Here is a 70621-nt window from a genome sequence, read left to right as displayed (position 1 = left end):
TGAAAGCCAACTGGAGGGTCTGCTATGAGTTGGTTCTTACTAAATGTCAATGAGTTTTAAACGGAATCCTTGAATGAGTGAACCTCCGTCTTTTACTGTGCTATATTAAAAGATGACTTATTCTGGGTGTCTATGATAGATCCTAGTTACTTGATGTTTTCTCAAATGGCGTCTAGAACACAAAGCTTGTCTTCATTACTGTGCATCTTTAGCCTTTTACTAAGTGATAAATATTGTGGAGAAATAAGGAGGAAAAAGAATTCTCACCCAGGGAGACATATAATCCAGGAGGTAAGATGAATGCCAAAACAACTAATTGCAAGGCAATGTAGAAATATATAAATGCTGGGTCAACCCAACAGCTGGGAAGAGCTGCAACTTTAAAAGTTCATTCCAGGGGAGCTCTGGTGGCCTAGTGGCAAGAAACTGTACTGCAATCCCAGAGGAACACGGTTCGAATCCACCAGATGCTCTGCCGGAGAAGGAGGCGCAATATCCTCCTGTACCAGTCAGATCTGATTTGACGGTACACGCACACAAAATAATAATAAAAAAAAAATAAAAAAGTTCATTCCTTAGATGGTAAAAGTTGAAAATAACCTCATTAAAATAGTTTCTCTTATGCATTCAAATTAGTAAATACTGAGTATCCATTGCATATTTGGCTCTTCAGAGACAAACTTCGTAACTACTCTCTTGGAGTTTCTTGTGTTTAAACTCAAAGGAATCTCTCCTCAAGGCATGTGTTGGTAGCATTATTTTTTTTTCTGGTCAGAATTCCTGCTTAATAACAAAGAAGCCATCACATTTAGAACTCATGGAGATCACAGAATGTTTTAATTCAATTAATAATGCTACAACTGGGGGAAACCAAGACTTAGGGAAAGAGAAGAATTTCCCTAAGGACACACAACTAATTAGCTATTTTTATATAATGTAGCTTGCAAGGGTATTAAGTCTGTTTTGAAGGCCAGTCATGACAGTATCACTTGAAGGACACAAAAGAATAGCATTTTCTCAGCTCAAACTATAGAATCAAGACAGAGGGCAGTTGATCTGCAGCTGGTTCTGCAGTCAATCCCCCCAATTCAAATAGAAAAAACTTTCTGTACTAGGTTATTACTGATGACTGTGATTTCCTGGTGGTGCAATGCCTTACTTGTTGAACTGCTAATCAAAAGGTCAGCAGTTGAATCCAGTCTATGGGAAAAGAGGGCGGGGAGCTGATACCTTCCATGAGGATTTACAGCTGTAGAAAACAGATGGTGATTAGCTATGGGTCAGAAGCAACTGCAAGGCAGTAGTTTTAAAATTTTTATGGTGTGTCATCACCTTGAGAATGCACTATTATTTCCAAAACACATTTAGAGTTATTCACATTGTGAACTTTGTGCAGGCAAGGATACTGTCTGTATTCCATCATCTTGTAATAACCACAATCTACAAAGTACCTAAAATTGGTTAAATGCTTGTCAACTGAAGCAGTACATTCAATCTTCTCATCCTTGCTACATTCATTTTCAAACCATTATATTGTCTGCCTTTAACATCCTTTTTCTCGACCATAATTTATACTAAAGGGCACAGGGGGAAAAATAGAAATCAAACCCCTTGATGATGATATAACCGTATTAATATGTGAAATAGGAAAACAAGCAGAAAACCCAGTACGTAATTCTGATGACTGTAAACACAACTGAAAAAAAAAGTTGGGGAAAAGAAGTGAACTATTAACCTGATGGAAGTTCTGGGTCTTAAAAAGGATTCCTAGTTGACACTAGGCTTGAGGCAAACCCTCTGCACTGGGTCCGTGGTGGCTAAAGCCTGGCACCAGAGGATTCTGGATAGGGTCACTAGTTCCTGATGGGGAAACTGCCCCAGAACGGCACCTAGGCCCTACCCTAAGCTCTTAACACCCCCACCCCCAATCCACAAGTCCCCCAGGGGCTCCCTCAGTTGTTTGCCTCTCCTCAACCCTGCGTTTCGACCTCCATGTTGCCAGTTCCCAGCGAGTCTCATTCCCCAAACCTCTGCTTTCAGCCTCCGTTTTTGCCGGTTCTCCACAGTCAGCCGTTGCCCGCTCCGCCTCGCACCTCGCCAGCTGCCGTCGCCTACTGCCACCAGTGCAGCAACTCCCGGCCGCGCCGGCCTCGCTCCAGCACCAATTCCCCGCCCCCGCACCCCGCCTGCACCAATCAACGCCCAACTCACAGTCCAACCAATCGCCTTCCCCACCACAACCAGTCTTTTCGCCAGCTGCCCTAAGCGACGTAGTTGCTGCATACTGATACCCAATTAGAGGAACGGAGTTCCTGGAGGCTCACCATCTCAGCCAATAGGATTCAAGAAAGTGGGCGTGGTTAATTTGGGTGGCACCTGCTGAGAATAAAACAGCCAATTCTAGCCTGCACGAAGTAATCGCAGTCCAGCTCTACGCCAATGACCGAAAAGATCTCCACCTCCTAAACCCTGGGCGCTTGGGAGGAATCTGCTTTCCTGAGTTTGGGAAGAAGGTGTGAGGGGACTCAATCTCTCACGTGTGTCATTGTTCACAGAAAATCATTGCCTTTCTCCAACGCTAGTGCCACGCTACAACCAGTGGGCACTGTCACAGCAGTCTCCTGTGAAATGATGCTCCACCACTTGTTTCCTCTAAGAATCTTTAGCCTCGATTGGTTTCTACGTGTTATGACGGACTCCGGAGACGTAGGAGACTTGCTTTTCAGAAAACATTCCCTGGGTTTTGTAGACGGAGAGAAGGCCAAGAGAAAGTGACTGCAAAGAAAGAAGTTTCACTCTTCCATTACTCTGACAAGGAATAAATAGCAGGAGAGATGAAGATAAGACGCTGGAGGGAATTGGGTCTGACAGCAGGCGCTAAGGTACGATCCAGGGGATTGTTTCTGTGGGGGCGAATAAAGGGGTAGGCTTTTGCAGGTGGCGGTTTGCTCTTCAAAGGTTGAATTCCAGATGTTTCTGTGGCGCGTTCTTGAAGCTGAGCGGTCGCCATGGAGCTGGTGGGAGAGTACGTGGGGCAGGATCGGCGGCGTTAGCAGCTTGCGGGACCTGACATAGCCGACTCTTTCCAAGGGCTGTTTGCCGGGAGTGGTTCATATGAGTGAGAGGGTGGCCGAGCTTCTGGGCCCTCTAGTTCAGCAGGGCGTTCGGGACGCTCAGGACCCAGTGGCTGCCGCTGCGAGTGGGGACTTGGACGGTGATCAAAATGTGCCAGAATTAGATAGTAGTGAAGATCATGGTACAACCTTGTGAGTCTACTAAAACCATTTTCAAAGGGTGATGATGAAGATGATGCAGAAAATGAAATAACATTGGCAGCAGAATTAACTCAGATGGACCATCTGCCAAACGACCAAAACCACTCTTTTAGCAATAACTTTTATGAAATTTTAACTCAAAGATTGCTACTGCCAGATACAGACACTTGAGGAATACCTGTGCTTTAATTCAGAAAAGCATTTGATTTTGTTTCCCATGGGACAGTTCTTTAAAACAAAAAAACCTTTTCTTTACAGCAAAAAAGAAATACAATGTTTTAAAAAGGAATCTGTATCTTGAGTAAGAAAGAAAAAATTCAAATCACGGAAATAAAATAGAGCCACTGATTTTATTTTATTTTTTTTCAAGATTGCATTCCAGCCCGCTCTGGTCCCTGGACGGTTAAGAACGGTTGAGCCTGGTTACTTTGCACCACCGGAGCCTCACGCGCCCATCCTGCGCTCGCCCCACCTGCACTCACACCCATTTGAAAGACTTTTGCACTAGTTTCTGCCACAGTGTCCATCACATAGTAGACATTCAATAAACATTTATTGAATAAAAGTCAGTTATATACTATCGAGTCAGAACCAACTCATAAAATGATCCATAACATGATCAGGGGGGTTTTCAGAGACCCTACATTTTATAGGAGATTACCCATCTTTCTTCCCACAGAGTAGCTGATGGATTCGAACCACTTACTTTTGGATTGGCAACGCAATTCTTTGCTTCTAAGCCACCAGAGCCCTAGTGTTTCCTTTCTAGTCATTAAAAAAAACTATGGATGCATTGTATAAGCTTCAAAAGAAAAGAAAAAAAAGTGTCAGTCTCTTTTTATTCCTTCAGCCACTGGTTCACTTTTACAGAGGCAATTTATTGCAATTTTTTTACAAGATATCTATAGTTAACAAATATATTTATGTATTTGTGTGTATATGTATTTACATACACATATTTAATTGATGTGGTACATTATATACTCTAGAAATCTTTTCATAGCAGTTCATATGTATTTGCTTCATAGTAATCATTACATAACATGCCTAAGGGTTACTTTAAGTTCATCAATTCTCTAATATTGTATTGATATTTGAGCATACTTCATTTTGCTTCTGTGTACCTGTGTTATAAATACTTAGGACTATAAATACAAAGTTAAAGAAGTTGTATGCATTTAAAAACAATGTGGACAGATACCCTTTTGCAAATTGCATTCCTCTCACAGAGAGGTTTCCAGTTGTCTTTTCTAACAGGATTGTTTGGAAATAACTGTAGTCAATTCTAACTCACAGTGACACTGTGGGACAGTAGAATGATCTGTTGTTTTTGTTATTGTTGCTATGTGCCATTGAGTTGAATATCACTCACAGTGACACTGTGATCAACAGACCTGAACCCTATCCTATCCTCATCATCTCTGGCATGCTTGAGCCCATTGCATCAACTCATCTGGTTGAAGATCTTCCTCTCTTTCAGACTCTCCGCCTTTCCAAGCATTATGTCCCTTTTCAAGGAATAACCTTTTCTAGCAATGTGGCCAAAGGGAGGCCATCTTTGCCTCTAAGGAGCACTGTCTGCATTTCTCTAAGACATATTTGTTTGTGCTTTTGGCAGTCCATGGGCTCTTCAGAACTGTGAATCTAACACCTCAAAGGCATCAGTTCTTCTGTCACTGTTATTCATTGTCCAAATCTCAGGTACTCACCAAGTGATTGAAAATACAGACCACAGCCTGAATCAGGCACCTGGGTCTGCAAACTGTCATCAGTATTCCTCAGTAATTTAGCGAGGTCCCTGACTGTAGATTTATTGCACAATGCACTTGGTGTGAGCAGTATGAGTGTGGATTGTGATCCAAATAAGATGAAACAGTTGACAATTTCAATCTTTTCTCTACCTATCATTATGTTCATAGGGTTTTCAAAGGCCTTTTTTTTTAGGAAGTATATGGTCCATACTGCTTTCTAGTCTGTCTTAATCAGAGAGCTCTACCAAAACCTATCCAGTGTAGGTAACACTTAATGGCATTTGACACACCAGTGGCACATCAGTATCACAGCAATCCCAGGTTATCTCAGTACAACAAACTGACAGACAAGTATTGTACCACTTAGAACAATGTTCTTCCCAAACACAATAGTAGGCCTGAGGGTCACAGGCCCAAGGTCACTGACTTTTAAATACAAAGGCCTGCCTACCAATTGCTGATTGCTTAAACAAGAGGCTTACAGCCCACAGCCCACAAAATCAGAAATACTCAATCAGTTTACACTTTATTATTAACAAAATTTTTTTACATGCCAAAACAGTTTACACTCAGCTTTCAAGTAGATCAAAACCACTTACTTTCCAGAATCCAACTGGGCAAAGTTGGAGATACACCCTCAGGGAGGACCTAACCAGGTTTTAAAATTTTTTCCTTTTCCAACTGACTTTTAAATACAAAGGCCCATCTGAGAAGCTGAATTCTATGAAGAGGAGTGTGGCATCAGGACTGGAGGGAGACTCCTCAGTAATCTGTGTTATGCAGATGACACAACCTTGCTTGCTGAAATTGAGAAGGACTTGAAGCACTTGTTGCAGAAGATCAAGAAGCCTTTGGTATGGCTTGATCTCAATGTCAAGAAAACAAAGATTCTTATCCCTGGACCAATAGGCAACATCATGACGGATAGAGAGGAGAATGAAACTGTCAACAGCTTCATCTTGTTTGAATCCACAGTTAACACCCTTGGTACCAGTAGTTAGGAAATAAGGAGCTACCTTCCACTGGGAAATTTGGCAGTTAGGGACCTCTAATGAGGGATAATGATGTTAGTTTGAGGACTAAAGTGCATCCAATTCAGGCCGTAGACTTTCTGATGACTTGCTATGCATCTGAGAGCTGGACAATTAATAAAGATGACAGAAAAAGAATTGATGTCTTTGAGCTATGGTGTTGGAGAAGAGCATTGAACATCCATGAATGGCCGGGAGAACAAATGGATAGATCTTGGAAAGGGTATAGCCTGAATACTCTTCGGAGGCAAGAATGATGAGGCTTCATCTCACATACTTTGAGCATGTCGTTAGAAGGGGCTATTCCTTGGAGAAGGACATGATGCTGGGAAGGGTGGAGGGTCAGCGAAGGAGAGGAAGCCACTCAACCAGGGGGATTGACATGGTGACTGCTGCAGTGGGTTCTTGTGCATCAGGATGTGTGAAAATGATGCAGAATAAAAACAGGGTTCAGTCTTTTGTTCGTAGGGTTGCTATGAGTCATACTCGGCTTGATGGCATCTAACAACAACAATCATTATGTTGCCTATTGGTTCAGTGGTGAGAATTTTGGATTTTTTTGATGTTAAGATGTATGTAATCCATATTAAAGTCTTTGATCTTCTACAAGTGTTTCCAGTGCTCCTCACCTTTCAGCAAGCAAGGTTGTATCTGCATAAAATAGGTTGTTGATGAGTCTTCCTCTGATCCAGACAGCACATTCTTTTTTATAGAGTCCAGCTACTCAAATGATTTGGTTAGTATACTGTATGGAGAAAGGATGCAACACTGACCCGCATCTTTCATAATTTTAAACGATGCAGGGTTCCCTTGCTCTGTTTGAACAACATCTTCTTGATCTATATATAGGTTTTGTATGAGTGAGCGTAATGAAGTGTTCTAGGTTCCCATTCTTCCCAATGTTAGCAGTAATTTTTGTTATTGTCCACACAGAACTATCCTATAGTATTTCCAAATGCAGAAAATACTGAAGTTGTTAAGGATTTTTGTTTTACATTCGACACCCACGGACACAGCAGTCAAGACATCAAACCTGTATTGCAACAGCAAATATCTATTGTGAAAGTGTTAAAGAGAAAGGTAGTCACTTTGAGGACAAGATACACCTGGCCCAAGCCATGTATCTTCAGTCTTCTCATATGTATGTAAAAGTTGGACAATAGATAAAGAAGACCAAAGAACATGCCTTTGAATTTTAGTGTTGGTAAAAAATATTGGATATATGATGGACTGCTAAAAGAACAACCTCTGTCTTGGATGAAGTACTACTGTCAGAATACTCCTTAGAAGTGAGAATATATGTCAGAGGCAATTCACAACACCCAACCATCTTCTAGAGAAGCAGACTGCCACATTTTTCTCTCTTGGAGTGGGTTGTGGGTTCAAACCCTCGATTATTGAGTGTTTAACCCGATAAACCACCAAGGTTCCTATATGGTAGTCAAAATATTTCCAAATTACCTTTTACAGAAGTTTTGATCAATTTTTTTCTTCTGTCAGCAATATATGAAAGAACAGTATATTATTGTACTTTAAATTTTTTTACAGTTTGATGGTAAATCAGATCTCTTTGTAATTTAGCTTTCTTTTATTTTAAATAAGGTTGAACATTTTAATTTTTAGTGTTTATGTGGCAATTCTATTTTCTTTTCCTGTAAGTTGGTCCTATTTTATTGGCAAAGTCTTATATTTGCTTCTTATTCATGTATATGATAAATGTTGTATACACAACAACAACATATAAAATATTTTCCCAATTTATCATATCTTTAAAATAATTCTTTAGTTTTTATGTAGCTGAATTTATCAACATTTTCTTTGACAACTTCTGTATCATATCATGTTTATCAATGTATACTATCAAGTTGGAACAGACCCATAGCTGACCCGCCAGTAAGTTTTCACAGGCAGTTAATCACATAGGAGGGAATTGCTCATCCTTCGACCACAGAGCAGCTGTGGATTGGAATCGTGTCTCTTTGGGATTGCAGCCCAGCTTCTTACCTCTAGGCCACCAGAGCTCCCCGAGAACATGTTTAGAAAGATTGTTTCTAAGATTATGAAAAAGTTCTGTTTTTTTGAAATACTTTTATATATCTTTTTTTATATATAAATAAGTAAGTCCTTGGACATTAATATGTAAACTGGAGATCCACCTTTGTTTTGTTTTGCTCAACCCTACATATTGAAAAGGGAGCTCTAGTGGCCTGTTGATAAGGAGTTGTGCTGCCAACTCAAAGACATATATTTCAAAATCCAGAGGCTGCTCCTCGAGAGAATGATAGGCAGTCTCCTCCCATGCGATTTTAAACCTCTGAAAACCCACTGGAAGCTTATTATGAATCACTTCTGAGTTGACAACACATAACATCAGCAACAATATATTAATATCATAATAACCCCCATTGTCACATGTTATTTTATCTGTTTTTAGCTTTTTAAATTTTGTCCCAGTGAATTAATCTATTCCTGGTTTATTACCATGCTGTTTTTATTTATTTTTGTGATTACATTTATTGGAGGGATTAGATAAAAATGAGAATGCTACTTAGCTTAAGAATTTGTGAGTTCTCAAACCGTGAAAAAAAAAAAAAAAAAAAAAAAAGAATTTGTGAGTTATCTGCAAATGAACTCATTTCAGGAGTGGAAGAATCTTTGCTCATTTCACAGGGGTCAGATTTTCCACAGTTAACCAAAGAATACCAGAATTTGCACAGTTTTCTCTTTTGAATAATTTCTATATTAAAGAGACAATTGTACAAAGTCTCTTTCTACACAGGGATACAATCCTTGGTTCAACCAGTTCTCAATGGAAGGGGCAACACAACACCATCTTCCTGAACAAAGAGAATAAAATATGTTTCTTCATTAATTTCCATATAGTTACGGTTCCTTCAACATCCCCCAATATCATATTTAAGTGATGGTTGTGTAAGCATGTAATCTTCCTCAAAGATCTTGATGGTTCCGCTTTTTCCCCTAACGGCGCTCCTCCAGGCGAAGCCTGCTGTGCTCCAGCCTCACCTCCGCTGTATTGGTTGTCTGTTGCTAGTCCATTTTGTCCACCACGTTTCAAGTCCTACTCGTACTTTTTAAGAAAATGGATGTATGTATTATACATACCGGAAACTATACATTTTCATAATTTTATCAATATGCAGCAAAGTTATTAATCTCTCTGATCCATTTTCTCTACTGTAAAATGGGAATAAAAATACTTGCTTTACTGAGTGTTTGTGAGGATGAATTGAGATAGTTGATAAAGGATAGGACCTCGTACAAAGTGGTGGTGTTCTGTGCTCTTGACTATGACTCATAGCGACCCTGTGAACAACGGAGTTGAATCTTGCTTTAGCCTCTGCCATCTTCACTATCTCTGATACACTTGAGCTCATTCATTATTACAGCCACTATGACAATCCATTTATGCAGATGATGCAACCTTGCTCGCGAAACTGAAGATGACCGTAAGTGCTTGCTGTTGAAGGTCAAGGACTGTAGTCTTCAATATGGATCGAAGCTCCACAACAAGAAAACAAAGATTCTCACCACTGGGCCAATTAGCAGCACCGTGATAGATGGAGAAGAGATTGAAGTTTTTAACAATTACAGCTTGCTTGGCTTCACAATCAATACTTTTGGCATTGGCAGTCAGGAAATCAAAAGATGAATTGCATTGGGAAAATCTACTGTCAGAGACCTCTCCAGAGTACTGAGAAGAAATGATGTCAGACTAGAGACTAAGGTGTGCCTGATCCAGGCCATGGTCTTTGCAGTTACTTGCTATGCATCAGAGAGCTGGACAATGACTAAAGATAACAGAAGAAGAATTGATGCGTTTGATTTGTGGTTCTGGAGAATAGTCTTGAACATACAATGGACTACCAAGAAAACAAATAAGTCTGTGTTGGAGAGGGTGAAACCAAATTTCTCCTTGGAGGGTAGGATTTTGAAACTCCATTTTATAAATTTTGGGCACATGACCAAGAGGGAGGGGCCAGTCCCTGGAGAAAGGACATCATGCTTGGAAGGGTGGAGGGATAGCACAGAAGAGGAACACCACAGATGAAATGGATTGATACAGTAAGTGGGGCAATGTGGGTAGGTGTGTTGAAGTCAGGAGACTGGCTCAGGACAGGGCAGGTTTCAGAGCTGCTATACATAGGGTCACTATGGGTCACAGGTGACTTGACAGCACATAACAACAACAAAAACATAGCTAACAACCAGATTAAGAAAAGAGAAATTACTAGCACCCCAGAAGCCACCTTGATGTCCCCCTGCCAGTCATTGCTCTCCTCCAGGATGACTCCTAATGGTATAGATTAGTTTGTCCAGCTTTGATTTTATTTTTAGCATAAAGAGAATCCTCACAGTATGTACTCTATTATATACATACTTTTTTGTGTGCCCAACATTATTTTTGCAAGTTTCAGTCATATAATTGTCTGTACTTGTAGTTAATTCATTGCATCACTATGTAGTATTCTATTGTGGAGACTGTGAGTGCTGAATATCCTATGGACTGCCAAAACATTAACAGAGAAGTCTTAGAGAAGGTGCAGCCTTGAAGCCAAGGATGGGCCTCATTTCACATACTTTGGACATGTTGCTGTTGTTGTTATAATGTGCCATCAAGTCACCTGTGACTCATAGCAACCCTATGTACAATAGCTCTGAACCCTGCTCTATCCAGAACCAACATTATTGTCTCTGACACCCCTACCCCATTACTCCAGTCACTGAGTCAATCCATCTCATTGAGGGTCTTCCTCTCCTGTGCTATCCCTCTAACCTCCCAAGCATGACGTCCCTCTCTAAGGACTGGTCCCTCCTTGCCACATGCCCAAACTGTGTCAGATAGAGCTTCAGAATCTCTGCCTCCAAGGAGCAGCCTGGTTTCACCCTCTCAAGGACAAACGTGTTTGTTATCTTAGCAGTCCATGGTATATTCAACACTCTTTTCTCCAGCACCACAGCTCAAAGACACCAATTCTCCTTCTATCATCCCTAGTCATTGTCCAGCTTTCTGATGCAGAACACGTAATTGTGAAGACCATGGCCTGGATCAGGTGCGCCTTACTCTTCAGACTAACATTATTGCTCTTCAGAACTCTGAAGAGGTCCCTGACAGCAGACAGTCCCAATGCAATTTGTCTTTTGATTTCCTGGCTACTGATACCAAGAGTGTTGATTGTGGAACCAAGCAAACTAAAGCTGTTAACAATCTCAATCTCTTTACCATCTATTATGGGCATATTGCTAGGAGAGGTTATTCTTTGGAGAGGAACATCATGCTTGGAAAGGCAGAGGAATAGCAAAAGAGAGGAAGACCCTCACCCAAGTAAAGTTATACAGGAACTGCAGTAATGGGCTTGAGTGTGTCAGAGTTTGTGAGGATGGCACAGGACAGGACAGGGTTTAGATCGGTTGTTCATAGCATTGCTATGAGTCGTACTTGACTCGATGGCACCTAACAACAACAGCATGCCACAATTTACTTTTTTTTTGTGGGTTGACATAGGGGCTTTAATAATGAGCAAGATGAAGATTATGAGGATGGTATAGGATAGAGCAAGGTTTGGATCTGTTGTTCAGAGTCGTTAGAAGTTCAAGACACTTAAGAACAGAGCAATAAGGCCCCATCTCTGGATCCCATGACATGTCTGTCAACATATTCTTTCTAACACCAAGAGCCTTCCTGACAGAGCAAGTTTTATAGAAATACAGTTCCTAACAATGGATTTTGCTCTTTAATTATTTTCCAATTATTGACCTAACCCATTTAGTTCTGTGATTTTTAGAAATCCTGAGGCAGGAAAGTTTCTCACTCATCCATAGCTTAAACGACCTATCAGTTTTTGTGCACTGATGAGTCAGAACCAACTCATAGCTTACCCTTCAGCAGCTTTCTGAAGCAGTTGATCACATGGGAGAAAAGGCCCATCCTTTTACCACGGGGTATTTACTGGGTGGATTAAAATCATGTGCCTTTGGCTTCTGAGACTATTCTTCTTCATTACAATCTCTGACTCTATTGTCATCAAGATCCCACCTGGCTTTTCTAGAATTTGGGTCCCATCAGTTAATGGAGTCATCAATGCCAACTTTGTTCTTCATTACAGAACAGTTCATAGCCCAAACTGTCTTCATCATGCTCCAAGGTGTCCTGCTTCATCATCTCTTGTTTTACTGGGCATCTCTAAACCCAAGCGGTGTAAGGACTGCACAAAGAAGTGAGGAAGCTTGCAGACCAAGTTGAGGTCCTCCTTTCTGGACCCCAAGGCAGGCAGGATGAATTGCCGGGCATGCAGGTGAAGAGGGATATGTCGGGCTTTCGACTGTTTTAGCCCCAGCTTATTTAGGATGCTGAGACAATTTCTGGGGGGGCTAATCTATTCCAGTCTGAGTACTTGTGGTCACCAAGGACTGGACAATCTAAATCAAAAGACAGGTGAACTCGAAGCTGATGTTTTACTCCAGTAACAGGAAGGAGTTCCAATAGTGCAGAGGAGAAATTACTGCTTAGCACCTGGTACTGAGTCAGAGCAACAAGTGCATTCCGAGTGACATGCATTTTCACGATTTTCCCATTGTCCATGAGGTAGCGTGGGGACAGCGTCATCTACCTTGTAGTGGTGCTGCTGCCCTTGCACCTCCTTCTCCAGGATGGGAATGTCAACAACTCCTGCTGAATGCACAGGGACACGCACAGTGATAGCCCAATACTTCTTGACCACCTGCTGGATTTGGAACAGCTCGTGGACTTGATGTGCTACTTCTTTCTCCCAAGCCAACACCATTACACCCATAGTCTTCTTGTCCAGCTGGTGACAGATATAGGGGCTCTGCCTTCTGGCCATGCAGCATCTTTGCCAAGATGGGCAGTACATCACTTATACAGAGCTGAACACCAGGGCCACCATGCACAGGTACACAGTAGGGCTTGTTGACAATCACCAGGTCCTCGTCCTGGTGAAGAATCCCTCGGCGCAGGGCCTTAGCAAGCACGTTGGGATGGACTTGCAGCTGTCGTGTGAACCACACCAGCTCGCTCACCCTCCGCTGAACAGGGTTTGTAGACACCTGAGATTTTCTTTTCAACTTATCACAGAGGACTACCTGCAATAAAGTGTGGGTGACAATGTAGGAAGAGAACGACCATATTTCTGCATTAAACTCGGTCCTTTATCGAGTGAATTGAGAAAAGGATGTGTCCACCTTCTTGCCTTCTGCCTTTTTTCCACCACATGTCCACACTCACAAGCTCCTCCATCCCCACCGGAAAAAACATCCACAATTTACTTGTAAGTTCTACTATTAATACTCTATATTTTTCAATTACTGAAAGGAGAATTGTTATATTTATGTTGTTAAATCTCCCCTATAAATTTGTTGAAATCCTTGATATTCCCTTTTTGTTGAACAGAATTTATATGTTTCTTTTTGTTCACACATTATCTATTTTATTGATATTAGTCTCCTCACCCATGTTCCATGAATAGTAAATGAAGTATAATCAGATGCGTTCAAACATCATAGCCAATGATGCCATGCTTGCCTATGATCTCGCTGATATAAAACCACATCCACACCTCAGTGGCCACCAAACTATTCAGCAGAGCGTCCTTAACTGTGAGCTGTTTGAAGTGACCATTTTGAGCACTATTGACTTTCTTCCCCAGGCTTTGAATTGCTGTAGTGATCTCAGCAGGGGCTGGAGGAGCCAGCTCCCCCTTGGTGTAGTGCCAAAATGCAGCCAGTCGAGGCTTTTTGAGTAAGTCAGCAGCAGCATTTACCATTGCTGGCGCCTTCTCCAACAAGTTATGGACAATTTGGTTATGGACAATTTGGGCCATGGTTCTAGGACCCCAAGCCTGACATCCCTGAATATATATATTTCTTGTTAAGATTATTCCTCGTATTTCAGAGCCTTGGTACATATTAGAGCCATTTTTACTTGTGAAAATGTAAAACAGTAGTTCAGATCCAAAGAAGAATGTCCAATGTTGCTATGAAAAGCCCAGACCATTGGTGAGCTCTGGTGGCCTAGTGGCAAGAAGCTGTACTGCAACCCCAGGAGTGCGTAGGTTGAATCCACCAGGTGTTTTACTGGAGAGGGAGGAACAATCTCCTCCTGTACCAGTCAGATCTGATTTGACAGTACACATACACACACACATACACAAATAAAAAGAATAAAAAAAAAAGTCCAGGCCTGTTCTCTGGGCCCTTATTTTCCTGTTCCACTTTTACAGACAAACTGCTTACAGAGACAATTGATTTGGCATTTTAAGTGGGTGCTCCACAGCATTCGAGCCCACCTGGTTAAAATCTGTGTCAGCCCTAATATATAGTGTAAACTCTGTTGTTTAAGGTCAATTGTAAATTATATTCTGATTTTATATTTTTTTTTACTGCAAGGGAAGCCAGCACCCCTAATCTCTGTATTATTGAAGGGCCAGCTGTGGTGTGCTTTCTCACAGGGTCCACCCCACCACCCGCTCTTACTGGTGCTAATGATGACTTCCTGCTGTAGTAGAGCTTTTTCTCCTCTCTGCTAATGGACTCTGAGGAACAAAGGTAGCCTAAACACTCAGCTTTTTCCCCTCCTGCCACTTAACATTTCTCACAGCAGAGATTCTTGACTTGCATTCCATGGAGCCTTTAATGGGTTCCGAATGACTGTGGGCAATGTTAAAAGTTTTTGTTCATATTTTACACAGGATTCTTGCAGGGAGAGCTCAGAGCTTAGCCCAAAGATTCAGGAGGAGCATATGACTCAGAAAAGTTGAGAATCCTTACCTTCCCCAGTTGATCTCAAATCCAGCACCACGCACCCACCCCTTGCAGAGTTGATTCTAATTTGTAGCTACCTCTAGAGGGTTTCTGAGGCTGTAGACCTTTGCAGAAGAAGATTGCCTTTGTTTCTCCTGCAGAGTCGGTGATGGATTAGAACTGCTGACCTTTTCTTTACATAACTATGCCACTAGGCCTCCTTAGGAATTCAGTGCAGCAAAAGAAAAGAAGTCAGAAATAAGAGAAAGAATGTGTCAGGGACCAAAATTGAGAGGAATTTGATGGTACCAGTGGATCTTGGGGTCCAGAATTCTCTCACTTTGGGTGAGACCATTTTAAAGAGGAAGAAAAGCATGAGGGAGGGGTAGGTTGTGTGTCAGACAGGTGGAGCAGAAGGTGGGCAGTCAAACCCCACTCAAATATCTAAAACAGATTGTTGTACTGTATTGGAAATCCCCAGGCAGCCTCTCTAACCTAATGTCATTAAGGCCAGACCCCAAGATACCGGCTGCCATCACCCTCCACTGAGTTTCTGAGTCTGTAAGTCTTTATGGGAGGAGACTGCTTATCTTTTTTCTGAGAAGCAGCTGGTGGATTCAAACTACTGACCTTTTGGTTAGCAGCATAATATGTACAGCACAATGTCAGCAGAGCTCCTTAGAACCCAGAGTAGGGACTAATAGTCTTAGTTTTTAAACATGAAAGTTTTATTTTTTAATTTTTTATTTTATATTGGTTTGCTTATATAAAGTGCATATACATTGCGTTTCACACTATCCTTCATTCACATTGTGTTTCAAACAATCATTCCTATTCATTATATTTTATAGAATTAATGGATTTTCAACTATGCCCACCATTGCCCTGTCTTTCCAGATCCCCACCGGACCTTTCCAATTTCCTTTGCCCCCTCCTTCCATCCATCAAATTGTGTTACCTTACAATGTTCTACCCTCCCCATCCTCATCCCTCTGTTCCTACCACTCCCCTTTTTTATCATCATATATGTTTTACAATTATCTTTCTATTTCTACAGTAATGGTCTTATACAGTATTTGTCCTTATGAGACTGAGTTAGTTCACTCAGCGTAATGTCCTCCAGTCCCTCCCAAGTTGTTGTGTTTGTTGTTGTTGTTATTGTGATGTGCCTTTGAGTCGCCTGCGACCCATAGTGACCCTATGGACAGCAGCTCTGAAGCCTGTTCTGTCCTGAGCCAGTCTCACTAATTCTGACAGACCAACCTCTATCGCTCCAGTGACTGTATCAATCCATCTCATCAGTGATCGTCGTCTATGTTGTCCCTCCACCTTTCTGAGCAAGATGTGAGCATGATGTCCTTCAAGGATTGATCCCTCCTGGCCACATGCCCAATGTATGGGAGAGGAGCTTCAAAATCCTAGCCTCTAAGGAGAAACTTTGTTTCACCCTCTCCAAGATGGACCTATTTGTTTTCCTGTCAGTCCATGGTATGTAGGTTCAATACTCTTCTCCAGCACCATAATTTGAAGGCATCGAATCTTCTGTCATCCTTAGTCGTTGTCCAGCTCTCTGATGTTTAGCAAGAAATTGCTAAGACCATGGTCTGCATTAGGTGCACCTTAGTTTCTAGACTGACATCGTAGCTTCTTAGTACCCTGGAGAGGTCCCTGATAGCAGATTCTTCCAATGCAATTTGTCTTTCGATTTCCTGACTGCCAGCCAAGAGTGTTGATGTGGAGCCGAGCAAGCTGTAATTGTTAGTAACTTCAAGCTCTTCTCCATCTATCATGGTGCTGTCAGTTGGCCCAGTGGTGAGAATATTTGTGTTCTTGATGTTGAGCTTCTATCCATATTATATACTATAGTCCTTGACCTTCTGCAGCAAGCACTTCAGGTCCTCCTCAGTTTCAACAAGCAAGGTTGTGTCATTTGAATAATGTAGGTTGTTGATGAGTCTTCCTCCGATCCTGATGTCACATTTTTCCTCATAAAGCCCTGCTTCCTGAAAATTCTGCTCTGCATATAGATTGAAAAGGTATGGAAATAGGACACATCCCTGATGCATACCATTCCTGATTTTGAACCATACAGTGTTTCCCTGCTCTATTCTGTCTGAGGACTGCTTTCTAGTCCAAGTATAGGTTTTACGTGAGCACAATCAAGTGTATGGGATTCCCATTTTCCTCAAGGTTAGCCACAATTTATTGTTATCCACTAAGTCAAATGCATTTTCATAGTCAATGAAACACAGATAGACATTCCTCTAGTAGCTTTCTGCCAAAATCCATCTGACATTGGCAATAATGTCTCTAGTGCCACAACCTCTTCCAAACCCAGATTGTATTTCTGGTAGTTCTCAGTCAATGTACTTTTTCAGTTATTTCTGGATTCTCTTCAGCAGAATTTTGCTGCTGTGTGATATTAGTGATATTGTTCAATAATTTCCACACTCTATTGGGTTACCTTTTATTAGAATGGGAATAAATTTGGATCTCTTCCAGTCAGTTGGCCAGGTAGCTGTCCTTCAGATTTCTTGGCACAAACTGGTGAGCACATCCAGGTCAGCAACTGTTTATTGAAATATGTCAATTGGTATTCCATCAATTCCTGGGGCTCTTTATTTTTTGCCAAGTCCTTCAGAGCAGCCTGAACTTCCTCCTTCATCACCATTGCCTCTTGATCATATGTTGTTTCTTGAAATTTTTCTGTTGTCAGCCAATTCTTTTTGGTACAATGGCTCTGTACACTTCTTCTATCTTCTTTTAATGCTTCCTGAATCATTCAGTATTCTGCCATAGCATCCTTAAGCATTGCAATTTGAAATTTGAGAAGCTGAATTCTATGAAGAAGAATGTGGCCTCAGGATCAGAGGAAGACTTACCAACAACCTGCATTATGCATATAACATAACTTTCCTTGCTGAAAGTGAGGATGATTTGAAGTGTTTGCTGCAGAAGACCAAATACTGCAGCATTTTATATAGATGGATTACATCTCAATGTCAAGAAAACAAAAATTCTCACTACTAGACCAATGGGCAACATCATGATAAATGAAGAGAAGATTGAAACTGTCAACTTCATTTTGCTCAGATTCATAATCAACACCCTTGGTACCAACAGTCAGGAAATCAGGAGATATCTTACACTGAAAAATCTGCAGTCAAGGACCTCTCCAAACTAAGGAGGAGCAGCAGTTTATTTCAATTGGAGGACTAAGATGCATTTGAACCAAGCCATGGTCTTTTCAGTCACTTGCTATGCATCTGAGCGTGGGACAGTGAATAAGGGTGACAAAAGAAGTATCAATGGCACTGGAGAAAAGTGGACTGCCAAAAGAATAAACAAATACGTCTTGGAAGAGTACAGCCAAAGTGCCCCTTGGAGACAAAGATGATAAAGCTTCATCTCACATACATTGAGCATGTTGTTAGGAGAGGCTCTTCCTTGGAAAGAGACATCCATCGTACTTCAAAAGGTTGTTGAAAGAAGGGAAGACCTCAACCAGATGGGCCAACACAGTGCCTACTGCAATGGGCTCGAGTGTGCCAGAGGTGATGAGGATGGCCCAGGACAGGGCAGGCTTCAGATCTGTTGTTCACAGGGTCACTAAGGGTCATATTCAATGACACCTAACAACAGTAATACACAGGTTTAAATTCTTCCCTTCTCTCTCTGCACTGCCCTTCTCTGGGCAAAGCCGCCTTGAACTGCCCCATCGTGGGGCACCGTGTATCCCTGCGTGTGTGCACAGCCCACAGCGCTGGCACACACATGTCACTTACACTCCTGTCCCTAGTTGCATTCACATGCTCAACAGCCTGCACACTTGCAACTGAGCTAACAGCAGCCTTCCCAGACAGGCAGAAGGGACTAGCTTGCTGATGATTGGATAAGCTATGAGAGTGCTCAGCACAGTAAGCTCATGCCATTAAACATGCTTCTCTCCACTGAAATATTTGGGAAAGGCTGTGAAAAGAGCATATAGGATGGTAGTGCCTACCTTGAAAAGGACATCATGCTGGAAAGGTGGAAGGTAGGAAAAAGAGAGGAAGATCCTCAACAAGATGGATTGGCAGGGTCACTGATTGCCAGAAATGATGAGAATGACACAGGATAGGACTGGGTTCAGAGCTCTTGTTCATAGAGTCAGTATGAGTCATATTTGACTTGATGGCACCTAACAACAACAACCCTGCCCTTATAAAACAAAGAAAAAAATCTTCCCCCAAACTTGTTGCTATTAAATTGGTTGTGACTCAAGGTGATAGTTTACAGCAGAGAACTGTATAGCGTTTTCATGGCTATAAAAATGATTGAAAGTCTAGGGAGCTCTGGTGGCCTAGTGGTAAGAAGCTGCACTGCAATCCCAGAGGTATGCTGTTTGAATCCACCAGATTCTCTGCTGGAGAAAGAGGGACAATCTCCTCCTGTACCAGTCAGATCCCATTTGATGGTACACACACACACACACACAAATGATAATAAATTTTTTTTTAACTTGGTCAAGTCAGATTTTATTTCTTTATGCAGGGCACAAGACAAAATTAAAAGTGGGCAGATAAATTTCTTAGACACCTGAGACGCAAACAGGTAAGCCAAGCCCCCGCATAGATCACTGACCCATAAGTAGTTAGAGTTGACCTACATAAAGAGGACCATTAGTCAGACAGAGGAGGATGTTTCATTCACACACAGGGTTAGACCACCAGAGTCTTCTGTAGTGTAAGTGTGGGAGTCTTGCCTCTCCAGTTATGCGTTCTCTTTTGGTTTTGAGGACAGGTAATAAGAAGCTGTTAGAATCTTTAGCATTTACCTCTCAATTTCTCTAACACCTTCCTGAACGCAGCCATAACATCCTTATTTCTCAAGCTGTAGATCAGGGGGTTCTACTTGGGAGCAACCATGGCATAAAACAGGGCCACCATCTTCTCCTCTTCCTCTGAAGAGGCAGACCGTGGCCCCAGGTAGGTGAAGATCGTAGCCCTGAAGCACATGGAGACCACCGTGAGGTGGAAGGTGCAGGTCCCAAAGGCTTTGCGGCGTCCCTGTGTGGAGCGGATGCGAAGGATGACAGCCACTATCCGAGTGTAGGAAAACAGGACCAGGAAGCAGGGGAGCATGATGACCACAAAGCCGGAGATGGCCACCATGACCTTGTTGAAGGAGATGTCCACGCAGGATAGCCGCACCACGGCCAGAGTCTCACAGGTAAAGTGATTGATAATGTTGTGACACAGTGGAAGCCAGAAGGTGATGATGGCTTCCATCAGGGAGTTGGAGAAGCCAGCTGCCAGGCAGCCTGCGTCCAGCCCTAGGCACAGCCCTCCGTGCATGATGACAGTGTAATGCAGGGGGTGGCGCACGGCCATGTAGCGGTCATAGGCCTGGCGATGGGTGGGTCTGAGTTCTTCCTGCTGGGATCCATGGCCTATGACCGCTACGTGGCCGTGTGTAGCTGGAGCACACAGCGATGGAAAGGAATGGACTTGTGTGCTGAGAGGAAATGGACCAGCATCTGTGGGACAATGCTGTTTGCATAACAAAGGTCCACAAAGGACAGGACGCTCAGGAAGAAGTACATGGGGGTGTGGAGCCTGCTGTCCAGTCTGATGAGGAGGATGATGAGGACATTTCCCACAATCGTCACCAAGTACATGGCCAGAAACAGGACGAAGAGAGCCACCTGCGTGGCCCAGTCACTGGACAGTCCCAGCAAGAAGAACTCACTTATCCATGTCTGGTTTTGATCTTCCGCGGTCATGAGCTTCTGAAGACTTAACTAAAGAGGTGGGAATAACGAGTCATGGGGAGCCAGGATCGAAGGGTGGCTTGTCGGCTGTGTGGCTAGTTCCTGCAGAGTGTTCAAGCTCAATCAGCATCCGCACATGCTGGGCCATGCCCGTGTGTGAGGCCTGCAAATGATAATAAAATTTCTAAAAAAATTAAAAAAAGATTGAAAGTCCTGACAATCTACTTCTGTAAAGATTACAGGCAAGAAAATTCTGTGGAGCAGTTCTCTGTCACACACAGCATCATTATGAGTTGGGATCAACTGCAGGGAGAGATTTTTTTTAACTTTCCTGGAAGTAGATTGAAAGGCCTTTCTCCAATGGTGGTGCTGGGTGGACTTGAACTGTAATCCTTTGTTATAAATCACTCTCGCCTCTGAGGTTATTGGTGGAATGGTAACTCCGCAGGCACTTCCCCAAGGCCAGATGTGCTTCTTAGGAGAAGCTTTGCCCACGTCTGCCAGGGAAGCTCTGCTCTACACTGGGGTTCTCCTGTCTAGAGCTGTGCTCTCCAACACCACAGTGACTGGCTGCATGTAACTGACGAGCACTTGAAAGGTGACTAATGAGACTGAGGAGTGGTCATTTGTTTAACCTAAAATTTAAAACTGATATAAGATTCAGCTATTAGAAAACTAGTTTTTTTTAATAATATTAATGAAAGTTTACAGAGACTTCGGATTTCCAGTCATTCATTGTTGCACTTTTCTCCCTGCCCCCCCATCCCCCAAATCACTCTTCTCCTTGAAAAGTAAAACTCTTTCATTGTTATACAATACTTCCCCTCAAGTCCCCTCCACTGTGCAACCTTCATTCTGGACTCCTGTCATGACAATAATGTTGTTTGTTGATTGATGCGGTGGAGTGTAGATGACTCATAGCGACCCTATGAATGAACAGCCTGAGCACTGTTCGTACAAAGAGTTTCCGGAGGCAAGCCATTTCGGAAGTGGATGCCGCTCCTGCTTCCAGGCTTGATTTAGTCGGGAAGCTCCAGCCAACACCGTCCACCATGGTGGTGTGAGCGCAGGAATCGTGGCAAGCTTTTGGAGTCGACTGCTTTTCCGGGAATGTGTTTGACATACAGGTTTGCTCTGTCCCCGGAGTGAGGCTAGCTAGCCTGGGCCTAGGGCTTGAACCAGGAGGCAGCCTTAAGCCCAAAGGCAGCTGGGAGAGGAGAGAAGCAGCCATGTTGCTCTTGGTTGGCTGGCTCCTCCCAGGGTCTTGGGAAGCTCTCCTTGCCAGAAGGAAGGATGACAATAATACCCATCATATATCCCATCCAAACAGTTATCTACCTCATCAGTTTCAATGCATCATGCTTCCCCTCCTTCTCTGTCTTCCCTCACCCTTGAAGCCAGTCCTGTTTTACAACAGTGGCCCTTTGCAATATTTGCCCTTTTGTGACTGAGAAGATATTTCACTCAGTATAATGTCCTCCAGGGTCACCCATTTTGCATTGTATTTCATGAGTTCCCTGTTTTTCAATGCTGCATAGTATTCCATTGTATGAATATACCACAGATTCTCTATCCATTTGTTTCTTGATGGGCACTTGGGTTGTTTCCAGCTCTTTGCTAATGTGAACAAAGCTGCAATAAACATGGGTGTGCATATATCTGCTTGGTTGGTGGTTATGGTTTCTTTAGGGTAAATGCCCAGCAGTGGAATTGTTGGGTCAAATGTTATTTCTATTTGCAACTTTTTGAGAAAGGGCCATACAGCCTCCCACAGTGGTTGCACCATTTTACGCTCCCACCAACAGTGAATAAGGGTTCCAGTTTTTCTGCAACCTCGCCATCGTTTGATGTTGGCTATTCTATTAAATTTTGCTATTCTGACTGGGGTGAAATGATATAGTTATTTTGGTGGAAAACTTTTAAGTATGTTTGGACCAACTTGAGTGTGTACATCTACTTTTTCAACTATTGTTAGGTGCTGTCGAGTCGAGTACAATTCAAAGTGACAGAGCCGGTATTTCTGGTGGAAATTTAGTGACTGAATTGAGATGTGATAGAAAAGTAAATTATATTGGGTTTCAGAGACTCAGAAACCCTCGTGGTGCCATGGTTAAGCGTTTGTCTGCTAAACAAAAGATCAGCTGTTCAAACCCACCAGCAGCTTTGTGGGAGAAAGATGTGGTGATCTAAGTCCATAAAGAGGTTGTTAGTTGTTGTTGTTGTTAGGTGCTGTCGAGTCAAGCACAACTCATAGCAACCTTATGAACAAAAGATCTGAATCCTGCTTTATCCTGCTCCATCCTCACACTTCCCGACACACAAGCACCCATTGCAGCAGTCTTCATATCAGTCCACCTGATTAAGGGTCTTCCTTTCCTTTGCCGACCCTCCACCCCTCCCAACATCATGTCCCTCTCCAAGGAATAGCGCCTCCTAGCAACATGTCCAAAGTATGTGAGGTGAAGCCTCATCATTCTTGTCTCCAAAGAGCACTTTGGCTGCACCCTCTCCCAGACATATCTATTCATTCTCTTGGCCATCCATGGGATGTTCAGTGCTCTTCTCCAATATCACAGCTCAAAGGTATCAATTATTTTTCTGTCATCCTTATTCATTTTTCTAGGTCTCAGATGCATAGCTAGTAATCAGAAAAACTACAGCCTGAATCAGACACACCTTAGTCCTCAAAATGACATCACTACTCCTCAACAATTTGGACAGGTCACTAACTGTAGATTTCTCCAGTGCATTGTGGCTCCTTATTTCCTGACTGCTGGTACCAAGGGTGTTAATTGTGGATCCAAGCAAGATGAAGCTGTTAACAGTTTCAATCTCCCCTCCATCCATCATGACGCAGTCTATTGGTTCGTTTTCCTGACATTGAGATGCAATCCATACTGAAGGCTGTATTCTTTGATCTTCTGCAACAAGTGCTTCAAGCACTTTCAACAAACAAGGTTGTGTCATCTACATAACACAGATTAATGATGAGTCTCCCTTCAATCTTGATACCACATTCCTCCTCACAGAGTCCAGCTTCTTGGATAATTTGCTCAACATACAGATTGAATAGTTATGGAGAGAGAATGAAACCCTGACACACTCCCTTTTCAATCCCAAACCATGCAATTCTCCCTTGCTCTGTTCTCACAACAACCTCCTGATCCAGGTAAGGTTCTGCATGAGCATAATCAAGTACTCTGGGATTCCCATTCTTCTCAATGTCAGCCACTACTTATCTTGATTCACACAAACCCTATTGGGAAGTTCTACTCTGTCCTGTCCTGTTGGAGTTCTGGTGGCCTGATGGTAAGAAGATGCATTCAGATCGATTAGCTGCTCCGTAGGAGACAGATGGGCAGTATCCTCCCAGGTGATTTACTGCCTCTGAAAACCCATGAAGAGTCAGCCGAGTTGGTTCTGGCCCAATGGCGCACAACAATCCTGTCTTATAGGATCACTGTGAGTCAGCTGACTCAATGGCAGGAGGTGTGTTTGTTTGATTTTCACCTCAAAGATTTCATTTTTAGAAAGATAATGTAAAATGGTTCACTTATAATCTTATCAGGTTGGTAACATGTTGAAGTGATAGTGGTTTGGATATATTAAGCTAAATAAACAATATTATTTAAAGGAATGGTTTCTGGTTCTTTTTCAATGCGGCCATGTCAGAAAATTGGGAAATGCATATATGACGTGTGTTATACTTTCTCTTTTAAATTTTCCTGGGTTCGTTTTCCCCCCTTTTTTGTGACTTGCATGAAAGTTTGCAAATTATATTGGGTTTTCCATCCAATCATGCATGCACATTTTTATAACATTAGTTAGAGTTAATGTACATAATCAGTTCCAATGTCTGATCACCCCTTATTGTGAATGCCTTTCTCTTCATCCTCAAGTTCTCTTTCGGTTGAACAGCGCTGCTCTGGAGTCTTTAGGGCGCACACAGCAGCATCTCCCATAGAGACTCCGTCATCTGTTCCCCACTGTCTCAAGGGGCCCCTTGGAGACTTTTTGCAACTGCAGTGCTGCTCCTTCCTGACCCTCGCTGCATTGCAGACGGGGCAGCTGGAGGAAGCATCCCTGGCAACCTACCTCATTATTGCTGGTGGGAGGCTTGGAAAGAAGTGGGGTGGGGAACTATAGCTTAAAAAAAACTTTCTGGCACTTTCCCAACTATTAGGGGGAAGTGGCTGGAATGTTGTTTGGGGTGTGTGTGTGTGTGTGTTTTGAGAGGACTAGAGGCTCAGGGGCAATCATATCTCAGGGGTGCTATTGTCTCCAGCCTCTTCCTCCAGACTGTCAGGTTCTCGCCTGACCTCCAGCCCCCCCTGTCTTCCACTGCTGTCCTACTGAGAAGATAGCTTGCTGGTGAAGTCCGGCTCCCCCTCCATGTTGCCATTTCCTCTCACCTGTCCAGACAGCCTGAGCTGGCGATCTTCTAATGAGTGGAATCTCCTCAGATCAAGGACAGTCGCAGCAGGAATTGGCCAAGCAGCGCCTGATGCTTGTAGATTGTTTGGAGTAGGATGGGTGGGAGCTCTCAAGGGTGGAGGGGAGCTAAGGACACTGGGCAGATGGTGCTGCAGAGAGAAATGCAATTTCTCCCCAGGGCCGCGTGATTCTCCACTTCTCATCTCCTGCTCCCTGCTTTTTACTTCGTCCTTTCACTCCTCCCCTTCTGATGATACTGAGGCTGTTGCCCTCTCCCTTGAGCTCTTGGCATTGATACTTTTTTCCTGGCTTTGCTTTGCCCTCTATTTGAAGCACATGGCACCTCCACCTCCCGTCTGGGGGCTCCTAAAACAATGACCTCCATCCAGAAACAGCTTCCTCACTGGGCCGCACTGAGCAGGATACAAGGGAAAACCGCAGCAAGCTAGTGGAAATGAACTAGGCAGGCCGTTCCCGCTGCTGTTCGCTCTCAGCTGTGCTTTTCCCTACAGCTGGCTGAGCCCCTCCGGTCTCTCTGCTAAGCCTGTCTTCTGGCTCTCTCACCTTTGACAAGAGCAGGTTTTTGCTGTGGTTAGTAATTTTCTAGGAGTTCCCTTCTCGCACTCCCCCAAGTGCACAAGAGAGAAGTGGCACAGGAACAGTGGGTGAGGTGACCTCATCAAGAAAAGACAATGTACTAGGAGGAGCTGGGGACTTAGGCTGGAATTTCTCCCTGGAGTCCCCTGCAAGGGGAGGATCTGCCCTTCTCCAGCCACAGATGCATCTGAGAGAGGGTTAAGACTGAACTGCTTAGGGATGCTCATCTGTCCAGGCTTGGGGGACCTGCTTTTTCATAAGCCAGTTTTATCAGGCAGGAAGGCCACTGAGTACGTGACCAGATGACAGACAGGAGGGGAAAGGTCTGAAAGAAATCAGAGGTGGAAATAGACTGAAATAAATAAAACTCCAGAGGTCGCACTGAGTTTTGACTGAGACTGCCATGGCGTTTTGGCAGCAGGTTTAATAATTTGAATGACAGAGACAGGTGGCAGAGGCTCATGCAGATAGGGCCAGAGTGCAATCTGTCCTCTCCCTCCCACCTTTGCATCCTCTTTGTTTTAGGGGACCTTGGCTCTCCTTCCTTGTATCTGGGGCAAGGCAGAAAAGGCAGGGAGTCAGTCTGATTGAGGAGAACAGCAGAGACTCAAAGAAGCAGCAAGTAGCACTCTCTGCAATAATCTTGTAACTGTGGTTGGCTATTGTTAGTAGTCAGGAAAGGATGTCTGCGTGTGTGTCTGTGTGTAGAATCCCAGTAAGTTAACAGAGGGGAACCTGGGCAGCTGGGTTCTGTTTCGTGTTTGTGTGTGTGTTTGTGTATGTAAGCATGGTGGGAGATGAATGGGAGGGCTCGGCTGATGGCAGCGTCTTTAATATCTTCAGCAACCCAGGGCCTTCAGGGAAGAGAGGACAGTATGTTCCTCAGGCTCTATCATGAGGCATCAGGCTTGCTGGGACCACACAGGTGGGAGGGGTTAGAGACCTGCGCTGCTCAGACTGGAGTTCTTTGCCTGTCTTCCCCTTTAATACCTGAAGCTGCCTTGGCCAGGCCCCCAGTGTGGAAGGGAAGGTCAGAAAAGCTTAGCCGTGACCCGGTTACCTCCAGAGTTTTTATCCCCAGAGGGCCGGGGTGCCACAAAGTCAAAGGCCATGTGATGTTTGACCCGACCTTTGCCCTTGCTCCAGAGGGCAATGAGGCCAAAGCAGAGGGTCACTGAGGTGAGGAAAGGGAGGAAGCCGACTGCCAGCACCATAGCCACACCTCTGCTATCCAGGAAGAAAGGTCCCGGGATCCCTGGCATGGTGATGTTGGGGTCGGAGAGGGTGCCGTTTGGAGGTTCAACTTGGATTACCTCCAGCCAGGTCCTCAAGGAGTCATTCCCAGCTACATTGCTGACCATGCAGACGTAAGCCCCTCTATCCCGCAGCTGTACTGAGCGGATCTCCAAGGTCCCGTCGTCGAGGACCCTTACCCTCCCAGCCCTTCCCAGCCAGGCCCCCGGAGGCCTCATCCAGGAGACGGTGGGCATAGGGTCTCCATCTCCAGAGCAGGAGAAGACTGCATGGCCCCCCTCCTCTGCAATGACCCAGCGTGGCCCAGACTTTCGGATCAGGGCTGGTTTGCAGGTGAAGTGTCCCGGAGGTAGGATGTCTGAAAACTCCCGCAGGCTCTTCCCCTGGACGTGCTGGGGGCCGGCACAGGCAGGGGGAGACGTGCCAAAGTCTAGACGGCGCCGGAGCCGCAGGAGCCAGAGGAGGCGGCAGTCACAGGTCAGGGGGTTGCCAGACAGCCTCAGGGTGACCAGTTTGTCTGGTGAAGGGAAGGCTGTTTCCTCCAGGGTCTGAAGGGCATTATCTTCCACGTCCAGGAGGTGGAAGGCAGTCAGGCCGTGGAAGGCGTGGGCAGCGATGGAGATGAGGCAAGCCCCCGACAGCCGGAGCTCCTGGAGCCGCACCAAGGGGCTGAGCCTGCGGGCCGGAATGGCCGAGATGGGATTCTGAGAGAGATCCAGCACCCTGAGGAAGCTCAGATGGTACAGGGCCTGGAAGGGCACTGCGCTCAGATTGCAGCGGGTGATGGCCAGACTGCTGAGGTTGAGCCCCACCAGGCTTCCAGGTTCCAGGGCCTCCAGAGGCGGCCAGTGGTGGATCTCCAGCTCCTTCAGCTGCCCCAGGCCCCGCAGCGCCCCGGCCGGCAGCCTCCCAATGTCCAGTTCTCGCAGCCTCAGGGCCACCAGCCCAGGGAGACGGGCGAGGGCGAGGCCAGGCACTGTGCTGAGGTTGCAGCGCTCCAGGGTGAGGGTGCTCAGCTTGGTCAGCCCTGCAAAGGCCCCCGGGGCCACAAACACCAAGTGGTTGTCCCCAACCTCCAACTGCTGGAGGCTCCCCAGCTCCGCAAAAGCTCCATCTAGGAAGAGGACGATTTGGTTGAGGCGGAGGTCCAACAGCGTGAGGGCTGGCAGGCCAGAGAAGACCCCTGGCCCCATAATTCTGAGCCGGTTGCCCTGCAGCCGTAGGGTCAGGAGACTCTGCAGGCCATGGAAGGCCCCGGGCTCCAGAGTGGAGAGCTGGTTGTAGCTGAGGTCCAGTTCGCGGAGCAGGCCCAGGCTGGAGAGCATCCCCCGCTGGAGCCCCCACAGGCGGTTCCCACTCAGGTCCAGTAGCTCCGTGTCCAGCGGGAGTCCTCCAGGCACAGCCTCCAGTCGCCTGTGGGCACAGAGCACAGCGCGGGGCTGCGAGGTACAGTCGCACACGGCCGGGCAGCCGTCACTGCTCCCTGCAGGCAGAAGGAGCAGAAGCAGGAGTGGGCGCCACGGGAGCCTGGGAGGCTTTGGAGCTGTAGCTGCATCCATTCCCTCTTCAGTCCTAGAAGAGATGATGACAGCACCTTGTTTGGAGAGTAAATTCAGTTGATGGGCTTCTCTGACCTTCCTTAGAGGTGCTATTGGCCTGCCTATCTCGGCATCATCAGCAAGTGGGGACAGGACCAGAATTCTAGTGCACCACCTGTCTGGGTGTCCTGGGACTTTGTTTTGGGGAACCTCTACTTTCTTCCCCCTTCCATCCCTTGAGAAGGCACCTCAAGTGTTTACTAGATCACAGGCCCCTAGTCAAGCCAGCTTATTGTGGGGGAAGTTTTAAGGAATGGGGTGAGAAGTGGCAGAAAAAGTGATTTTTGAATCTCGCTGTAATGGGTTTCTTCCCGAGTCGATGGAGTCTGCTGACTTGGAGGAAGGACAGCCAGGTTGCTCCTTAGGGGCAAGGATGGTGAACCTTGATGTCACAGACTTTGGGCATGTTGTCAAGAGGTCCTTGAGGAAAAAGACATCATGCTTTCTGGAGACAAGTTAGAGGGTCAGGGAAAGAAGAAAAGTTCTTTAATGACATGGATTGATAGTGTCATGGCAGAGGTGTTGAGGATGGCAAAGGATATATTGTTCAAGGAATCACTGTGATTTGCAGTCATCTTGACAGAACCTAACAATGTGAGATCTAGAAATATCTTGGGTCCTTTCTCCTCAAACTCTTGTTTTGCAATCTGCCCAATATTGTCGCCCCTATTTCTTAGTGTGAAGTGTGTGTCCCGCCTTGCTATGGCTACCCATAGCTTTCTTTACTTAATGCTTAGGGGATTGGAGGCCTTGGCCCTGAGTTCCTGACTGGGGAGAAGTTCTCACCTTGACTAAGCCATCCAAAGCGCGGGAACAAGATGCACCCTCTCCAGAATGCCTGCTTGGATGGTGGGCAGGCTGCATATTGGCTCCCACAGAGGAGGCTGGGATGCAACACTGGAAAGCTGGGAATCTCTCACCAGCCCTGAAACCACATGCCCAAGGGGAACCCACCCTCCCCTGAGATAAAGGGGGTTGGATGGGATCCAAGGGATGCCTATGTGCTGAATTTGGTTCTGTGGCTCTCAGTCTTGTGGTTCATGAGATCCCTCACCAATGGAGGTTTTAAATATTTCTCTGTCTTCTAAAAAATTATGAGAGCAAATACCTGGAAATTACAGAAAATTATTTATACTTCTTCTTTCCTAACAAAATGTATGGGTTATTTTTCTGTGATTGTCTACAAATATTCATTCTTTACATTAGTTTAAAAAATTTTTAAATTTTATCTTATTATTTTTTTGTGTGTGTACCATCATATGGGATCTGACTGGTACAGGAGGAGATTGCCCCTCCTTCTCCAGCAGAGCATCTGGTGGATTTGAACTGCACATCTCTGGAATTGCAGTGCATAATCTTAAAATTTTTTAAAAATAATATTTTATTAGGGGAGCTCTGGTGGCCTAGTGGCAAGAGGCTGCACTGTAATCTGAGGTGCACGGTTCAAATCCACCAGATGCTCTGCCGGGAAAGGAGGGACAATCTCCTCCTGTACCAGTCAGATCTGATTTGATGGTACACACACACAAATAATAAAATAAAAATAAAAAATATAAAAAAATATTTTATTGCATTTTAGGTATTTATTTATACAGCAAATTAGGTTTCCTCTAAAAAATTTATACTTTTATATTGTAATATAACTGCATGTAGATTATTCTGTGCCATTGGTTTCAGTTTTTTAATAATATATCAGCCCTGTCATTATTTCCAGTCTGTGTTTTCTGTTTCCATTGATCCAGCTCTAGCTTCCCATCCCCTCCTTGCCTTCTCACCTTCTGGGTACCTGTTGACTTGTCTAGTCTCGTACAGTTAGTCACTGATGGGACCACGTTACTTACAGGTGGTACTATTTACTCTGTAAGTCTATTATTTGTAATATTATTTTGTAATCTATTATTTGGCTGAAAGATGACCTGCACAAATAACTTCAATTCTGAGCTTGAAGGGCAACAGCTAGGCGCAAGGGGGATTTCTTCTAGTGTTTGCTGGTCCAGGTTTAGCCTAGCCTTTATTTTTTTTATTGTGATTTTAAGGAAAGTTTCTAGAAAAGTTGGATTTTCATTCATTCACTGCTGCACATTTTCATCCTACCCACCCCAGTTGACTTTTTTTTTAGTTGACTTTTTTTAAAGAAAACATTCATTGTTGCATAATTTCCTCTCCCCCTCCCCACCATCCCTCATCCAGTACACTTTGCTATAAGCCTCTTATTCTGTACTGTTGTCATACAAATAATGAATATATGATCTGGCATTTATTTTCAAAAGAAATTTGAATTCTATATTTCCTCATTCTGTCTGGGACTTTCTACTGTGACCCTGTTCAAAACAGTTGGTAGTGGTAGATAGACATCACGTAGATCCATGATCTCAGGTCAGAAGAGGCCACGGTTCATGTAGGCTATTTGTCCTATGGCCTAGTTTCTTATTCGAGCCTTTCCCCGCCCCACTTCTTTTGCTCCGTATAAGACCAATAGCTGTATCTTAAATGTCTGTGAACTATGTGATGCTAATTGACTAAGTTGTCCCCTGAGATACTAATGGAGTTTTGATTCAAGGCCAGTGTTTGAATGTGAGGAAGATCTCTTATCCTCTTTGATCTTAGCTACTTGAGCAATCCAGAAGAGACAGACTAGGGACCAGGAAGGCACAGCGAAGTAAGAAAGACAGCATCTCACCAGATGCTTTGGGATGGAGAGGACAGAAGCCCTTGCAGGACATAGCAGGTGTCTGGACTGAAGAACCTGTTGACATCCAGTGGGTGTCTGGGACCCAGGAGTCAGGGAATCATCAGGAAGATTGTGACTAAGATGGCCATTGATGGAGGCTGACTGAGGTGATGGAGGAGAAGAAAGAAATCCTATAGATAATGAAAACCCTTATTTTATGCTGTTCACTACTACCGGGACCATGGAGGAAATAATAGCCCAAGAGATAGGTACACGAGCAAAATGATGCTCCCTGAGAGGGCTTCGTGCTAGCTGTAGAGCCTAAGCACCTTTGGGCAGAATCCATCACTGTCAGACTTTCTGGACCCTCCAGCACCAGCCTTTAACAACAGATTATCTGGTACCACACTTTACTTAGGAGAGATATTTTAAAACAAAGTGTGGTTTCTTCCCTTTTTACCCTATACCTTCCTCTAGAAAGATTCTTCTACCTGCTCTCCTAAAACCACTTCAGAGGACTCCTGTTGTTGTTGTGTACCGTTGACTCAGAACTGATTCATACCTGACCCTCCAATGGGGTTTTTAATCCCATAGGAAGAGATTGCCCATTTGTCTCCTTCAAAGTAGCTGGTGGATTTGAACCGTGTGCCTTGGAGTCGGCAGCCCAACTCCTTACTACTAAGCCACGAGAGTTCCCATCAGAGGACTTTAATAGTTGGGAAATTGAAGAAAGAGGCCCAAACGATAGAGAAGAGGATGCAACACTGACTCAATGGAAATAGTTCCCGGATTTGGGAATTAGAAAGGGGCAAGGGGCAAAAGCTTCTGGCTGACCCCCCTCGCCCCCTCCCAACCTAACAGGTCTCCATGGCGGGCTCTGTTCTCTGGGGGAGAGATGCAGGGCTCCCTCACGCTCAGGGTGCTTATTCCAGGAAGCCCAGCTGACGGCCAGCTCTCCATCACGGCTGCAGTTCTCGCTCGTCTTTCTTGCTTTGCATCCAGCAGAAGAGCAGTGAAGCATGTAACCCAGCCTCCCTCCTTCCTCCTCCTGTGAGTTGCCCCTCAATGTGAAAAGCCTCCTGGGCCAGGTGCTGAGGGGTCTGGGGCCAAGCTCTTTTATTTATAAGGTGGCTAATTTAATCACAAACTTTCCCCCCCCCCTCCACGGCTGCAGGACTGCTGTCCTACAGGCTGCTGGCCACTTTGCAAGAAAAGGTCAGGACTCTTCTTTCTCTCTTTAATTGAGGAGGGGTCTAGGGCATCCTTCTCTGGAGAAACGGTGCACTTGCTATTTCTTGACCCGATGCAGCAATCCAGTGACACATCTGAGCCTGGCCACCTTTTTAAAAAGAAGAGCTGGCTGATGCGGGGAGGGGGCCCTTGGGAGGAAGCCTTCTGGAATAGCCCCACTCATGGCCATTAACTCCTCCAGGTAGATGGAGCCCCAGGGAGATGGAGGCAGAAGTCAGGGCAAAATTGGGGGGGGGTGCGGGGGAGATCTCCTTGGAGTCCTCCCGGGACATTTTCATGTCCAGGCAAAGTCCTATGGGGTCAGGTATTAGGGTTGGCTTGTAAGGACAATGGTGGCCAATACCCCCTTTGCCTTAAAAGGCACCCGGATCTGGCCTTGTCTCTGAGAATGTTAGGAAAAGAGCAGCTGCGGCGCTTGGGACAGATAGGGTTTGGGGGCACTTACCAGAAAAGCAGGAGGGCAGCATCAAGTTGGGCACTGCATCTGTGCAGGGCTGGAGGGCTGGAGGTCCCGTCCCATCTGAACTGCACCCCGGGCCCCCCCACCTCCCACCCCTCACTCCCCGCTGCCTGCTGCTGCTGCCGCTGCTGCTGCCACCGCCACCACCACCGCCGCCAGAGCGGCCACTGCTGCCAAGACTGAGGTAGAGAAAAGAGCCAGAAAGCATTTTTCCTTCCCCCCACCCCCCTTGCTTCTCTCTTTTTCAAACCAGGCAAGAATGAGTCTGCAGCAACCCTGTTGGTGCAAAATAAATAAATAAAGAGCCTCGGGAGGGCTGCAGCAAGCGCCACCACGGCTCCGGGAGGGGGGTGGCAGTGCGGAGGCGCTGGCCCGAGGGGCGGGCGGGGTGGGCAATGGAGGCTCAGGGAAGCTCTGCGGGGTGTCTCTGACATTCTGACCCGCCACTCTTGGGTCTCTGGACAAACGCCTTCCAGAGAGGATGCACACAGTCAGTCTCCATGATGAGGGTGGTTCTGTGCAACTTCTCAAGCCCATGTCCCCTGTGTGGGTCTCCCTCACTGAGGGGCTGAGTCCCAGAGTCCTTCAATAAGAGCTCCTGAGCTTTTCTCCACAGCTCACCAGCCTCAGTGAGGGACTGTACAGCCTGCGGAGAAGCTGGGCGGGAGCTGGAACCTTCCTGGGTTATAACGTGGAGAGGTTTTGAACTGGAAGCCTGGATCTGCAGGCAGGAACGAAGACTGCAGAGTGAGTGTTTAGACCCCCTGGCCCTCACAGCTTCCTCTTGCCTTGCAAATAATTTTTAAAAGCCTGGCGAACCTTTGGGTTGCTCTTTCTCCCTCCTTTTTCTTCCATTGGGAAGAAAAATAAAGTACACCCCTCCCACCCTGTCACTTGCTCTTTAGTCCCTCAGGTGAGGGTTCATGCAGATAGGAAGTTCTGAGACATGAGAAGGGACTGGAGAAAGAGGTGTCTGTCCTCAGCCCTTCCTCACCCTGGTCTTTCTGCCCAGTCACAGAGGGTTGAACTGTGTCTGGCTTTCTTTTTCCACAAGGAGAGACTGGCTGGAGGGCAGGGCCAGAAAAGTCTTCTGAGGGTCTGTACTTGGCCTTCTGGGCAGGGTCTGGCCCCTTCTGCGTCTCTTGTGGTTGGAGATGGCGATGGCTGGGATAGAGTTTGAACCACTCCGCATCTATTATTGGATGACTGGAGCATGATGGAATGCTCTGGGGCCCCTCAGACTTGAGAATCTTCCCTGAGGCTACTAAGCTGCTCTGAGCTGTGACCTCAAGGGTGAGAGAGGTGGTGTCATCCTAAATGTGTCTACAGAACCTCATAGTGGTGAAGTCCCCTGAAGCCACTGATCTTCCCTGAGCTGTGACCCCTAAGGATGAAAGTGTGTTGTGTTAAATATGCCTATAGGTCTGCGTGATTATGGGCTAAGGCTGTATGTGTTTCACCTGTATGTGGACGTGTGCCTTTGGCAAGATTTGTGCTAACCCAAAAAATCTGTTTTTAAAGTGAACAGAAGCAGTTTGAGTTTTCTCTCCATTTGTGTGTGATGCTCTTGGCCTTCTCTGAACTTTGTTTCCACACCCCGAATACAGTTACCCCAGTCCTTATTGCCATCTCCTCTTTCCCTTCCTTATTTCTAGTTTTTGTTCCTTTTTTTTTTTAAGGCTCTAGGAAAAGGGCAACATGCCCAACACCTTCCTTGCAGAGCTGGAAGGAAGGAGGAAGGCAGAAAATCTAAAGATTCAGATTCATGTTATATACAGGTCTTTCTGGGCTCCAGTTGCCAGTCTCTGAGCTTAATCCGTCTCCCCCAGTTTGAAGCCCACAGGGAGAGGCAATGAGGTATTTCAAAGACCTGTTCTTAGCTTCTGAGCCCAAAGTTGAGTTGAGTGGCCCTGATTCCCTTGTTGTCCTGAGGACACCCAGGTCCTTCTTGAGCTCCTTATCTCCCACCCCACCACAGGCCTTCCAGAAGCTGGGGGCGGGAGGGTCGAAACTGAAGAATGAGATAGAACAGAGCTGACTCTGGAGATGATGTCCCTCTGTCTCCACCCCCTCTTGCTGTTGTCCCACTGCTAGGCCAGTCTGTGGGCAGAAAACCAGTCTTGGCATTTGCCCACTCCCAGAGAAGGTGTGAGGACCACGCTGAGAGGTCCAGACAGGAAAAGGCTGAGGTGGAAGTGGGGTCCCTCGAAGTGGGCTGGCAGACTCTAGGATAGGTCACAGGGACAGACTCTCAGAAGGCTCAATTTCAGTGCTGAAGAGTTCCTTGTAGAGTGGGGGAAAAGCAGCTTGGACCACAATGGGGTGGAGGTGCTGGAAGGTTTGCAGCTTTTCCACGTGTTGGCTACACAGGCTCCGAAGCTTCCCCTTGGGTGGCAGCTAGAGGTAGGTGAGCAGGAAGAAAGGGTCATATTTCAGCCCAAGGTGCCACATCCCTTCTCAGAGCAAAGAATTCCTCTCCTCTTTCCTGGGCCAGGACAATCATCTGTGCTTCCCCTGCCTCTGCCCCACCCCCCCAACCCCAGGCCATGCACTTGACACTTCTGGGCTAACTGGATTACATTCAGAGGGGCATGGAAACTAGAGGCAAAGGAAAACTGACGTAGGACAATTGCATGTTTTCTGGATGATACCCCCAAATAAAGTTATTCTTCGTCTGACATACTTTGGACCTGTTGTAATGAGGGACAGGTCCTTGGAGAGTGACATCATGCTTGGGAGGGTGGAGGGACAGCGCAGGAGGGGAAGACCCTCTATGAGGTGGATTGATTCAGTGACTGGGGTAATCGGGATGGGTGTGTTGGAGGCAGTGAGATTGGCACAGGATAGAGCAGGGTTTAGGGCTGTTGTACATAGGGTCGCTATGAGTCGCAAGTGACTCGACAGCACATAACAACAACAACCTCTAAAATGAGCTTTTGGGGGGACCTTGTAAGGATGCTCTATGCTTTATTCTGTGACTTCTCTTTCTCCCATGCAGTCACAAATCTCTGCCTTTATTCATGCTGTTCCCTTCACCTGGAATGCTTTTCCAATTCTTCTTTGCTTGGCTAATTCTTCAAGTGTTACCTCCTCTGAGAATCTCTCCCTAACTATTCTATCTACAGAAAAGACTCTTTTTTTTTAACTCTGTACCACAGTATAGTAAAAACGATCCAGTTGTCTGCCTTCCATCCCAATTTAAACTCAAGTAGAAGGAGAGAGCAAACACATGAGCACTCTTGGGCATATATACGTGCATACACCTGTCTTTCTGTACTTATTATAGTGCTTCTTGTTGTTATTGTAGTTAGCTGCTGTCACCTCTACTATGATGCTCAGCAACCCTATGAACAATAGATCTGAGTCCTGCCCTTTCCTGTGCCATCCTCGCCCTCTCTGATATGCTTGAAGCCATGGTTACAGTGGCTGTGTCAGTCCATCTCATTGATCATATGGCAAATGTGCAAGAACTTATCTAATGGAACTAAACCAGGGGACTCTGATGACTTTCTGGTAAGGAGTTATGCTGCCATCCCAAAGGTACATGGTTCAAATCCACAAGCTGCTCCACAGGAGAAAGATGAGCAGTTTCCTCTCGTGCAATTTACTGCCTCTGAAAACCCACTCGAAGGTCAACGATGAGTCAGTTCTGGTTCAACAAGTAGACAAGCCCAGAGATGGATCTTGCTTGATGTGTTTAAGGAATAGCAAGAAGGCCAGTGGGTTTGGAATGGGTAATAGAGGGGGCGGTGGGAGGAAATCAGGCGAGAAAAGAAGTCAGACCCCATTCCATGAGGCCTTTGGGCTGTGACACAGACCCTGAACTTGCTTCTACTCATGACTGGGAACTATAAGAGGACTGAAAACAAGAGTATCACCTGATTCAACTGTCTTTTAGAAGGGTCTGCTGAGTGGGTTGGCTGTTGAGTGGGGTCTGTGTGACGGCTGAAGGGCTGAGAAGGTTGGAGCAGAGGTCCAATTACAAGTCTTTCTAAAACTACAGCTGTGAGTGATAGCAGCTAGACTATTGTGGTAATGGATTCTGAAGGGAGAGCCAACCAGATCTGCTTTCCAACTGCTCTCCCAACGTCCATTCTCTCCTCCTAATCGATGCTGCCAGACTTGAGTTCTTCAGGTCAGAGCCTGCTGTTTAAGTCATTTTTATTTCCTCAGAATCTACTACTGTGCCTGACACATAGCAAGGACTCAGTGGTGATTGCTTGAATGATTCTTTGGCACTTAAGTTGCAGAAATACTAGCCCTGACTATATCATTCCTGCTAGCCTTTGGTGTACCTGCTTGCATAGCAATAAATTCTTTACTCTTTTATATGGTCTTGAAAGTCCTCTGTGATTTGTCCTTGACCTAAACTCCAGGCTTATTTTCCTACTACTCTTTTGGCCCTATTGGTCTATCCCAACTCTGGACCTTACACGTCCGTCGCAGTGTGCCATCAGTCATTGTCTAGCTATTCACTCTTTTACCTCCTTCTTTTCACTCATGAATACCAGATTATGAACTCTTAGTGGGGGCAGAGGCTCTGTATCTTTCCACAGCACCTTGTACAAGCAGGTGCTGGGGAAGTGTTGGTGTATTACATCTTTCATAAACTCCCTATTGCTGATGGTCGATTCTGGTTCATAATGACGCTACTAGAATAAGGTGAAACTGCCCCATAGGGTTTCTGAGGCTGTACGCATTTTTAAAATTTTATATTGCTTTGCATACAAAATTTGTATACATTGTGTTTCATTCATATATATTGTATTTCACACATCATTCACATTGTGTTTCATGTGATCACGCTCATTAGGGTGTAAATCTTCATGTAAGCAGACTGCCACGTCTTTCTCCCTCTGGAATCACTGGGGGGTTCAAACTCCTGACCTTCTGGGTAGCAGTCAAGTACTTAAACACTCTGCTACCAGAGCTTCTACAAATTTCCTAACTGTTGTCTTCTCTAAAAAGCACTTAAGATTTATTCCTTTTACTCCTACATAATTTTAATTTCTTTTTCTTTCCCCCTCTCATAACATTTCCTCTAATATCTCTTATTATGGTGATAGATTGAAGGCAAACAGATATAAGGAAAGTGCACCGAGATGAAATCTTGCCTTTATCATTAACGAATTGAATATACTTGACCAAGTCCCTTTAGTCTCCTTATCAGCTACAGGGAGATTTTAGCACCTGTCCTGCTGGCTGGGTTGCCATGAGGATGAGTGAGCCTATCTGCAAAAGCACTTTGTTAATTGCATCATTATTATATCACATAGCACATTCTGCCCTATATTAGTTAATGGTTCATGAGTCCTGTCTTCATACCAGATTATGAAGTCTTAGTGGGGGCAGGGACTGCCTCTCTGTATCTTTCCACAGTGCCTTGTACAAACAGGTGCAGGGGAAGTGTTGGTATATTAAATGGAATTGTTCCCTGGTGGCCTCTCCCAATTCCAGGCTCTCTACTTTCCATCTTGACTCACTAGAAGTGGAAGTGATTGCTCACCCCCTTCATTCCCACTTCTCCTGAAAGCTCTCTAAAGTATTTCTCCCTCTGCACCCTGTGACCCTGGCCCTACAAATGGTGATGTCACAGATCTGGCCCTGGGCCTACCTCCTTCCACCCCAGGGGCTGCATTTACCTTTGCCAAGATGCCTTGGCGATGAGTCTTGCAGAGATGATGATAAAAGGCCAGCTCGAGATTGCACTGCAGCTGCTCTACTTTCCTTTTGTCTTGAAGCCCAGGCCGGTCTGAAGGAGAGGATGAAGTGGGTGAGAAGAAGATGGACATTAACTTCTACAAAAAGGCTGCATCTTTGGGGGCATCTGTGCTGGAGAGAGGCCCTCTCAACAGAGGTGTGTTTATTTGTTGCCTTTGATATTGGTAAACTCTGGGGATCTTGGGTTTGGCCTGCAGTTTATAAGGAAAATGAGGGAAGAGATGGGGAATTCTAACCTCTCAACTCCAGGATCCTTTCTCCCCGGTATCCTGATTGCACATAACTTTTTCAATGTTAAGTACTAAGGTTCTACCATTTAAAAAACCTTCTTGGTTCCTCCAAGAAAGACAGGAGCTGGCCTCAGTGAAGCTCACCTGTGTCCCAGGCCAGCAACAGGCCTCTGCATCTGTCTGCAGACAGTTTCAATACACAAGCCATCTTTTGCCTTAGCTCCATAAAATAGCCAGAAGTCACCTTCTCTTCCTGTTTCACGTCTCCTTTTTGCTCTTAAAGGACTCTCTCATTAAAGTTTTTATTTCCAGCTTGCAGGAAGACTCATAATCTTGCATTCAGATTCTGATCATAGTTCCACTCACTTCCCCAGGTTCTTTTTGCATACTCAGCGGTCAGTTGGTTCAGCCCAGCGCACCTCATTCCAATGGTGGAGATGGCCCGGGTGCTGTCATTAAAGGTGTTTTCCCCATCTGCAGTTGAGTCCGTTCTGACACATGGTGTGTGTGTATCTGAACAGAACAGTTTCAGAGGGTTTTCAAAGGCTGATTATTTTTTTTTTTAAATAGATCTCCAGGCCTTTCTTCTGAGGTGCCTCTGGGCGGCCTCTGACCTCCAGCTTTTGCTAGCATCTGAGTGAGCCAGGGACAAACTGTCACCTGGGGATTATTCCATTAGAGGCACATAGTCTTAGAATGAGTTTACTTCAGCAGCACATTTCAACCACTTGGGAAGCTTTAAAAGATCCTGCCTTCCAGATGCACAGGCTTCACCACAGATCACTTCTATTGGAATCTGTGTGCGTGGAGGCCAGGCATCAGTATTTTGGAAAGCTCCCTGCGTGATTCAAATGTGCAGTCACAAGGGAACCATTGACACAGAGTAAAAGACCAGCTCCTTTCAGGGAGGTGGCGCATTGCTTCAAAATCTCCATTCTCGCATTTCCACAGCTCCACTTCAAGCTGTTCTCTCCATCTCCGAGGCTCCTCTGGGTCCTCATTTTAACTTCTCTTACTAGACAGCAATATCAGGTAGAGCTCGTGCGGCTATTTTTAAAAGCATGTCCCCAGATTTAGCCACTTCTTAAGGGCCAGCCTCTGCAGCACCCCCGTCCCCGCCCCCACCCGAATGCCCTCGATGCAAGCCCGCGACACTCACTGGCATTGATGAGAACAAGCGCTGTGTAGAGGGCAATCTCGTCCTCAGAAAAGCGCAAGGCACTCAGGGAGTGGGAGAAGTCAAAGATGGCACTGATGAGCTCAAGGCAGCCTGAAGGGGAGGAAAGGAGGAGAGTGAACAGGGTAGGTGTAACCAGGGTGTGTGTGGGGGTGTAGGCAGTCTTCCCTGAGCACAGCGTCCTGGGCCACAAAGCTTTGGATGGGAATGGGCATCAGACCCTCGTTTGCCCTGCCCCTCACCCAAGGCTCGGAACAGCTCCACGCCACCGTATTTGCCTTCAAAAAAGACTGTGTGGTTGTCCGCGTTGTAGGCCCGGCACATTCTGACCAGCACCACTTCCATTGCTCCTGGGGGTGGGGAGAAGAGATGCAGGGACAGTGCAGTAAAGTTGATAAATCTGCTCCTTGCACTTTATGTCGTGGTTTCCATCGGCCCTCTCCCTTTCCTCCTCCCAGCCCCAGTCTGTCTCCTGCCCTCCCCGGCCCCACACCACCGCCCCCTACACCCGCATCCAGGTACCTGCTTTGAGCAGCACGATCTGGTCATTCTGGCAAAGCTCCATAAAGCCTGTAAGCCTCTTGGCAAACTCCACCACATACTGGATGGCCTCAGTGAGGCGGTGGGCACATCGCTCCCACATTTCCCACATGGACTGCAAAGGAGGAAGAGGAGGGTTCTGCTAGAGCCCTCAGTTAACATGTGCCCCCAAAGTCCTTGGGAGCCCCAGAAAACGAATTGCAGAGGGTGAATTTAGAGCTCCTGCATTGTTAACACTGGCATTTGCAGCATATTCTTGGCACGAGTGCACACACAGAGATCAAGTCAGCACGCTTACTGGGCATCCACCAGCTGGACCACTGAATTAGCTGTTGTGTAGGAATTTTTAAAGCCTGTGTGAGCTCTGGAGCTCTGGTGATGGCCTAGTGATAAGAATCTGTGCTGCAATCTCAAAGGTATGCAATTCAAATCCACCAGCTGCTCCTAGGAAGAAGGACGGACCATCTCCTCTCATGCAATTCCTGCCTCTGAAACCCACTGGAGGGTCAGCTATGGGCCAGTTCCAACTTAGCACACAACAACAAGGGCTCTTGTGAGCTATAGGAGAGTTATGTGAGCTCTGGTTGCCTAGTGATAAAGAGCTCACTGCCAACTCAAAGGCATATAGTTCTAATTCACCATCTGCTGTGTGGGAGAAATACGAACAGTCTTCCCCTATGTCATTTACTGCCTCTGAAAACCTGCTGGATGGTCAGCTATGAGTTGGTTCTGACTGGATGGTACGCAAAATCGCACAATATATGATACACAGAGATGGAATTTTGTTGAGATAAAAAGAACAGATCCAAAGATCTTTACTAAGCTTTTGAGTCAGGTTCACTTATTATCCATAACTGAACCTGTAATAGAAGATAATTTGAAAAATATGAGTGCCTGGAAGGATAACAGCAATGAAAAAAAGTTAAAAGTTGATGTCCTTGAATGGGAGATTTACAAGAACTTTGGTGAGCCCTTTCAGGAATTTAATGTTGGAGATCAGATTATTGTTGGGACATGATTCCCATTTTAAACCCTGTGAGGTCAGCTGCCATCTTGAGCAGGGCAACATTGTTTCTTTCAGACTCTGGTGATCAAGAGATTTGACTGCTAAGCAACTTGAACACTTCTCCTTGTTTTATAAGAAAGTAATAAATTTCTAACAGGGTGTCCACAGAATTTCTGATTAATCTCAGTTTCATTTCATCAGTCATGGCTGAACTGAGGAGAACAGGCTTGAAGCTCTGTTAAAAATCTTGCACCAAATGAGTGTTTTTAAATAAAGTGGTGTAGTCAGGAGTGTAGATGGAAGAATAGGAGAGAACATAAAATGTGGAGCTACTGTGCAACCACTGTGGAAGGCAGTATGGCGCTCTCTCAAAAAGTTGGAAATAGAAATACCATTTGACCCAGCAATTCCACTACTAGGAATATACCCCAGAGACCATAACCGCCACCCAAGCAGATATATGCACACCCATGTTTATTGAGGTTTTGTTCGCAATAGCAAAGAGTTGGAAACAATCCATGTGCCCATCAACAAATGAATGGATAGAGGAGCTGTGGTATATTCACACAATGGAATACTATGTAGCATTGAAAAACAAGGAACTCATGCAATATTATCCAAAATGGGTGACCCTGGAGGACACTATGTTGAGTGAAGTATCTCAGTCACAAAAGGACAAATACTGCATGATGCCACTGTTGTAAAACGGGACTGACATTGGGGTTGGAGGAAGACTGAAAAAGATGGGATAAATTATGTTTACAACATTGAAACAGATGAGAGAGAGAACTATTTAAAAGGGATATATGAATAGATATTGTCATGCCAGGAGTCCAGAATGAAGGCTGAATGGTGGAGTGGACTTGGAGGGAGAGATTGTATAACAATGAAAAAATTTTTCTTTTCTTTTCAAAGAGAAGAGCAAACTGGGGAGGAGGTTGGGCAGGGAAAAAAAGTGCAACAATGAATGAATGGAAATCTAAAGTCTCTGTAAACTTTCATTAAAATTAATTTAAAAAATTTTAAAAAATGTGGAGCTACCACTTTATAACCTTGAGTAAATCTATTACCTTACCCCAGTCCAGTTTACTTTTCTAATCTGTCAAAAATAGGAAAATACCAACCTTATGGGTTGGTTGTTGTAAAGATCCAGGATAATTTATGTAAAGCATTTAACCTGACAGATAAAAGGTATATAACAAAGAGTGGTTAGGATTATAATTACTGTTTTGATTGTTAGAATGGGAAGAAATCTGGGTCAAATTTTAAGGCTGTTGTTAGGTGCTGTTGAGTCAACTATGACTCGTTGTTATTGTATACTGCAGAGTCAGAACTGACCAATAGCTGAGCCCCTAGCGGGCTTTCAGAGGCAGTAAATCGCACAGGAGGAGATTGCCCATCTTTCTCCTGAAGAGCAGCTAGTGGCCTCGAACAACATGCCTTTGGGATTGCAGCACAGCTTCTTGCCACTAGGCTACCAGAGCTACACTATGACTCATAGCAAAATTTTTATAGACAACCAGGTCTAAAAATGGGTGGGTACACCTGGTGGTGGAGCTGCATCTACCTGTGTGATGCCCTCGCTCATGCCAGCCCACTTTCAGGGCGTGTAGCTGTCTCTGGATTCAGTGGTGGTGGTCTGGCTTCCCTTCCTGGCATAGCCCCCTGGCCTCACCTTCCTCTGGTAGCCCATCACCTCCTCCCGTGAGAAGATGTTGGTGCGCTGCCGGAGCAGGTCCTCTAGCCGCAGCTGACACGTCTCTCGGTAAGACTTGCAAACGTTCTGCACCAGGTGCTCTGGGGCCAGAGGAGGAAGGCAAGAGCTTGATTTCAGCTACCTCCTAGCCTGGCCCCTGCAAGGGACTCTGCCTGGGAACTCCAATGGCTCTTGTTGAGGACCTCTCACATCCCTTGCATTCATGTACACAGGGGGTGCTGGCTAAGGATCCTTTCTTGGAAGTCCCCCTTATCATCACCACCCCTCCAGCTCCCCCAGCTGCTCACCAATCTCTGTCAGGGAGGCATGTGGAGTCTCTGGGGTAGTACGGAAACTGCTGTAGTCCAGGCCCCGTCCAGGTTCCCCCACCCCAGGATGCCTGGGTTCTTCAAAATGAAATCCACATCTGACAGGAGTCAGCTGGCTGCCTGCAGTACAGAAACTCTCTCTGCCCTCAGCCTTGTCCCGCTCCGGGCTGTATTCAAGGTGGTAGGAGGCCCCGTTGAGCCCTGCCTTGGCCATGTGACTGGAATATGAGGGCCCAGAGCCTGGAGCTCTCAGGAGGCCAGGGGGACAAGCAGAGGCTTCGGGCAGGTCAGGAGAAGAGCCCAGGGGCAGCTGGCTGTCTGGGAGCCCCAAGGTGTAGGTGAGGGTGTCTGCTCCTTGGCCCCCTGTAGAAGGGGTCTTGGCCACTTGTTCCCGTTGCTGCTGCTGCTGCTGCCTCTGCAGCTGTTTCTGCACTTCTGCATGCAGGCTGTCTCTCTGCTTCTTGGACATGCGGCCGAACTTGACAGCTGAAACATGTGCGGGGCTTAGGTTTTTGAGGCAGGAGAATATGGTACAGGTCAACCAACATTTGGATCATGACGCGATTACCTTGCTGCTCACTGAATAGCTGACTCCACAAGGTGCTTCTCCAGCCCAGGGCCTCCCCTCAGGGGGCTCAGGTTTCTGACCAGACCCATCTGTCTCTCCTCTTATCTTCAAGGGTATATTCAGATCCCTACCAATTCCATTTCCATTTCCTGAATTTCCTGAAATTCTTCTAACTCTAAACCAGCTTCTAACAGTAGTGGTCCATTTCAAGGAATAACCTGGGCTGAGGCTTTTTAGCCTCCTGCTGGTGGTGCTGGGGTGGTCAAGTGGAGGGCCTCAAAGCTGTATTGGGGTCACCTCGCCTGTCTCGGAGGGTCGGAGGAAGAGGAGGGCTGAGAACACAGGTCTCCCTGTGGTCAGGCCTGCAGGCTCCCTGGTGACCTAGATACTCACCACAGACCAACCCAGGCTCCGCGGCTTGTTTCTGAACATCCTCTTCTGCTCTCTCTTTCCTGCCTTCCACTCCCTCCCCACCCTCCCAGGTGTGGGGGCACAGCCCCTCTCCCCGCCTGCCCCTTTGCACCCCTGCATGTTTCCTTTCGCTTTGTTATTTTGGGCACTGAAAAGTGCTGACAGGCTCCTTGGGGCTCCTCATCACCTCATGCCTCCCCTGTCTCACGCTGGGCTCCTTTGTGGTGGGCGTGTGGGGGCAGGAGGAGGGGGCTGTGGGGGTGGTGGTGTGTGAGGGAGGTAGATAAACCCCCCAGGAACGCCCGCCCTTCCAGCCTCCACACCTTCTGGCCTATTCTCTGGCCAGAGTCTCATATCCTAGGTTGGGAATGAGGGGCCAGGAGGGGGTGATCCTGAAACAATGGGGCAGGAGGGAAAAGGCTTGGAAACTGGATCTGGGATCTGGGAGAGGATAGAAATGGAGTGAAGAGGATTCCTCCCCAGACAGAAGAGACTGAAGATCTCTTGGAAGGAGAGTTCTGCTGTTTGTTGTTGAGTCAATTCTGACTCAGGGTGACCCCCCACATGCTCCATAGGGTTTCCAAGCCTGTGGCTTTTTGAAAGCAAATTGCCAGGCTTGTCTCCACGGCATATATGGTTGGGCTTGAACTGTAAACCTTTCAGCTAGAAATACAGTTTTAACTGTGCCTTCTAGGAACTCCTTGTTCTAATAGAGCTTCATGCTGGAGACTCCAAAGAACTCTTATGGAATGACCTGCTTATGTCCACAGCCACAGTGTAAGAGGAGACAATGAAGACAGGGCATTTAGCTGGCCAGCTTGCCTCCCAGGAGACCCCAGGGCACACCCACTTGGCCTCACCATCTCGGGACATGCCCAGCGCCAGGCATTTCTGCAGACGGCAGTGCTGGCATCGGTTTCGGCTCGTTCGGTCAATGGGGCAGTTCTGCTGTCGGGTGCAGGCATAGGCCACGTTGCACTGCTGACTCCGGCGGAAGAAACCCTGGGCAGGGGAGATGCAGACCCTGGTGACCCCACTCAGGCCCGCGGGTCTCCATCCCACAGAATCCTACCACCTCACCTGTCAGCTTTTGTAATTACTCCCCCCGCCCAGAGGAAGACAAGATTTTCCTAATCTTTGAGTTAAGGCACCACCCAGCTTCCTAAGAGTCGCAGGCCATCCTTTCTGGAGTAAGAACGATGGCCATTGAGTTTCTCTCCTGTATCCCATCTCTGCAGAGACCACACATGTGTGCTTGGGCACAGCTATGTAAAGGGATTTGCCCATCACACTCACCTTGCACCCCTCACAAGTGATAACACCGTAGTGAATCCCAGACGACTTGTCCCCACAGATTTTGCAAGGGATCACTTCAATTTGTGCTGGGAGACAAAAAGAGAGAAGTCAGACAGGACCATCTGCTGGATCCTCTTTCGTGGATCCAGGCTGCAGGGCTGCAGGATTCAGGCGCTGGTGCTTCCCCTGCTCCTCCAACCAGCTCAGCTGGCCATTCTGCGCTCCCACACCCTGCACCAAGAGAGGGGATGTGAAGTGCCAAATGCTACTCAGCAAAGGGTCTGTGGAGGGTGTTGTTTTTTTTTTTGTGGGGAGAAGATGTTAAGCGAGTGTAGCCAGGAGTATCAGCTCTTTGGGGGCTGAGAAAGCAGCTGCAGAAAGACCACCTGCTCAGCCCTTCAAGTTGAAAAACCTCAGTTGCTTCCCTCCCTCATTGGGACATAGGAGTCCTCACTGCCTCATAACACCTGCTTCCCGCCCAAGGGGCTTCCTTTGTGCTCCCATGAAGGCCCAGCTCCCATAGGTAGAAGTTGGGGCATGTCAGGAAGATCTGGTACAGCAGGCAGAGGCCACTGGAACAGCAGGTAGAGGCCACTGGAGTTGGCAGGGATGTCAATGGGTCCTTCTGGCAGTGAAGGGAGGTGGGAGGGCAGCACAGGGACTGTAGGAACACAGAGGAGGGTTTGCCTAATAGGGCCCAGCAAGGGGAGGAAGATGGAGCCCAGGAGAGGGGGGCTCAACAAACAGCAAGGCTCCTAGAAACTTGGCTGCACAGTGGAGGGTGGGTGACCCTGTAGATAGCAAGTGTAAGAGTGAATCCAGTGCACGGGGCATCTGTACCCCACTGTTCATGTATAGATCGTGAATGTGAAAACTATGCTGGGACTAGTTGTTATGTGCCATTGAGTCACCTGTGACTCACAGTGACCCTACATACAATAGTTCTGAACCCCACTCTATCCTGAGCCACTCTCACTGTCTCTGACATACCTACCCCCATTGCCCCAGTGCACCATCAGGTGCCATACCTGCTAGTCTACTCTAAATGTGCTCTATAGAACATAGGAGTTTTGAAGGCCTCTTATTTCCAAAGTGGATGGCCACTTCCTAGCCTGTCTTAATTTGGATGCTCAGCTTTAGAATAATATCAGACAGATGAGCATTTTCCCAAAAGGAGCAGATGAAAGAGACCAAGCACTTGTCCTTTATTTCACAGCTGAGGAAACAGGCCAGATGAGGTAAAGTGATTGGCCTGTGCTCACACAGCCAGTTTGCTGCAGAGCTGGAACATTCCAGTTCTCCTGAGCATTCCATTAGCCTTTCTGACACTTTTGGGGTTAATGGATCTAAGAATATCTTTCAGAGTACATTTGTTTTTCACGTGTGTTCTTGTGGAGAAGAAAGGGACATGTGACTTGTGAGCTACTGTGGGTATGTGTCTGAGCCAGAGCACACATGTGTGGGTACGTCAGTGCTTGCTCACTGGGCACAGGGACCGTAGGCTCTCTTACCCACTGAGCCCATTGTCTTTTTTCTCCCTTTAATGTTAATGAAAGTTTACAGAGACTTAGGGTTTCCAGTCATTCATTGTTGTACTTTTCTCCCTTCCCCGCCCCCCAATTCACTCTTCTCCTTGAAAAGTAAAATAAAAACTCTTTCATTGTTATACAATCCCTCCCCCCACGTCCACTCCCCTGTGCAGCCTTCATTCTGGACTCCTGTCATGACAATAATACCCAATCATATATCCCTTTTAAACAGTTCTCTCTCACACCTGTTTCAATGCAGTATACATCATTCCTCCCCTCATTCTCTGCCTGCCCTCAACCCTGATGTCAGTCCCATTTTACAACAGTGGACTTATGCAATATTTGTCATTTTGTGACTGAGATATTCCACTCAGCATAATGTCCTCCAGGGTCATCCATTTTGCATACTATTTCATGAGTTCCTTGTTTTTAAATGCTGCATAGTATTCCATTGTGTGAATATACCAGAGCTGCTCTATCCATTCATTTGTTGATGGGCACTTGAGTTGTTTCCAACTCTTTGCTATTGCGAACAAAGCCTCAATAAACATGGGTGTGCGTATATCTGCTTGGGTGGCAGTATGGTTTCTTTTTTTTTTTTTTGGCAGTATGGTTTCTTTAGGGTAAATTCCCAATAGTGGAATTGCTGGGTCAAATGTTATTTCTATTTGCAACTTTTTGAGAAAGTGCCATGCAGCTTTCCATAGTATTTGCACCATTTTACACTCCCACCAACAATGAATAAGGGTTCTAGTTTCTTCACAACCTCGCCAGCATTTGATGTTTGCTGTTCTGTTAAATTTAGCTGTTCTTACTGGGGTGAGAAGTTATCTCCCAGTTGTTTTGAGAGCCCATTGCGTCTTGTGCCAGTTCCCCACCCTTTCACTGTGGATTATTGCTGGCCCAGCTCTCTTATTTTGTCCTGCCTTTGCCAGTGCTCACTCCTCTCTGCTGAGGTCAAGGAAACACAGAAGAGAGACCTTTCCTACCCCTTCACTGAAAGGGAGTTAAACAGAGTTTGGCATCCCAGCGGCTGTGGCTGCTTCCAGGACTTCCAAATGTAGTTGGTTGAGCCTCATCTCTCCCATCATTGACCCCTGGGGCAGAAGCAAGCCAGAATAGTGGCCTTGAGCTCCAGCCACTTCTCATCTCTGATGTGTCTCTCATCCTGAGGGTCAGTCGAAGAAGCACCCTCCTTGAATAGCAAGTCCCTGTGAGTGACCTGCTAGCCCCAGATTTGCACCCTGATCACAGGTAGGCTGGCTGATGTGAAATGGGGTGGGCAACAAAAATCGTCCACAAATACCCAAAATATTGTTTTCATTCTCCTTAAACTGTCTCCTCAGGCCAGCTGGGAGTCCAATGAGACACTGCCTCCTCATGGGGGGAGCAGCTTACTAATGTCTGAAATTCCTCCATTAAAACTTGAGTCTTTCCGCCTATCCTAACACTCTCCTTGCCCACCCAGCATTCCATAGTGAACCTCTATCAGTCTGCACCAGAGAGTAAGAGAGCTTTTCAGCAAATTAATGAAAATAAAGATTCCTTGCAGCCGATTAAGAGCCAATTTCAGTGTGTGGAAGGGCAGGAAGAAGAGGAGGGGATTGGATATCTGACGTCTGGAAGTGGGATAATAATGAGGCACTGATCCTACAAGACTCTGAAATTCTCTAGGCCTCACATCAAGGTGGATCAGAGACATGGGAGTAAAGCCCAAAACCATAAAGTTCATTAGAGACAAACTGGGATCAAGCTTAGAAGGCCTAGTCTATGGTATAAAGAGACTGCCAAATACAGCCAGAAATGCACAATCGAAGAGGATAAAATTGATGAATGGGACCTTCTAAAATTTAAATCCCTGTGTGCATCAAAAACTTTTCCCTACAGGGTGAAAAGAAAACCTACAGACTGGCAACAAACACCTGGCAATACCATCTCAGACAAGAGTCTCATAATAAAAGTTTACAGAATACTCCTGGACCTCCACAAGAAAAAGATTGATAACCCAATTACAAAATGGGCAAAAGACATAGATTTTTCACAGAGGAAGATATTTGGGTGGCCAATAAACATATGAAGAAATGCTCCAAATCACTGGCAGTAAGAGAGATGCAAATCAAAACCACAATGAGATATCATCTCGCTCCAGTAGCAGTGACAAAGTTTAACAGGACGGCAAGTAATAAATGTTAGAGAGGTTGTGACAAAATAGGAACTCTTTCTTATACATTGTTGGTGGGATTGTAAAATGGTACAATCACTCTGGAAGGCAGTTTGACACTTCCTCAAAAAGTTGAAGATAGACATTCCATATGACCCAGCTATTTCACTGCTTGGAGTATGTTGTTGTTAAGTGTTGTCGAGTCGCAGGCGACTCATAGCGACCCTATGAACAAAAGCCCTCGACACTTGCGTGCATGACTTTCAGCTTTTCTCCAGGTTCATAGGGTTTCCAGAGGCAAGCTATTTATGGACCCTGACAAAATGAGAACTGAGGCTCAAAGACTTGTACACCAATGTTCATAGCAACATTATTCACCGTTGCAAGAACATGGAAACAGCGGAGATGTCCAACTACAGCTGAATGGATTGAGAAGTTGTGGAACCTTCATACAATGGAATACTATGCACCACACTGGAGCAATCAATCTGTAAATTACTACCTATCTTAGGGGAGGGGGGACTGGAGAGCATTATGATGAGTGAAGTAATTCAGTCCCACAAGGACAAATACTGTATAAAACCATTATTGTAGAATGAGTATGAGGATAAGGGGGGAGGGTGGAAGCAGATGAATGAGGATGGGCAGGGGTGGGGTGGGGTGTTAATCACAGGGTTGCAGAATTCAGTGGGTGGGGGAGTGACGGAAATGGGAAAGATCTTGTGTGAAAAACAATTTATTTGAACTTTGTAAATAAATCAATATAAAATAAAAAAATTAAAAAAAATTCTCTAGACCTCAGTTCCTTTATCAGTAAAACTGGGATAAAGTTCAAGATAATTAAACAGTATCTGTGGAAAGTGCTGTTTAAGTGGGAAAGTGCTAGTGTTACTGAGAATTGGTGAAGGTGATGAAACCAGGTGGACAGAAGCACAGATAAAAGCCCCAACCCCCACAGCATCTTCTCTGCCCTCTCCCTGACGCCGTCCTTCACGAACACTGTGGTAGCTGTTGCCTCAGTGGCCCTAAGCCCACAGAGGAGAGAAACCAGCATGGGTCACCCAAGAAAGTAAGTGGGAGAGAGATTAGGCCAAGCCACAGTGGGAACCTGGGCTCCAGCCCAGCAGCCAACCACAGGCCTCCCTGCCTCTTCCCTTCTCCAGGAGCCACATCCGTGTGCGTGTGTATGCTGACCACAAGGGTGACCCCAGGCACATCTCCCTTGCCCTCGGCTAGTCCTGGCCCCAGAGACCTCACAGCAGAGTTGCCAAGTCCTTGCTTTTCTCCTAGAAAGAAGTGACCAGCCAAGAACCTACCACCTTCCCGCCCCCATCATAAATACACATGTGTGGCTGATGCCGCCGGAGAGCCTGGGAGTCCAGCTACCAGGCCAGCCATACCCCAGCCTTCCCATCACGGTCCAAGACAGGCATACACAGCAGTGAGACAGGCATGAAGAGTCTGAGATGCAGGGGGTGTCAGTCCCTCAGACCTAGAGAGCTCAAGATGTTGGGGACTTGGAGAAAGCACAGACCTAGACACAGAGACTCGGTGGTAGAAAAGTTCCCACTCACGCTCTGGCCTGATGCCCAACCCCTGTCCCCTCACCACCAAGCACCATCAGACTCCTCTTTCCCTACTCCTCCCCCCTTCCCCTGCCACCTGTACCTCCTTCAATGCCATCTACCCACAGCCTCAAAGAGAAAGTACTGGCTCTTGCACCATGTGTGTGACTAGGTGGAGGAGGGGAGAGAATAGGAAGGGGGCTGACAGGGGTGGTGGGTGAGAATAATTCACCTTCAAAACTCTGGGCCTGTTGTGCACGGATGGTGGGAACCCGGATTGGGGGGAGGGGGGAGCTGAGTAATCACAGGATTACTCAAACTGTTGCCTGGGAGCCCAGCCTGCCAGGAACTTACCGTCTAAGGCTCTGTGGGTGCCAGGAACTAGAGCCAACCAAAGGTCAGGAACCCTTAGGCCAGCCCCAGCATAACTGACTCCCACAGAACCCCAACTCTACCCGGAACTGGGCTGCTTCCCTGGGAAGTTCTGTGTCACCTGCAGCTCTCTCCTGAGGTGCTCAGAATAAGTACTTTCTTTATCAAAGACAAACCCTCCAAACCCTTGATTCCAAGAGGATAGCACAGCAGGCTTCTTAAATCATCCACTGACAGGGCGGCTGGCTGCGTTTTATCTCAAACAAGATTGCCTCTAGGTCTTGTTAAAATGCAGATCCTGACTCCAGGCACCTGTGTCTTAATAAGCTCCCTGTTGGTGTTTGCACTTAAATGACACTTTGAGTAGTAAGAATTTAGTTCCTCTTGCTGAATTTGTGCCAGGCTTCCCTGGACAGGATCCATGGGATGTGCAAATGGTTTATATACTTCACTACGACCTTAACCCAGAGGTGCCTCAAAAGAAAGGCCTGGTGATGTGCTTCCCTAAAGATTTTAATTAAGAAACCTTCTACTGTGTGACACTCAGGACCACCATGAACTAGAAAACAACATAAGGAGATTTTTTGGGAGGAGGCCTTCCACAGGAGACTGGGTGAGCTATCTCCTCTGAACTCATTATTGTGTTGTCCCCAACATCCAACCTGACGTTTAAAGCATCATTACACATCTAAACACAAATCTACGGAAGGGGGAGCGGGAAATGCAGCTTTTCTGAATTACTTTACTCATAGATCAAAGGAGAATCCTCTTAGAACCCCCTACTTGGAGAAATACGGTAGAGTCAAAGTTGTACCCCCCCCCTTTCCACCACCAGCCTCCTCTAATCTCATTATGCTCACAGCTGCAAGATTCATTGATAGCATTTTCTGAATGCATCCAGAAGCCTGGCCCCATGCCACCTTAGGAAGCCACCCCTTGGGCCCTGTCCAGGTGCCCTGTGCCACAGAGAGGAAGTGGTAGGAGCAGAGGAGGGGCTGCAACCAGAGGGATCGCTCCCCTCAAACCCCAGAGCCGCCTCAGCTCAGGTGAAGAACGAATACAGAGAAACCCAGAGATCGACTTCTCCCCCCCAGCTCCTCCTCCTCAGTCTAGAGCTGGACTCTTTTTTTTTTTCTCTTTCTCTTTCTTTCCCCCAATGGATACTGATTATGGAGAGTAATAATCATAAATATAAGCATCAACTGAGTTCTTATCCTATGCCAGTCACTTTCCATATACTTTCATTTAATAATGCCAAGAACCCCATAGAATAGTTACCACTGCTGGTCTTGTCTCATTTTACAGATCGGTAAAGTAATGCCTCGAGAGAATAAGTGATTTGACTAAGGTTCTACTGCTTGAGTGGAAGAGCTGGTTCCAGGTCTTTGAAAGTCTAGATAGTGCCTTCAACCACCATGTTCCATACCCTAGAAGGAAGAGATGCCCAAATGCACCAAGGAGAATGGGGTGAGGAGAAAGGTTAGACTGCAGGCAAAAATGGGAGAAATGACAGAGGTGGGCTAGAAATGAAATCCAGGAGACTTTGGAGATGGCCTAGTGGGTAAGGAGCTGCACTGCTAACCCAAAGGCACCTGGTTCAAATCCAACAGCTGCTCTGCTCCTCTGGAGAAAGATGGGCCATTTGCAGCCTCAGAAAACCCACTGGAGGGTCACTTATACATTTAGGCTCAATGGCACATGACAAAAACAAAGGGAGGATGCTGTTCTAACTCTTTCCTAAGACTCCAGCTGGCTCTTGCTTTTACTCATTTCTTGGGAGCAAGCTTCCAAGGCCACTGTGGAACAATGGCCATCTCCACAGAACTTTTGATTCCTCTGGAAGACACAGGTCCTTCAGGATACACATTATAGTATAGCAGGGCTTCTCTTTGTAGAAGTAAATGAACGAACATGAACTAAGAGGGAAGACTGCAACCTTTTTCTTAGCATTGACCCCTTCTCTCCCCACTGAGACCACAGTTCCAGCCGGGGGTCCCCTGTGCACACCACCTTGTCACCAGCTCCCTCCTTTCTCTGCTCTCAGTTCCTCCAGCTTGTGCAAAGTTGGAAACCAAAGTGGTGGGTGCCACCACAAGGGAGTAGCAGAGGGGGGATGGGTGAGAGCCGAGAGAGAAGCGGTCCTACTTGGTGAAAGCCAGTCCCCAACACAGTCTAGAGCTCCGAGAGACTTTTCTGCTGATACACCCAGATCCCAGGGCTGAGACCGGAGTGAAGCTAAAACTCAGGTGGGCGACAGAGAGTCTGGGGTTTTGAAAGCCATGAAAGGCAGACAGGCAGCCACCTGAAACCCCCTCCTGGTGCCCCCGCCACCCCCACAGTCTGGGACAGGAGAAAGGAAGGGAAACAAAGAATCAAACAAAGAAACGAATGAAAACAACCAGTGAATGGGGGGGGGGGGCAGGGATGAATCACCACCAGGAGGAAGCTCTGAGAAGTGGTAGCACCTAGAGAGTCAGAGAGGGCGAGGAAGCGCCTTCCCTGCCTTGAGGGCTGGGCTCCCCAGCTCCCCCTGCTTTTTCCACAGAGCCAAGTCAGTGTGCCTGGGAAGCTCTGGTCTTTAGTCCCCAGGCCCAGTCCCTGCACCTCCCCCCCCTCAGAAACAGACATCTGCATCCTTCTAGAGTTCCAGGGACTGGCTGTGATACAGCAGTAGGATTGGCGGTTAGATCTCTGACAGGGCGAGACTCCAGAACTGGCTTCCTTGGACAGCCCTGAGCATGGGAAAGTCCCAGATCCCTGGTAGCCTGAGTCAGGGGGTCTAAGGAGGCCAGGGAGGGGCAGGGTAATACCAGTTCTGATCTTTCATTGGGGATGGGACTCTCCAAAGCTGGGGCCTTGGACTTGGAGTGTTTGGGAATTTTGTTAGGGATGAGAAGAAAGGAGGAAAAGAGGAAGATGCAGGAGGGATCCAGGGAAGGAAGGAACCCTGTGTAAAGCCCTCACTCACTCAGATGCCCTGAACTCTCAGGATGAGACCCGAGTCACCTAGGGGACTCGGACTTCTCTTTCTGGTCCCTGTTGCTCATTATAATGATCAGACTTGAGAAAGCTTGGTCAGGGCACAGCAACAACCGGCATGTGACCTGTGTGCACCCTGGCTAATGCCCACGCCTATTGGTCTCACACTGCCTTTCAGGGTCCTCTGGCTGGCTGGGATGCTCTTTGACTAAAAGACAGGAGTTCCTCTCTACTTGACTGCAGCACATCACCCTGCCAGGGAGCACACACTCCCCTTGGTGTGGATTCCTCAAGACCCACTGCTTCCCCTTTACTGCTCTATTGAAAACAAAACAAAAAAACACAAACACATCTGTCAGTTGTTGACAATTTCCATAAGCAGTGTTGCTCCTTAAGGAGCTGTGGTGGCCTAGTGTGTTAAATGTTGCACTGCTAACGGAAAGACCTCTCTTTTGACTCCAGAGAAAGATGGGCAATTCCCTCTCAAAAAGATTGATAGATAGCCCGTATATCACTAATAAAATGTGAGCATCGAAACTGAAAAAAAAAAAAAAGATTGATAGCCCCAGAGACCTGACTATGGTCAGAGGGTCACTATGAGTCAGAACCAACTCAAGGCAGTGGGTCTGGGTTTGTTGTTGTTACTGTTCCATTGGGTTTCCTCAGCTGTAACCTCCATGGAAACAGATTGCCAGGTCATTCTTCTGTGGTACCCACAGGGGTGATTGAACTGCTAACCTTTAGGTTAGTAGGGGAGCACACACTGTGCCTCTCAATCCCTGTCAATAACCAGATATCTCCCCTTCCCTGTCAGTCTCTTTTCTCTCCCTTTCTTTTTGTCTGTGTAGCTTTCCTTCTCTTGCACTCCAGAATGGCCTCTGGGGTTTGCGCCTCAATGGTTTTGTCTCTCCTGGTATTTGATGCTTCTACCTGGATTATCGCTTTCTCCCCATGCATCTCATAAACTTTCTGCCCTCTGGGTTATCGCTATGTGTTTTTGCTCCTTGAGTGTCTGGCCCTTGGTCTTTGGTGTGTCACTGTGCTGGCTCTGTGCTCTCTCTCCAGCTGTGATCAGAGGGTGTGGTGGCTGGCACTCACTGGGGAGTGAGTCATATAAGAGGTAAGATGCCCTGAAGTGGCCACAGGAGCAGGGCTAGTGACACTGAACCAACCCCCATTGGAGGAGACCCTCTCTTCCACCTGCCAAACTTGGCAGAGCCTGGGTGGGGGGGGTATGCAGAGCTACCTCAGTGTCTCCCTCAGCCTCAACCAGGCGTTGCCCTCTGCTTGGGCTCTGAAGCCTTCCAGAGTGGATTCGCTCATTTAGGTCCACTTCTGGGAAGACCAGTCGGCCATTCTTTGCTGCTAATGGGGAGAAAGGACAAGTAACATTGAACCACTAAAGGACTCTTGTTCCTGTTTGGAAGATTTTGGCTTTTGTACCCGCCCTTCTGTATCCAGCTGGTAAACACATGGAATCTCGGTCCCCACCATGGAAATGGAGCCATTCATCCTTTCTCTGACCTTCTAGAACAGTTGAGTCTTTTCTATTCCCCTTGGTAGATGCTGAGCTCAGGGAACTGGGCTCTCTCCTCAATCTTGAGCCCTTAGAATTGGGCATCTCTTCACAGTTTCCTAGATACTGTTTTTCTTTTAAATTCTGTTCCCTTGTTTGATGGATCAAGAGACCAGGGCCCAATGACAGAATGGTGTCAGAACCTGAACTTAGCCTCTCAGTCCATGGGTCTTTCCAGGATCCCATATGGCCTCCCTCCTGTGGCTTGTGGGAAGAACCCAGGTTGAGGCTGGGCTGCCTCAGGCCTCAGGCCACAGCGGCATGGGGCTTCCCTTTTCCATCTTAACTCTGTGGTTTGTGAAGTTCTCTAGCCTCCCTTATATGAATGTGGGGGTGGGGAAAGGCAGGTGGCTGGCTGACTTGCCCACCCTTGCTCTGTTAGAAGGTACAAAGACGACTGCCCACCAGCTGTTAGCCCATGGTGCCTAGCCAGCAAGACAGTAAGGCCAAAGGCTTTCTGCTCCCATCTTCTTGGCCTTTATTCCCCCACCAATGGGGTGACTAAACCTGGAGAATGCATCTCTCTCTTTCTCTTTCTCTCTCTCTCTCTCTCACACACACACACACACATATGACAAGGCACCCTAACTGTACTACACTTGCTCTTCATGTCCCCGGACTGGGCACAAAGCCTATAGTGGTGGCTCTGAGGCCTAGAGGCTGGGTTCTGACCTCTCTTTGTGTTGATCTTGGCTTATTCTCTCTGTCTTGCTACTTGAGGGCACAGCAACTCCTGTGACTTTCTTTTCCACACCATTCAAGCTGGAGGCAGGGAGGGACACTGCACCCAGAGGCTGGAGACTAAGTTCAGGTCGCCTGTTAGCAGCCTTAATCAGTTAGGCAAAGCATCCCGTTTCCTCATATCTGTCTCTTTTGCAAGATTATGGGCCCGAATACCTCAGACACCTTTAGAAATCCTGTCCAAAGCCCATCTCTGAAGAGTCCTTCAGCATTCCCTGTACTGTTCAGGTTGTAAGGAACCTGACTGGGAAACAGACTCCCCAACTACTCCACGCATGTCCTCAGATCAGATCGGGACACACCCCACTATAGGTAAGCATGCTTGCTCCTCCACTTTTCTCACTCTGCTCCCACTGTCCCTTTCTAGAGGACTCAGGAATGACACCAGCATCCAGGCTGCCCTTGTCCCAGGTGGCCCAGTCACTTACTTCTCATGACTGAGCCTGTCCTCCTCAGCTGGGATGATCCAGGGATGGGGCACAGTCAGCTGTGAGGGTGGAGGGCCTGGCCTTTTCAGAGATGCCTCAGCCCAGAGCTCTGCACCCAGCTCTCTCTTCAAGCTTTCTGGGCAGGGGGGGTGTTTAATCTTTGTACTGCACAGGTGGCCCAGGGACAACCCCCCAACTCTGCACCCCAGGGGTGCAGTGAGTAGGATGACAGGTGCCCCATGTGGCCAATCTGGGCCTGGGGTAGGGGCAAAGGGGGAGGGTGTGAGAGGCGGGGCAGCCAATAGAAGGGGGTGTTGGAAAATTCCAAAACCACATGTGACAGCCACACGCGGTAAGAGCTGTTTCCACCCGCTAGGGTGGTTCTGGCTGGGGAGTCAGAATGGAGCACACACAAACCTGGGGTCAGGTTCCTGCTCCTTCCCGCCCCCCAGGAGCCCCTGAGCCTGACCCTCTTTGCCAGATGACAAGGTTATTTCCAGAGGTAAGTCTCAACAAGCATGCCTAACATGGTGGCATGTGCCACTGAGACCCTGTGGGCTGCTGAGAGCCCTGCCCCACGTGGTGCAGCCTGGGAGTCTCCCCACTGTCCACCATCCTCACAACCCTTTTGTACACACGATGTGTGTCTGGGCTAGGGAAGGAAGAATAGTAACAGCAGTAACAATCACAAGGCATTATCTGCAGAAGGGGTTAGTTCTTAAAAAATGTCTTCATCTGAAATTAATAATAAATTTTTAAAAAAATTTCTTCAGGAGCAAAATTACTAAAAATGGAAGGCAAAAGATAATAATAGTGCTTACTACATGCCAGAAAATGTTCTAATTCTTTTACATGGATTGTCTATGTAATCCTAACAAAACAACTTTTCTTTTTTCCTCACAAAGTAACTTTATAAGGTAGGTACTATTAGCGTCATTTCAAAGATAAGGAAAATGAGACCCAGAGAGGTTGAGTAATTTGTCCGCAGTCATGCAGCCAGGTACTGGCAGAGTCAGGATTCAAAATCAGGCAGATGGTTCCTGATTCCACTGAAGGGAGAAGGCTTCAAATCCACTCTCAAGAATATCTTGGCCTGGGAAGCCTCCTCACATATGGGTCTCTCTATAGAGCATCTGCATCTGGTGGTCTTTTTGGAGGGTGTCAATCAATGTTAGAGGCCCTATCCACCTCACACCTGCATCTCAAATCTTGAGAGTCCTTCAGGAACCCTCAGTATCAGACCTAATCTTGATCTGGAGGTCCTCTCGAGGGGTCCTAAACTTGGACATTCTTGGGAATGTCTACATTTGGTGGCCATTTTCCAGAGCCTTTCAGTCTAAAGGTTTATACCTCCTGGTCTCACTGGAACAAAGCTGCTAACAGGCCTCTAACAGTGGCTGGGCCTGGTACACCCTTTCCCAAAGGCTAGGCTGCCTTGAGTTTGCTGGAACTGCGAGACCTGGACATGGATTCCAGGAACAGGATCAGTGGATTAGAAAGGGAAGAAGGGGGTGTGGTCTTACTATGGTTTCTATGCTAAAGGGTAAAGCGTAGGAAAGGGGCTTGGCTTCTCCCAGTTCCAGTTGCTCCAAAAGTCCCGCTACTCCCCCCACCCACATATGATCTGAGTCCCCCCCTCCCCACCTTTTTTAGTTCACCCGCGTCACTCCCTGACCCGCTTTCCTCCCGAGGCCCTGCTCAGCATTTCCGTGGGGCCCTGTGGCTAGAGGCAGGATTGTGCTGAGCAAAGCAACCCCCCCACCCTGGAGGATGTAGCCTCCTGAATGCCCCCCCAGCCTTTGTCTGCTTGGCCCATGGGGGAGGGTGTTGCTGTGGCCGCCCTTTGAGATGTCTCTGCTCTGGGAAGTCCTGGCTGCTGGAGGAATGGCAACTGAACTGGTAGGCAATCCCAGAGAGGGCTGTGAAGAAGCACAGGATGCCTTCCTCCTCAGGGTGACCCTTACCAACGCAGGGACTCAGGCTTCCTGAGGGGGCTCCGGCATGCCCTGGTGGGATTTGGGATTGAGGTGCAGTGGGTGCATTTCCTGGAGGAGTAACTGCTCCCACAAACCTAGAGGGTAGAGCTGACAGGTCCCTCTGGAAAAGGCTTACTCACTAGTGATCACCGGAAAGTCTTTCCTGAGCCCTTGCTCGCTTCATATATTGCAGCACAGGTGTTTCTGTGAACCGTCTCTCACAGCACCCCTGCCCAGTCTGTTTCCTAGGAGCTTCCCTGCTTTCCAGTACACAGCCCCGATCCAGGCCTGTTTACACCTCAGGACGTGTTAGTGTTAACCGCAGAAACTAACACCAAGCCTGGCTCCTGTAGCCACAAAGCCAGGCTCCTGTCCCCCTCAGCAGTGCTCGGTCCACCCCTGCACCCACTGAACTCCATTGGCTTCCTTCCTCACCCTTCAGCACGCTGCTGACAACCCCCATCCTGTCTCCTTTCCTTAGACTTCCCCTTTTCCTCTGTTCTCTCTTGGTTTCTTTGCAATGTTCTCTCCCCAGTCACTCTTCAGGTTTCTTTATTGCCTTCCATTAACCATAGGTTCTCAGGCAGCTTCTTCATTTCTACTCCCTGACTTTCCTACCTACCTGTCTTCTCCCTGCTTTTCTGGGCTTCACTTCTACCCAGGCCCCTGCCATCTCTGCCTGCCCCTTTCCCCTCTGTCCCTCTGTCCAATCCAGCCCCTTCTTAGAGAACCTCCTAGAGGCCTAGCTGGGTTCTCTGCTCAATTTCCACACTCCAGCACCAGTTCCTGCCCCTCCCAACTCCCCCACTCACAGGTGTGGGTCTTCTTTGCAGCCAGCAGCTCTGTAAAGAGAAGAGAAGAAGTTGTCAGGGTTCAAAGCTAGAGGCCAGTCCTTGGGGCAGGGCTGAGAGGGAAACACCACATCCACAGCTATTTATCACTTCCCCATTCCTTTCCAACAGACTGGTGTCTGAGGAGAAGATGGGGCTCACGCTCTCGCTCTGCAGCACCTTTGCTCCCGTATTACCTTCTCTTCCACGTTTTCTTTTTTTTTTTTTCTCTTCCAAGTTCTTAAAAGCATCAGGTTCCTCACTGCTTCTGGGACTTCCATCAACTGTTCCTTCTGCCTGGAACACTCTTCCCTTCTGCACCTCGCACTCCCTCCCATACCGGCTATCCGGCTGTTAGACCTCTCTGTAGCTCTCAGACCTCAGATTGTGTCTCTTCCTTGGGGAAGCCTTACATACGCCCTCCTTCATGTTCACACTCTCACAGTACCTTACATTTGATCTCCTGGCGCTGGTCACATTTAGTAACTGTCATCGTGGTTTATTTCTCTATGACACGAGCCTTTCCCACTAGACTGAGCTCTCTGAGGGCAGGCTCTGTGTCTGTCTGGTTCACCTTCCATTCTCCAGCTTTCAGTCGTGTCTGACACATTAAAATTCTGTGGGAACTAATGTTCTCCTGTTTGCTAATCTGATCCCAGAAGCATTGAGGAGTTCCAGAGTTCTGGAGAGTGGGAGGAAGGTGTGAAGGAGATGGAGGAAGTGGAGGGGAGAATTGTAAAACACAGCCCCCCATCTTCCTTGAGGCTGGCTGTGCTGGCCCTCAGCCTGTAGAAGGGGGAACCTCTGTACTGTTGCTGGTTTCAGGGGGAAAGCAGGCAGTTGGGGGACACAGGGAAGTTGCCATGGAGGAGCAGAGGCACATGGACCTCCAGGAGGGACAGCAAAGACCAGCTGATGGTAGCTTTGAGCAGAGAGCCTTAGCTAGTGTGCATAGTTGGAGCTGTTCATTTATATGGTGGTGGTTGTTTTAGAGTATGTGACTCATAGTGACCCTATGAAAAGAACTGAACCCTGTCCTCTCTTGTGCTGTCCTCATTATCTTGAATATACTTAAGCCCACTGTTACAGTCACTGTGTCAATCTATCTCATTGAGGGTCTTCCTCTCCTTTGCTTCATATCCTTGGTCTGCCTTTCCAAGCATGATGTCTCTTTCCAAGGAATCGCCCCTCTTAACAACATGCCTGAAGTGAGATAAAGCTTCGCCCTCCTTGCCTCTAAGGAGTGCACTCTCTCCAAGACATATCTGTACAGATAGCATTTATGAAACAACTACCAAAGGAGGCCTCCCCTGACAGACTTTGGTCCACTTCCTACATCCACACAACGGCTTCCAACAGCGCACAGGGCCTGCTTGCCTGCCCCAGAAAACCCTGTAGCCCTGCCTTGTGGTCCCTGCTCCTCCCATAACCTCTGACTATTCTTTTGGTTACGAACTTTCCCTGCTACTGCTATCCAATCCTAGACACTTCCTACTTTGCCCTGCTGCTCTGGAGATGCCTCCTGCGAGGCTCTTGGCGGGAAGCATGGCCGGCTCAACCCGGACAGAGGAAGGACTGCCCATGGAGGGAGTGGCTCCATGGCTCCTCCTGCCTCCACTGATCCCGCCTGGCCCCACTCAGCTTCCTCCCTGACGTGGCACCTCTCCGGCCTCCAGCGTTGCACCTCAAAGCAGTTCTTGCCCCAGTGTTGGGGGCACGTCCCTCCCTTGCACAGGCAGCAGAATTGCTCTGCCAGGTGGCCCTGGAGCTCAGCAGTTCTGGCACCCACTCACACAGCTGAGCAAGCATGTAGTAGGATCTTACTCCAAGGGGGTCCCTGAGTTTCCGCCATCTGTGGGGCCAAAGACTGCCTGGCTCTCCATCCACGCCTTCCTCAGCCCCATCACCCCCTCTCTGCAGAAATGAAACCCTATAGCCCTGGGCAGGTGGGGAGGAAGGTGCCAGGCTAGTGGGCAGGGGCAGCCCCATGGGGCGTGGCTGCTTCCTCTCCTTGGCTTCCCATCCCCCCAGGCTGTCACTTCTTAACGTTAGGACAGCTTTCTCCTTTATTGACTAAACTTGATGGAGTGACCAGCTTGCTGCCAGGGGGTCCCAGCCTGCTGAGCGGCTCTAGAGACATCAGTGAAATTGCACATGCTCACTGAGCTCACCGCAGGGGGTCTGTTAGCCTCTGGTCCCTCAGGCCCACTGATCTAGCTTTCCTGACAGCTTTCCCTCTCTCCCTTCTCCTCCCCTTTCCCCACCTGTTTCTTCTCCCTCTCTTTCCTCGTGATTGGGCCCCTGTTCTTCCCCTATTTCTTGTTCTCCCCTGTCAGTCCTACCTGTCCTGTCCCCAGCCACCTTGCCTACTTCTCTTTCATTCTTTCAAGCCTCATCCTGTCTTACCCTCCTGCATTCCCATGCCAGTACATCTCTCCCCTTCTCTCTCTCATCTTGCCCCTCCTCACTTCTTGCCCAGCCTCTTCCCCTCTCTTTCTTCCACCTGCCTGCAGGGGCCCTAGGCCCTCTTACCCTGCGAGGCTTGGTGCTGTTTCTGTGGGGCCCTGTCCATGGGGTAGCTCCCTGGGTGCCGTCCTTGCTGCCCTGGCTGCCCAGGAGGGCAGGGAGCAAGGCCCAGGGGAGGGAGGAGGGAGGGAGCACCTGGCCCGTCAGCAGGCAGGGGAGAGGAGTGGCTGGCAGAGCGTCCTGGTACTGGGAAGGGACACAGGGAGAGGGAAGAAAGCCAGAAAACCAGACTGTGGAGGCTTGAGGAGAAATGATTGATGCAAGGTTGGAAACCAGAATCCACTGAGCACCTACTGTGTGCTGGCCTCTTTGCCAAGCACTTTATGTCCGTTCATAACTTTATATGATCCTCACAATGCCACTATAAAGTAAGCATAATTACGTCATATTTATTGGCATCAAATGATAAGCCTTAGTAATAACTTGGCAAGAGTCACGAGGACAGTACATGGTCGAGCTGTGATTTGAACTCAGGACTTGTGACTTCAGAGTCGAAGCATGTGTTTTTGCTTAATCAAGATGGACCACAGAAACAGAGGATGGGGTAGGGTGAGGACAAGAGAGATAGGAAGCAGAGGACCTGTTTAGAGGGATTCTACCTCTTCTTCAGGATGGGATCAGACACATCTCACCAGCGCTTCAGCTCCTGGAAGCATCTGCCTGCTTGGTTGGCATCTGTTCCTTGCATTTCTTCCTTCTTAGGACTCCCAGATGCATCCATACCCACATTGTCTGATCTGCTGGGGGCTGGGACAGGCCTGGAGGAGGAAAAAAAGATGGAGGAACGGGGTGGGTGGGGGGTGAGAGTTGAGAGGTAGGACTAACAGCCTGGGGGGAGAGGCCCCCTGACCCAGGAGGCACACATTGGTGCCCACACTGAGGGTTCTGAGGGAGGCCCAGGACAAGAGCCTATGGAGCCTGGGTGTCACCTCTCTCATACCACAGCCTCAGTCCAGAGTTTGATTAGCTGGGCCTGGCTCTCCCGGTTACCCAACAGGCTGGCTGGCCAAGGGCCAGGCTGCAGTGGGGAGGCTCCCTGGCACCTCCTCCTGCTCTCGAATCCCAGCTGGTAAACAGGAGAGCTGGAGCCAGCCACACCGCAGCCTCGTGACTCACCCACTCCCCCCACCTGGGGCACGTGGCACCTGGCGTGGAAAGATTAGGCAGCTGTCCCTTCCATCTCCTGCCCTCCCACCTCACCAGCCTCCACTCCTGCCCCACCCCAGAGTCGCTACCATCAGCACCTCTGTGCCTGAGTAGTCCCAGAGTCACTCAAAGGCTGCAGCCTGAGGGACAAAGGTTAGAAAGAGAGGACTTTCCAACTCCCTTGGTAGCTGACCAGCTACAGGGCGGTGAGTGAGGGAGACTTTCCTGTGCTGAGTCTGAGGGTGTGTGTCAGTGCCTCTGAGGATATGAAGATCTCTGCATCTTCTTCCAGGCCCACTGTGTAGGTACACGTCTCTGTACTACACAGGATGTCGGTCTGTGGGGGCTCTGCCCTTCGGGTATATTTGGAGGAAGAGGTACCACCCCACTCAGCATCTCTGGTGATGGTCAAAGAATGATGGGACACATACAAGCTGACAAGGAGCGCCAGAAAGAGGCATAGAGGTCCTTCCCTAGAAGTGCCTATGTCTGTGTGTGGCCATGGTCTGTCCCCACTCAGTGACTATCTTTGCTTCCATCCACCATCATCTAGTTCTCCTCCTGCCAGGCCCTGCCTGTCTCTACATCTCTCTTCATCTGTGACTCTAGATCTCAAAGAGCTCCCCCCACAGTTGTGGACGCTGAGAGGAGGCCATGAAGCAAGCCTGGGGGTGCACACTGACTGTGCCGGGCTGCGCTGTGGGCCACTTCGTACCACTGTGTGGGGTGGGAGGAAGTGGCTGAGGGTTGAGAGTCACATTCTTCCTAGACATCCTCATCTATCTCTTCACCTGAACATGGGTGGCTGGAATCCTTCCTTTCCAGGACAAGAAGGTATCTTGGGTATTCTTTTGGGAAGTCCCTCCTAATATCTAATCTTTCTCCTTCTTGCTGCAATCACTGCCACTTTTCCAGAGGAATCTCGCCTTTCAAATCAGTGCAGTGGTTTTTCCCTCCTCAAATACATTCTTATGCAAGAAAGAGTCTGATAAGCATCAGAGAATCAACTCACCCCCCCCCCACGTGCCTAAGTCTCCTTATCAGTCTGGGGAATCTCAATGCAGGGGGCAGGCAGCCTAGAGGTGGGAGAAGGGTGTGGGGGTGGTAGTAGTGGCTTGAAACTGGGGAGTAGTTCTCTTTCCCATCCTCCTTACGCCCCAAAACCACAAAAACCACTTAAAGCTCAGTTTAAACCTGCCCTTCCAGGGAGGGACTGGGGTGTGAGGGAGGAAGGTATGGGAGATCTGGGCAGCCTGTGACACCACACATGGCCTCAGCCCCACCCTTCAAGTGTCATCCCTTTGGGGAAGGTGATGCCCTGATTAGGGATCACTTTCCTTTGGGGGGCTCCAGGCCTGGGGACACCTTGACACACTGAAGTGACTCTGAAAAATAAGAAACCCTCAATGGTTAAAGAATGGGGACAGACTAGCCTCTATAACCCCCTTCAGTTCTTACAGCCTTCCCTTCCCCCTTCCTGTCACCAAGGCTGCTGTGGGTGGGGTCCCTGAACTTTCTTTCCATGGCAACCCTGCCTGTCCCACTTATCTGCCAGCTAACATTTATAACCCTGGAGTTTAGAGACAGCAAGGATGGTTGACAAGCAGGAGCTCTGATTTTTTCTGAGCTGAAAGACCTGCGTGAGAGTGTGGCCTTTCACGTACTAGTCCTACTTGTGGGCTCACATCCCTGATCTCCTCATCCTTACCCACCAGTGAGCAGGGAGGGTCACATTCAAGAATTCGGGGAAAGTGCTTTGGGCCACAGCAGTCTGCCCACAGAGGAGTTGCTCTCAAGGGCCTGTTTAAGCATGTTTCTGTGGCTTTTAGTCACAGGGAAGTCCCTCAAGTAACAGTGTGGCCCCCATCACAGGTCTTAGAGGATGGTGAATGGTGAGTGATCGGCCCCTAAATGAAGGGGACTTCAATTCTCATTTCTTTTTTTTAATTTTTTTTTTTTTAAATTTTTGTGTGAGTGTACCGTCAAATCAGATCTGACTGGTACAGGAGGAGATTGTCCCTCCTTTTCCCGGCAGAGCATCTGGTGGATTCGAACCGTCTGCCTCTGGCAATTCTCATTTCTTACCCAATAATGGGCTGGTCTGTCAGGGGAGGAGGGTATGGAGACAGTGAGTAGTCTAGTGTCACAGTCAGAAAACTTACCCACAGCTAGAGCTGATCCCAGGATGGTCCTGTGGCTACCAGCAAAGTTACTGATCTCTCTGATCAATTTTCTTTTCCATATAATGGGAATTTTTCTTTTCCATATAATGGGAATAAAAATACCGGCTTTACTGAGTTGTGAGGATGAACTGAGATAGTTGATAAAGGATAGGACCTCGTACAAAGTGGTGGTGTTCTGTGCTCTTGACCACGACTCATAGCGACCCTGTGAACAACGGAGTTGAATCTTGCTCTAGCCTATGCCATCTTCACCATCTCTGATACACTGACCTCATTCATTATTACACTTATGCAAATGATGCGACCTTACTCGCTGAAACTGAAGATGACCTTAATTGCTTGCTGCAGGTCAAGGTCAAGGACTGTAATATTCAATATGGATCTAAGCTCAACATTAAGAAAACAAAGATTCTCACCACTGGACCAATTGGCAGCACCATGATAGATGGAGAAGAGATTGAGGTTGTTAACAATTACAGCTTGCACAAGGATTCTGAGGCTCCGTCTAACATACTTTGGACATGTTGTGAGGAGAGACCGGTCCTTGGAGAAGGACATCATGCTTGGGAGGGTGGAGGGACAGCGCAGCAGGGGAAGGCCCTCTATGAGTTGGATTGATTCAGTGACTGGGATAATCGGGATGGGCGTGTCAGAGACAGTGCGATTGGCACAGGACAGAGCAGAGTTTAGGGCTGTTGTACATGGTGTTGCTATGAGTCGCAAGCGACTCGACGGCACATAACAACAACAACAACATCTCATTCCTCTAGTTCTTGGACTTTGCTTGCAGCATGACCCCAAAATGCCTGTCTTCCCTTCAGCCACAAATTAAAAAAATTGTCGCCTGTAGGAGACAGCCTCTGTGAACTTGCCAAAGGGGGGAAAAGGACAACAGGAAGCAATTGAACATATTGATGAAGTACAAAATTAAATAGACAGACTTAATGAACAAGCCAGTGAGATTTTGAAAGTAGAACAGAAATATAACAAATTCCGCCAACCATTCTTTCAAAAGAGGTCAGAGTTCGTTGCCAAAACCCCAAATTTATGAGTAACAACATTTGTCAGCCATCCACAAGTGTTTGCATGGCTCAGGGAGTAAGGTGAAGAGACACTGCTTAATTTTACCGGAGTTAAAGTGACAGAATTTGAAGATATTAAATTAGGTTACAGAATAGATTTTTATTTTGATAGAAATCCTTACTTAAAAAAGAAATTTTCTCCAGAGAGAATTTGAATGAGAGTGGTGATCCGTCCTCAAAATGAACTGAAATCAAATGGAAATCTGGAAAGGACTTGACGAAACGTTCAAGTAAAACGCAGACTAAAGCCAGCAGGAAGAGGCAGCTTGAAGAACCAGAGAACTGCTTTACTTGGTTCACTGATCATTCTGATGCTGGTGCAGATGGATTAGGAGAGGTCATAAAAGATGATATTTGGCCAAATCCATTACAGTCCTATTTGGTTCCAGATATGGATGATGAAGAAGGAGGCGAGGAAGATGATGATGACAATAAAGAAGGTTTGGAAGATAGTGATGAAGAAGAGGATGAAGATGAAGGGGAGGAAGATGAAGATTTTGATGAGGGAGAAGGAGAGGAAGACGAAGGAGATAATGACTAAGAGCACTAATAGTTTCCAACCTTGTTTCATTTTCTCCAGTGCCTGGGAGCAAGTTGCAGCCTTTTATTGTTTTGTTTATTTTTTTTTCCTTCCCTCTCTTCTTGTGCTCAGTTGTCCCATTCTTGAGGTCTTTTTTCTCTCCTTTACACCATAGCTCTTAACTTAATTTGGGGATAAATGCCTTGAGCAGAATTTGTGGGAAAAGAATCTCTACCCCTTTCTATTCCAATATTATATCCCTTTCTGTCTGAACAAAAATATGGAATCATCACACCACCATGCTCTGTGAGGAAAAAAAGAAAAACCTTCTTCTCCCTTCACTCTCTTGGAAGCTGGAGGGTGCTAGGTCCCTGTGCAGTAGTGCATAGAATTCTAACTTTGTTTCCTTTCTCTGTATATTGGGCTGAGATTACACTGTGTCTCTATGTGATTATGGACAGTTAATATTTACCAACCTGTATCTGTCTATTTTCTCTTGTTTAAAAAAACAAGAAAAAGCACCATACTGTCTTCCATAGTGGTTTCACGATTTTACACTCCCACCAACAGTGAATAAGGGTTCCAGTTTCTCCACAACCTTGCCAGCATATGCTATTTGCTGTTTCGTTAAATTTTACTATTCTTATTGGGGTGAGATGATATCTCATAGCTGTGTTGATTTACCTCTCTCTTAGAGCTAGGGGATTTTGAACTTTCTTCATGTGTTTGTTTGCCATCTGAATGTCTTCTTTGATGAAGTGTCTGTTTATATCCTGTGCCCATTTTTCAATTGGGTTGTTTACCTCTATCTTGTTGTAGTGCTTGAGTAGTTTATAAATTCTAGATATAATTTCCTTATCAGACATAAAATTACCAAATATTTTTTCCTAATCTGTGGCTTCCCTTTTTACCCTGTTGGAGAAGTTTTTGGCGGTGCATAGGAATTTGATTCTTTGAAGGTTCCATTCATCTATTTTACCCTCTCCTCGTTGTAGGTTTCTCCAGATGCTTGCAAGACTTTTTATGTTGTGGGTTAGGGCTTCTAGAGTTCTAACAAGGTTTTTCTCTAATGAAGTTTATAGTCCTTGGTTTTAGCCCTAGGTCCTTGATCCACTTTGAGTTCATTTTTGTATATGGAGTGAGGTGTGTATCTTGCTTGAGTTTTTCTACAGATAATTTTCCAGTTTTGCCAACATTATTTGTTTAGAAATGCTGTTGTTTCCCCACTTAACTGATTTCATCTCTTTGTCAAAAATCAGTTGACCATAGGGAGATGGGCTGATTTCTCGGGTCTCAATTCTATTCCATTGATCTATGTGTCTCTTGTTGTACCAGTACCACGCTGTCTTGACTATCACGGCAGTGTAGTAGAATTTGAAATCAAGGAGTGAGATGCCTCCTTCCTTGTTTCTCTTTTTAAGGAGTGCTTTGCTTATTTTGGGGCCTCTTTCCATTCCAAATGAAATTGGAAATTGCCTTTTCCATCTTGTTGAAGAATGGAATTGGGATTTGTATTGGGATTGCTTTGAACGTGTAAATGGCCTTTGGTAGTATTGTCATTTTCACTATGTTGAGTCTTCCTATCCATGAGCAAGGCATATTCTTCCATTTCTAGAGGTCTCTTTTTGTTTCTTGTAGTAATGTTTTGTAATTTTCTTTGAATAGATCCTTTGTGCTTCTAGATAGATTTATTCCCAAGTATTTAATCTTGTGATTAGCTATTGTGAAGGGTACTGTTTTTCTTAGCTCCAGTTCTGTATTCTCTTTGTCACTGTAGAGAAATCCAACTGATTTTTGTATGTTGATCTTGTATCCTGCCACTTTGCTGAATTGGTCAACTATGTCCAATAGTTTTCTTACTGAGTCTTTAGAGTTTTCTAAGTATACTATCATATCATCTGCATAGAGAGATAATTTACCTCTTATTTGCCAATTTGGATGCCTCTTACTTCCTTGTTTTGTCCTACTGCTATCGCTAAGACTTGTAATATAATATTGAATAGGAGAGTTGATAGTGAACATCCCTGCCTAGTTCCTGTTCTCAAAAGGAATGCCTTTAATCTCTCTCCATTGAGAACAATGTTGGCTCTTGGGTTTGCATTTACTTTTTACTATGTTGAAGAAATTCCCCTCTAATCCTATTTTGTTGAGTGCTTTAATCAGGAAAGAGTGTTGGATTTTGTCAAAGGCCTTTTCTGTATCAATTGATAGGATCATGTGGTTCTTGTTATTTGTTTTGTTAATGTGATGAATTACATTAATTGTTTTCCTTATATTGAATCATCCTTTCATACTTATTATGAATCTCACTTGGTCATGGTGAATTATTTTTTTGATGTATCATTGGATTCTATTGGTCAGGATTTTATTCAGGATTTTTTGCATTTATGTTCATGACAGATATTGTCCTATAGTTTTCTATTTTGGTGGTGACTTTACCTGGTTTTGGTATAAAGGATATATTTGCTTCATGGAATGAGTCTGGGAGAATTCCATCTTTTTCTGTTTCTGAAATAGTTTATGTAGAATTGGTGACAGTTCTTCTCTGAATGTTTGATGATACTCACTTGGTAGAACCATCTGATCTAGGATTTTTTTTTTGTTTGAAGTTGTTTTATTACCTTTCTAATTTCTTCTTTTGTAATGGGTCTGTTCAGGTGTTCAGTTTTGGTTTGGGTCAGTTTAGGTAGGTTGTGTTTTTCTAAGTATTTGTCCATTTCCTCTAGGTTTTCATATTTGTTTGAGTATAGTTTTGCCAAAGAACACCTCCTCCAGGACAGACCTGTATGTTCTCTTGGCAGTCCAGTGGATATTCCTTACTTCTTCAGCACCACGACCCAAAGGCATTGAGTCTGCTGTCATCCTTAGTCATTGTTCAACTTTCAGATGCATAGCACATAATTGAAAAGACCATGGCTTCACCACAACAAGATAAAGGTAAATAATCCAATAGAAAACTGGGCACAGGATATGAACAGACACTTCACTGAAGAAGACATTCAGATGGCCAACAAGCACATGAAGAAATGTTCAAAAGCACTAGCTGTAAGAGAGATGCAAATCAAAACAACTATGAGATGTCAATTCACCCCAGTCAGAATTGCAAAATTTAACAGAACAGCAAGCAACAAATGCTGGCGAGGTTGTGGAGAAACTGGAACCCTTATTCACTGTTGGTGGG

At 46.7% G+C, this 70621-nt stretch overlaps 2 protein-coding genes and 4 pseudogenes across 3 annotated transcripts; 1 reads left to right on the top strand and 5 right to left on the bottom strand.

The window, feature by feature from the left end:
• Window positions 1-12209: 12209 nt before the first annotated feature.
• On the bottom strand, window positions 12210-13333 carry LOC102843509 (annotated as a pseudogene).
• Window positions 13334-13586: 253 nt separating this feature from the next.
• Window positions 13587-13916, bottom strand: LOC102843099 (annotated as a pseudogene).
• Window positions 13917-19640: 5724 nt separating this feature from the next.
• LOC102877364 lies at window positions 19641-20735 on the bottom strand (annotated as a pseudogene).
• Window positions 20736-26571: 5836 nt separating this feature from the next.
• Window positions 26572-28445, bottom strand: LOC102843225 (leucine-rich repeat and immunoglobulin-like domain containing-NOGO receptor-interacting protein 4-like). The gene has a single exon (XM_006900077.1). The coding sequence runs from the start codon at window positions 28429-28431 to the stop codon at window positions 26650-26652; it is 1782 nt and encodes a 593-aa protein (XP_006900139.1). The 5' UTR covers window positions 28432-28445; the 3' UTR covers window positions 26572-26649.
• Window positions 28446-34920: 6475 nt separating this feature from the next.
• RORC (RAR-related orphan receptor C) lies at window positions 34921-62643 on the bottom strand. Of its 2 annotated transcripts, none has more exons than XM_006900075.1 (11): window positions 62516-62643; window positions 59966-59995; window positions 45827-45912; window positions 45391-45532; window positions 43531-44037; window positions 43202-43323; window positions 40503-40635; window positions 40223-40330; window positions 39963-40073; window positions 38495-38604; window positions 34921-35249 (listed from the first exon to the last, which is right to left on the bottom strand). In XM_006900075.1, exons 1-11 carry the CDS (start codon window positions 62553-62555, stop codon window positions 35088-35090), a joined length of 1551 nt encoding a protein of 516 aa, XP_006900137.1. In that variant the 5' UTR covers window positions 62556-62643; the 3' UTR covers window positions 34921-35087. The 2 variants fall into 2 exon arrangements, with proteins under 2 accessions (XP_006900137.1, XP_006900138.1); XM_006900076.1 differs by having other exon boundaries at window positions 35088-35249; window positions 40259-40330; window positions 62516-62555.
• Window positions 62644-63984: 1341 nt separating this feature from the next.
• LOC102876972 lies at window positions 63985-67461 on the top strand (annotated as a pseudogene).
• The last annotated feature ends 3160 nt before the right edge of the window (window positions 67462-70621 follow it).

This window comes from Elephantulus edwardii, unplaced genomic scaffold, assembly GCF_000299155.1.
Source record: "Elephantulus edwardii isolate Elephantulus edwardi_28Jun2011 unplaced genomic scaffold, EleEdw1.0 scaffold00273, whole genome shotgun sequence".
NCBI lineage: Eukaryota > Metazoa > Chordata > Mammalia > Macroscelidea > Macroscelididae > Elephantulus > Elephantulus edwardii.
Note: the sequence above shows the minus strand (reverse complement) of the source record. Positions and strands in the feature narration are given on the sequence as shown.

Excerpts from the sequence above, each read along its gene's own strand:
- LOC102843225 (XM_006900077.1), bottom strand. The coding sequence starts at position 28,431 with ATGGATGCAGCTACAGCTCCAAAGCCTCCCAGGCTCCCGTGGCGCCCA.
- RORC (XM_006900075.1), bottom strand. The coding sequence starts at position 62,555 with ATGGACAGGGCCCCACAGAAACAGCACCAAGCCTCGCAGG. Across the intron at positions 40,074-40,222 it reads GGAGCTGTTCCGAGCCTTGG|GCTGCCTTGAGCTCATCAGT; the intron begins GTGAGGGGCAGG and ends CCTCCCCTTCAG. Across the intron at positions 38,605-39,962 it reads GCTTGTTCTCATCAATGCCA|ACCGGCCTGGGCTTCAAGAC; the intron begins GTGAGTGTCGCG and ends CCTCTCCTTCAG.